This window comes from Monodelphis domestica, chromosome 4 (genome assembly GCF_027887165.1).
Source record: "Monodelphis domestica isolate mMonDom1 chromosome 4, mMonDom1.pri, whole genome shotgun sequence".
NCBI lineage: Eukaryota > Metazoa > Chordata > Mammalia > Didelphimorphia > Didelphidae > Monodelphis > Monodelphis domestica.
The window spans coordinates 393,967,925-394,039,825 of record NC_077230.1 but is presented as its reverse complement, the minus strand read 5'-3'; the positions used below and the strand labels follow the sequence as shown (position 1 = coordinate 394,039,825).

The window sequence follows — 71,901 nt, the reverse complement described above, 5'->3', positions numbered from 1 at the left end:
CACCTACTCTGTATCAGGCACTGTGCTAAGTGCTGAGGATATAAAAACAGACAAAAGACAGTCCCTGCCCTCAAGAAGCTTACTCTCTGATATGAGAGACAACATGCAAATAAACATATACAAAGTAAGCTCTTTACAGGATAAATAAGAAATAATTAGCAGGGGAAACACTAGAAACTAGGGAAAAACTATAAGAGAGGTTGGGGAGAACTTCGTGTAGAACAGGGGATTTTAGTTGGGACTTAAAGGAAGATGGGGAGGTTGGTAGTTGGAGTGAAAAAAAAAAGAAAGTATTACAAGCTTAGGAGACAGTCAGAGAAAATATCCAGAGCTAAGAGATGGAGGGTCTTGACCTGGAACAACTAGGACACCAATGTCACTAGATGGAAGAGTATGAGTTGGGGAAGAAAGTATAAGTAGACTGGAAAGGGAATGAGGTTAGGTTAGGAAGGGCTTTGAATGCCAAAGAGAGCATTTTGTTCTTGATCTTGAAGGTAATCAGAGATTATTGATTGGGAGAGGGGATGGGGTGTATGACATGATCCGACCTGAATTTTAGGGAAATGATTCTAATGGCTGAATGGAGTTGAGGTTCAGATTGGGTTAGAAACTGGACCTGAGACTCATCTGCTCCTGGGATCTGAGCCCCACTTCTAAATTTCTTCCTTGCCTGATACACAGGTCAGGGCACTTGACTGCCCCTTACCTCTGGTGATAGGTTCCTTCCATGGTCTGCCCTGGATCTGTATCCTGGAACTTGATAGTAGGAGATAAAACTTCCATTTGGCACCTGTTTCTGTACTTTGCACAAGAACTCAGTGCCCTGATATGGGTGTTGTATCCCTTCTTGCCCTGGGAGACAGCGTCTCCCTGAACTGAATTACTTGGAAGCACAAAGCCAAGTTTCTGACCAGGCTCTATTCCCAGTGTCCACAGATCCTATCCTGGTCTGGGTTAGGAAAAAAAAACAAAAACATTCATTGTAGTTTTTTCCTTGGTTTTCCCCAATCAAGATTGTTTCTGTCCTTTTTTTGGAACTGTTTGGAGGAGGCTCTGCTTCTTACTGACATTCTGCCATCTTGGAGGGAAGCCATCTTGGCTCTGCCTCCCAAGATAAAGTTTAGTGGATTGAGATAGAGGAAGAGATGGAAGGACGTGAAGTTACAATTAGAGAGAAGAATTTCACAGGTCATGAGTCCAACATAATTATGGGTGATAATAAGATAAAAAATGTAGCCATCTATTGTATGATGATCAGCTGTGAAAACTTGGCTACTGTCCACAATGCAATGATCTGGAACAATCCTGAAAGACATGATGGGAAATGCCATCCACCTCAAGAGAAAGAAGTGTTGGAGTTGGATGGATGTGGATGAAAGCAGTCTGTCTTTCACATCAGTGTATTTACAGTTTAATTTTGGGGTTTTGGTTCTGTATGAGTTTGCTCCTACAACAATGACCAATATAGAAGTGTATTTTGCATGATAATAAAAAATAAATTTTTAAATAAAATGCAACCATCCCTACAGGTGGTAGAGGAATGAGTGAACATATAGTTCATGTGTTCTGAGGAAGCTGATCACCCGGAAGGTCAGAGAATTTGAAGATATCAACATGTTCAAAAGGGTCCATGAATCAGAATATCAGAGGTTTGGTTTCCTCATTTGTAAAATGACCAACCTGAAAGAGATGGCCTCCAAATCCCTTGAGCTCTAGATCTAGAATTAATGAATAAAAATATTTATTAAGTAATTACTACATGCCCAGCCTTTGAAGATGAACAATGTTGACGTCTTGCCGCTGAGCGTGAATGCTGACACCAGGCCACAACCGCACCTCCCGTAACAACTGGCATCCCATGCCCCATGTGCCACAAACTTTGCTCCTCAGTCTTTGGACTTCAAAGCCACATGAGGGTACATCAATAGATGATAATGCACAAAGACAATAGTCATTCTCTGTCACTGAGAGACTACTACTAGACTAGACATGCCCAGCATTGTGCTAAGTGCTGAGCATACGACTAGAAAACTGAGATATTCCCTGCTTCTTGGAGCTCTTATTCTGTCTCTAAATTCAAGGTGCATCCTATTATCTCACTTCCTTCTTTCTTCTGCATTCACCTGATGTATACTGTCATATTCATCTCTGAAATAAAACTGAGATAATTGATATATAAAAAAAAAACATTGCATGTAATTTGAGAAATTGGAGAGAAAACCTAACCGTACATACTCCCAGGACTGAGAGTTAAGAGTGGTCTTATCTGTCAGGAAACAGTTGTGAGAGGCTTATAGCTTAGCTATTTTAATATTTATTATTATAATTCACTATAGAATTATACACTAAAATTATTTTAATTATTATTGTCTTGCAGATAAATATCCAAAAGGATTCCTACTTGCTATTATCCTAAAATAACCCATGTTCAGTGGTAGTCTCTCGGTGATCAGGAATGACTCTTGTCTTTGTATAGTTTCATCTACGGTGTACAAAGGTATGTATTCTGCCTCGATCCTCTGCTTTTCCCATTGTTTTAAATATATCTTCATGCCTTTTTTTTCAGGTCCCCACACTTAGTTATGGGGAGCAAGACTCCTGCAAGTACCCAAATATTCCGTGATTTGTCCCAGGTCACAGGAAGTGATGGGCAGAATTGAAATTAGACCCCAGGTTTTCTGACTTTCCAATAGAATGCATTTTCCACTGTCTCTGTGATGGTCAAATTGATTTTTAAAGGGCAAATAAATCATATATTTCTTATAGATGACTGTAGCTGAAATGGACTCACCACAAAAATTCCATTATGTTTTTGGCTGCTGGCAAAATGGAAAGAAACACAGTATTCCAATCCTAGGTCATTCATTGAGCAAATCTTGATTCTACCAGGTATCTACATAGGTGCTGAAGGAGATACAAAGAATAAACTTGTTTTTCCTCTCCCGGAAGTGATAAACTAACTGATACTCAAAAAGAGACAGTAAACATTGTATACCATGTTTTCTTATGAGTTTTTGTTTGCAATTATTAGAGCTATACTCCCTCCAATCAAGATTTGTCAAATCAATATCCAAATATTTCTCTTTCTCCTCCCCCTTCCTCCCCTCCCTGCCCCCCTCTCATATATATATAGTAATAATTTTTAAAAATAATATTTCTTCTACCCAGATATATATATATTTATTAAGTTTATTAGGAAGGGTAAGCAATAATTCCTAAGTAACCTGACTGCCAGTTTCTTCCTCATTCCCTTGTGACAAGGAAATCACTTTAAAAGACTGATATATATTAATTTAAGGTCGCCAAGAAATTCAGCTATGTAATTCCTAAATGAAAACTCAAGTCAGCAGTCAACCTTTTATGGAGTTTAATTACAAACAGGAGGAAGAAAGGTATTAGAGATAGAGAGAGAGAGGGAGAGAGAAAGGGGAGAGAAGGGAATAGGGCTTAAATACCCCTTCTGTTTAGGCTGGGCCAAAAGGCCCAAGCCCTTAGATAGCTGAGGTAAAGAAAAGAGATCAGTCCCTATCACTCACGTGACCAAAATGGAGAAACAGTCTCAGGGGCCTCCACCTCCAGCTTCCTTCAGAGCAAGCTTCTCCGAGCACAACCTCTCCGAGCAAAACCTCTCCAAGCAAAACCTCTCCAACCAACCCTCCAGTCCTCAGACCCTGCTATCTTTAAGGAAACCATCCAAGTTCCCTCCCCTCAGTTCTCACATCTACCAATCACTGTCCATGTCTTCCCTGTGCCAATGGTGGCTCTAGCTTAACCCAGGACCGCCCAGAGGTCTGTGGCTTTGCACATGTTTGTTGAAGGTCATATTCTCAAATAATTAAATCTTGATCCTTTGCTACAGCCCTTCCTAAATTCTGTTATCCTGAGTAGGGTGGAGATTGGAATAATTAAATTTTGATCTATGCTGCAGCCCTTTCCATTGTTCAGCAAAAGGTTTCTGTCCTAAAGTAATATTAAGAAAGGAGGAGGAGGAACCTCCCTTGCCAATGGGGTTCACATTCCAATGGTGAAATTTCCAACATTCACAAGTCTAAGAAATTTTAAGGTTTACAATCCCCCTGATGATCATTGGGAGACTAGTCTCCCCATTGATCATTTAACATAATCATTTTGTAATTCTAAATGCACTTCTAACTATAGATATACACAATATTCAATTTTCAAAGAGAAATTAGAATAGTGAGAGAGGAAATAGAAAAGAAAAGAAAGCAAAACCAATGTTTTGCTAGGCGCATTGACAGAAAGCCAAATTAGGGGCAGTCCCTTTTGGCATAAATGTGTACAATTACAATAAATGTTCACTCAAAAGTTCAGTCCAATCAAATCATATCCAAAGTTCATTCTTGATCTTCTTGATGAAGTGTAGGTTTTTGGCATCTTTCTGCAACAGTTCATTCTCTGGATATAAAAGTTTCAAGCTTCTTTCTTGAAGATCTTTTCTCGAACAAAATCAAAATCTTTGAATTTTTATAACAGTAAAATCTTAAACAAAATTCAAAATTCTTGGATTTTTATAAAAATACACTCTCAAACAAAAAAAAATCAAAAATAAAAAAAATTCTTAGATTTTAAATTAAAATACAATCCCCCCTGAAGTAAGTATTTAAAAAAATATCAAGTTTAGCTCAGAATGCAATGTTCAGTTATGGGGGTGTATGTGTCAATTATCAAAAGAATAGAAAAATAATCAAAAAACATAAGAAAAATTCAAAATAGGCCTTGTATAGGTCCAGTTTAAAGTAATTCTCTCCCACAAGTATGTAGGACAGAATGCAGTAATATTTCACTTAGCCATTTGTAGCCAAGACTATAGGAAGTTGCCATAATATAAGAAGAAAAGAATTAGAATTCTATTTTGATGGGGAAATGTCATTCCCTCGTCTGATTTTTTTTTTCATTCAGGGATATAGGGAGCCAGCATGATAGTCAAGCTTTGTACTTGTTTGAGTACTTCATAAAGAGTGTAGATACAAGGAAGTCCTACAACTTAAACATAAGTTAAGCGTCTCAACCTCGAGTCTCACTTTAATATTTCTTGTGTGCTCTATTGGCACTATTCAGGTTTAGTCTGTGCTCCTTGTTTTTATCCCTTTTCCTGGAATCAGACACAAACATTAATCACAGTCCTATAATATTTTATCAATAAATGGCAGTTTCCCATAGTTTAAAGCTTTTAGGCATATATTGATATTATAGCAAGAGTATATATATTAACTTGTATTACTGCAGGAAAAAATAATATTAATATTAATTATGTGTACCTTCAGTACAAAAAATGAGAAAAAATTCAAATATTCTGATCAAAAAATAAAATAAAAGAAATAAGGAAAATAAGGAAAAAATCAGTAATTCAATGTGTTCTTGAAAAAACAGCATCCATTTATCTATTGTTTATTATCTCCAATTCATATGATAAGATAGAGTCACAATTCATATGATAGGATAGAGTCAATCATTCTCAGCAGAAGATGCTTTCTTCACATGTGAGCAGTGAATCCAAGAATCCCTTTCTCCAATCTTTATAGATGTTGGAGTAGTTAATAATACTTGGAATGGTCCTTCCCATGAAGGTTGAGTTGCTCCAGTTCACTTGAAATTCTTGATATAAACTTTATCTCCTGGGTTCAGGTCATGCAGAGAAAAGTCTAATGGTCCAGCTTGTACTGCAGCTCCGGATTCATGAAGTTCACGTAGTTTGTGCTGTAACTCCTGTATATAGGAAGCAATAGTAATATCTCCCCCTAATAGCGATATATAAGCTGGGGAGAAAGGCTTAGCCTGTATAGGCGGATGTCCAAAAAGCATCTCAAATGGCGAAATATGTAAGTCTCCTCTAGGCCTGCTTCTAAGATAAAATAGGGCCAGAGGGAGAATTTCAGGCCATTTTAAATGGGTCTCAGTGCATAATTTGCCAATCATAGTCTTAAGTTCTTTATTCATCCTCTCCACTTGGCCTGAGCTCTGGGGGTGATATGGAACATGGAATTTTGGAGTTATCCCCAAGCAAGAATATATTTGGTTTAAGACAGAATCAGTAAAATGACTCCCTCTATCGGAGTCAATACGTGCTGGCAGGCCAAAACGAGGAATAATTTCTTTTAAAAGTATCTTTGCAACAAAATCTGCTGTGGCTCGGGTCTTAGGAAATGCTTCTGGCCATCTGGTTAGTTGATCTACAATTACTAGACAAAATTTATAACGTCCAGCCTTTGGCATCGTTATGAAATCTATCTGTAGATGTTCAAAAGGTGTGTAAGCCAGAGGATGTCCCCCAAAGGCTTTTCCACGATATGCATGTTGGTTATATGCCTGGCAGATAGGGCAGGCTGAACATACTTTAGAGGCTATAGTAGTTATCCCAGGGGCTATCCATACTCTCTTGACAGAGTCCACGATGCCCTGGGTGCCAAAATGACCATTTTTATGAATAGATTGGCAAATTTGGTTATAGAAACTTCTAGGGAGCAGGGGTTTTCCTTCAAATGACACCCATACTCCATTAATTTGTTTTGCTTTAAATTTTTGTTTCCATTTTTCCACTTCCTTTTCATTATAGGAAAGTGATAAATTTAAATGATCAGTGGTTGTTAATGTTAAAATTAATCCAGGTCCTTCTATGGCTGCTAGTTTTGCAGCTGCATCTGCTCGGTCATTCCCTCTAGAGACAGGGTCAGAGCCACCTGTATGGGCAGAGCAATGAACTACAGCTAGGGCTTTAGGCAGTTTGAGAGCAGAAAGAACTTCATTAATAATTTCTGCATTAACTATGGATTTTCCAGCTGAGGTTAAAAATCCTCTCTGGAGCCTTAGCATCCCGACTGAGTGACAAATGCCAAAAGCATACCTAGAATCCATATAAATTGTTGCCTTTTTATCCTTGGCAATTATACAAGCTTGTTTTAGAGCTATGAGTTCTGCTCCTTGAGCGCTAATGTTAGAAGTTAGTGAAGCTGACCATTCAGTGGCAAATTCTGAGACTACAGCAGCTCCAGTGTAACATATGCCATCCCTCATAAAAGAGGAACCATCGGTAAATAAAATCAGATCTGCATTGTCTAAGGGAGTGTCCAAGAGATTATCTCGAGGCTTTTCTGCCATGGACACTAATGTTTCACAGTTATGTAATGGTTCTCCTGAAGTAGGTAAATCTGGAAACAAGGTGGCAGGGTTAAGAGTTGAACAGCGTTTCAAGGTAATATTTTCACTATTTAATAAGGTTATTTCATACCTTGTAATTCTCTGATCCGAGAATGCCTGTGTTCTATGTATTATCAATAATGCTTTTATCTCATGTGGGCACATTATTGTTAATGGACATCCCAATACTAAATCAACGGTTTTTGTTACTAGTAAGGTTGTAGCAGCTACTCCTCTAAGGCATGGTGGTGCTCCTGCTGCTACTGGGTCTAGTTGGGTAGAATAATAAGCAATTGGGCGCTGAGAAGTTCCCAAAGTCTGAGTTAACACGCCAGAGGCTACTCCTCTTCGCTCATGCACATATAAAGTAAATGGCTTGTTGTAATCTGGGATGCCTAGAGCAGGGGCAGACATGATAGCCTTTTTTAGATCTGATAGAGCTGACAAGTGTTCAGGCTCTAATTTGAGGGGTTCAGGAACCGAATCCTTTGTTAATACTATAAGGGGTTTAGTGATTTCCCCATAGCAAGGAATCCATTGTCTACAAAACCCTGTTGTTCCTAAAATTGCTCTCAGCTGTTTCTTAGAGGTAGGAGCACTCAATTTTTGAATATTCTCAATTCGTTTTGGAGAAATATAACGAGCACCCGCAGTCAAGATGAATCCCAAATATTCTACTTTTTGGAGACACCACTGAACTTTATCCTTAGAGATTTTATGTCCTCTTTTGTGCAATTCCAAAAGAAGGTGTTTGCTATCTTCTTGACATGTTTTTGCATCTGTTGAAGCCAAGAGTAGATCATCTACATATTTGATTAATTTGCTATTTTTAAATGTTATATTGTCTGTGTCTTGGCTCAAAATTTGCTCAAATAAGCTCGGACTTTCAACATAACCCTGTGGCATCCGACACCAGGTATATTGTGAGCCCTACCAGGTGAAAGCAAAAATATGCCTGGAGTTCTCATGTATAGGTATGGAGAAGAAAGCTGAACACAAGTCTACTACTGTAAAGTATGTAGCTGTGCTAGGAATGGATGAAATAATAGTATGTATGTTAGAAACTATGGAGTGTCTCTTTATAACGTGATTATTCACTGCCCTTAGATCCTGTACGAATCTATAGATGTGCTTGCCATCGGGCCCTTTTTTTTGGTTTTTTAATTGGCAGGATGGGTGTGTTGTATTCAGATTTGCAAGGGATTATTATTCCCTGTTCTATTAATTAGTTAATAACTGGTGTAATACCCTCAATTGCCTCCTTTGAGAGGGGATACTGAGGGATAGAAGGAGGTGGGCTAGATTTAGTTTTTATCTGCACAGGAACAGCAGATTTAAGTAAGCCTACATCAGAAGAAGATGTGGCCCAAAGAGACTCCGGTATATCTTTAGGTATTTCAAAAGTGGAAGGCTCTTTTGCCTCCTGGTTTTCCGAGAGAAGTACAGGGAGTAAATTTAAAGATTCCTCTGGTACTTCTAATGATAATGAGCCATCTGGGGAGCAGGTTATTGTGGCTCTGAGTTTGCATAGAAGGTCCCTCCCCAGCAAATTTAAAGGGGAGTCGGGCATCAAAAGGAAGGAGTGTTGTACCTCTAGGGGTCCTACAGACACCATTCTAGGAGGAAGTCTTTTAACTCTTTGGGTTATTCCTGATACTCCCATTACATTCTCTGAGCCAACAGAATAACATTGTAAATCAGGTGTTCTCTTTAATACAGACCAGGAAGCTCCGGTGTCTAATAGACAATCATAATAGGTGTTACCCACCTTTAAGGTAACATGGGGTTCATTAGTATGGGGGGGGGCAGTGGATAGGGACAACGGGTAGTAGGACATCAGGGTCCGGGAAATCAAAGGTTGTATCCTCTGATTCCTGTGCCCCAGCGCCCCCCCCCCCCGGACACCATCATTGTGTTTGGGATATTCCTTGGGCACCCCCCTGAAGGGCACCTCTCTGAGGGTCATTAGTACCTCGAGTATTTTTTGGACAAGCGCCATTTCTCATATAGTGTTGTTATTCATTATCATTATAATTTTCTTCAATTGGAACATTGTCATTATTTTCCCAATTCCTATTTCTATAATTCTGGTTTCTAAAGTTCTTATTTCTATATTCATTATAGTTATTTCCATAGTCATTATTATAATTTCTAGAATTCTGGTTTCTATAACCATTATCATCATTTCTATAGTTATTATTTCTAAAGCTATTATTAAACTGTGTATTCCTTCCAAACATCTTAAGAAAGGTTCTACATTCCATCATTTTGTGGCCCTTCTTCTCACAGAAGTGGCAAGTAATGGATTGATAATTGGATTTCTGGAGAGGGGCAATTGTCGTTGGTTCATTATCATGCCCACTTTCTAATTTAGTCATCCTATCTATTAAATATCTTATTTTTTTTCTTCATTTCCTCCATGTCATCATTATTTTCTTCCTCCTTTTCTTTGTTTCCCTTTAAAACATATATAGCTGTTTTTCGCAATTCTTCAAGGTCCATATCTGACCATCTTGGGCATTGTGTTCTAAAATAATTCTTAATTGCTTTGCAAGAGTTACTTACAAAGATCCTTCTAACTTGTCTTAAACTACTCTCTTTAGTTAGGTCCCAATCTAAGTATCTGTCCCCAAACTCGATTATTCTATCCATAAATCTGGAAGGTGATTCTTCTTCCTTTTGCTTAATTTTTTCCAGTTCCATCCACTTATCTGTACTGTCTGCACATTCCTTCATTGCCGTGAGGATGGCCTCTCTACAACAGTATAGTTGTAGATAATCCTCAGGATTGTTATAGTCCCATTCGGGATCCTGAGATGGCCAATGTGCTGCATTACGCCCCCAGGTTTTGTTGACATGAGCAATTATTTTATTTTTTTCACGTTCACTTAAAAAAGCCTGTAGTAAGTTCTCAATGTCCTTGTAAGACGGATTATACTGAAAAAAATATGTCTCCCATCTTTTTTGTTACTAGAAAAGGATCTTGTTCATATGTGGGGATATTTCATGTAAATTCATTTATTTCTTGGGGAGTAAACGGTATCCTATGTCTTAAAGTCACCACATCCCCATTCCATCCTATTTCAGGTACTTCTCTTAGAGGAAACAGCCCTCTAGTTGAATTTTGTACCTGTGGGTCAGTTTGACAAGGACAGGTTTCTCTAAGAGGACAAGATCTCCTTTGCGTTGGAATTTGGTTTTCTGTAGGAGAGGGAACATGAGAAACTGGGATTGCAGGGGAAGGGTTTTGGGGATTAAATTTAGTCAAGATTTGCACTGCACAAGAGAAGCAGTCTGTTAACTGGGCTATAGGGAAGGTGTTTTCCATCTCTATTTCAGGGAAGGAAATTTCCTCATTCAAAGGTTCAGAAACAGGTCTGTTTCTGGTAGAGTGGGTGTTTGCCAATTGATCCTGTAAGAAACTTTTTAGATCTTCTAATTGGGCTTGCATTTTATCCTCAATTTTTCCTATTTTATCCTCAATATTTTCTATTTTATCCTCAATTTTTTCTATTTTATCCTCAATATTTTCTATTTTATCCTCAATATTTTCTATTTTATCCTCATTTTTTTCTATTTTATCCTCAATTTTTTTTATTTCAGCATCTCTAAATATAGTATTGAGGAGTACAAAAATGACAGTACCTATTAATATAAAAATTTGGAGGTATCCTGCATTCCTCAATGCCCCTAATTCTTCAGCTGCCATATAATTGTCAAAGAATGTAGTACTCATTTTTATATATATATTTTGTAATTTCACAAAACACATGGGGAGCAGGGCAAAGCAACAAACTTTCCACAGGGTTTTTTTTTTTCCCCTAATCCAGGAAGTTGTTCCTTAAGGGAAAGGATATTTAGAAACAGCTCTTCCAGCCAGGACTTTAGGGTCCTGTTGCTGAGATTTAAAACAGCTGTTTTCTGTCTATCAGAGTCACACAGCTGGGAAGTATCCAAGGTCCGATTTGAACCCAGGACCTTCTGTCTCTAGGCCTGGCTTTCAATCCACTGAGCTACCCAGCTGTCCCTTAAGATTAAAGGGAAGAAAAAGAAAAACTGCTGATTCCAATTTAACTTAAGGAGAAAAGAGAAGAGAGAAAAAATTTTTTATACTCACGTGTTCTAGCAGCTGTGTCTTTAAGCCAAGTTTGTTGCTAAAAGGGACTAAGTGGTGAGATGGTAGAGTAAAAAGGCAAGGAATTTCAGAAGTTTATTGAGAGAATTCTTTAGACTCCTGTGTGGTCAGCCACAAATGTGACAAGGAAATCACTTTAAAAGACTGATATATATTAATTTAAGGTCGCCAAGGAATCCAGCTATGTAATTCCTAAATGAAAACTCAAGTCAGCAGTCAACCTTTTATGGAGTTTAATTACAAACAGGAGGAAGAAAGGTATTAGAGAGAGAGAGAGAGAGAGAGAGAGAGAGAGAGAGAGAGAGAGAGAGAGAAGGGAATAGAGCTTAAATACCCCTTCTGTTTAGGCTGGGCCAAAAGGCCCAAGCCCTTAGATAGCTGAGGCAAAGAAAAGAGATCAGTCCGTATCACTCACGTGACCAAAATGGAGAAACAGTCTCAGGGGCCTCCACCTCCAGCTTCCTTCAGAGCAAGCTTCTCCGAGCACAACCTCTCCGAGCAAAACCTCTCCAACCAACCCTCTAGTCCTCAGACCCTGCTATCTTTAAGGAAACCATCCAAGTTCCCTCCCCTCAGTTCTCACATCTACCAATCACTGTCCATGTCTTCCCTGTGCCAATGGTGGCTCTAGCTTAACCCAGGACCGCCCAGAGGTCTGTGGCTTTGCACATGTTTGTTGAAGGTCATATTCTCAAATAATTAAATCTTGATCCTTTGCTACAGCCCTTCCTAAATCCTGTTATCCTGAGTAGGGTGGAGATTGGAATAATTAAATTTTGATCTATGCTGCAGCCGTTCCTAAATCCTGTTACCCTGAGTAGGGTGAGGATTGGAATAATTAAATTTTGATCTATGCTGCAGCCCTTTCCATTGTTTAGCAAAAGGTTTCTGTCCTAAAGTAATATTAAGAAGGGAGGAGGAGGAACCTCCCTTGCCAATGGGGTTCACATTCCAATAGAGTATCAGTAAGAAATTTTCCAAGTATGAAATTTCCCAATGGTGAAATTTCCAACATTTATAAGTCTAAGAAATTTTAAGGTTTACATACCCCAGTCTCTGGCTACTGTGAAGATTAGATTTGGCTCTTCCATGATTGTTACAATGTAGGTACTTAGCTCTTCCCTAATTGTGAAGATTTAAATTGTAACTCTTCAATTTTTAGATTTTAATCCCCATAAGTGTAAACACCCTACTTAAAAGTTAAGTATGGAGACCTGACTATTTTAAAATTCAATCACAAAAAGTGCAAACATGGTACTTAAAAGTATGAAGATCTGCCCATTTAGATCTAAACACCAAAGTGTAAATATGCCACTTCATCATGAAGTGTGAGGTTTGTGATCCACATGTGCAATAGTGGGTAAGGAATCAGAATCAACTAACTGCCCTCTGGGCAGTTCTAGAGCAGAGCATCAGCTTTGATTGGTAGATGTGGAATTAGGGGAAGTGATGCAAGAGAAAATGCCTTTAAAAGAAAAAGTGCTATATAGAGTTTGGGGATTCTTGGAACGGAGTTCAACTTGGACTTCTACTTCTGCAGGAAGTCAATTCTTCATTCTTTGAGTTGAGGCTGGTGAAGAAGGGCAGAAGATTCTGCTGACTGGATTGATCCTCAGTGAGTGAAAAGCTGTCTCTTAACTGCTGGATTTTTCTGAAAAGACTTCCCGGGTGCTCGAGGCTGGTGGCTGAAACTAATTCTCCCTGCCCTGAGGGACCGGAAGTAAATTACTTAGTGCTCAGGCTAGATATCTTACCTGATCCTCTCTCTGACTTCTTGCTTCACTCTTTCTACATTTTGTAAATAAATTGCAAATAAAATATTTTGAAATTAATTAAATTCCTGGTGACCAAATTCTTAAATAATCAAGTCCACCCCTTTAAAAATTAACCTCTTTTCATCCTTACACTATAGCCTCTTTCCTAAGCTTGCTTACAACCTGTCAGTGTATATTGCTTTCCTAGTTCCCCAAAAGGTATTGTTAAAATTTTTATTGTGGTTTTTCTCTGAATATTTATATAGGTGGTCACCAGGAATTTAATTCCTAAATCCCAAAATGAATTACTAAAGTAAATGGAATTTATGGTAGTTTATTTACAATAGAGGGAAGATTTAAGGAAGAGAGAAAAGGGGAGAGGGAGAGAGAGAGAGGGAGAGAGAAAGAGAGTGACAGTGACAGTGAGAGCAAGAGAGAGAGAGAGACAGAGAGAGAGAGACAGAGAGAGAGAGACAGAGAGAGAGAGACAGAGAGAGAGAGACAGAGAGAGAGAGAGAGAGAGAGAGAGAGAGAGAGCGCTCAAGCCCTGTGGCTTCCACTGATACCAGTTAGAAATTCTAAGCCCCAGCCAGGGGAAAAGAGTCTCAAGATGAAAGGTAGAATCACTAATCCAGCCTTTACTCACCAATGGTGACCATCTAAAAGGAAAGCAGTATGAGGTCTCCTGCACAAGTTCCTCCAGGGTGGAGTTCCTCTTCCAATCTCTCCTCAAGTGTCTGTCCTCCAGTCTTTACTCCGAGTCAGAGTTCTTCTATTTCTATCTCGAATATGTCTTCTTCTGGCCTCTGGTCCTCTTTTTAAAGATCTTTTTCTCTTGTGTCACCTCCCCTAAATTTCATGTTTACCAATCACAGCAGACACTCTGCTCTAGGACTGCCCAGGAGGCAATTAGTTGATTCTAATTTGTTACCCACTATCGAACAAGTGGGTCAGACCTCTCACCTCATGATTAAGTGGGAGATTTGCACCTTTGGTGATCAGATCTGACATGGGCAGATCTTCCCACTCAACTTCAAGCTTACATTTCTGGGGATTAAATCAACAAATAGACAGAGGATTACGATTCAATCTTCACAATCAAGAAAGAGCTAAATACCTTCATTGTTACAATCAGGGAAGAGCTAAATTCAATCTTCACAGTATATAACATCCTTATCTTTTATTGTTCAGAGAATCTTCTAACATGTAGATCCTCCCAGAGATACTGTCCCCAGAGCCCCAGGGATTTGACTCTGTGTAGTGGCCAATTTTTATGGACCTATCTCTTTCCTGATTAAAGACTTGGTTTTTCTGACTACTTTAGTAGTTCTGTGTTTTTCCAAGTTGACACTGTTTTCCCCCTCCCCCAACCCAAATATATTATCTTGTCACCAATAAGTACAGTTAATGAAATCGATGCATGTTGGCTGTATCGGAAAATGCAGATTAAACATTAAAAAGATCTCCTCAAGGAGAGAGGACTCTTTCCTCCTGAGGTTCTCTATGATAAACACACAAGGCTAATCATGAATTACTTATGGCACTATATTTCCTGTGAGTCTGAAAGGCTTTAAGCCTAGGATATCATGTTCAAGAAGGACCTATGGTCAAACCATAAGAGGTCCTTAGTGTATTATTTCTTTCCTTATTTCTACTTTAGTTTATAAATACTTGTCCTACCTACCAAACAGGGCAATTACGACAAACTGATGAGATAATGTAGGGTGATATAATTACCAGTTATTAAGGTAAACTATTTAAACCCACTTTGTAAGGTTTATAAAGTAGGTTCCATAAAGTGCATCACAAATATGTTGTTATTTATTATTAGTAGGACTTGCTTCAGCTTGAAGTATACAAAATATCAACCTTCAATTGAAGATTTAGCCTATGAAATTCAGCAACAAAAAAGTCACTTATAGGCAGGTTAGTTAAAGAATTCCCCCTCCCCCTCACTTATCCTAGTTAAATAATATCAAGACCAACAAAAGAAACTGATTGACAGATGAACAAAGAAGTCACTAAGCAGGTAAGTTAAATAATTAGTTTTGGGTTTATTAAATATAGTTATATAGTACAATTATACATTTTTGTTATTTAAATTATAAATATCATAACCCCCATTGCCTAGCCCTTCCCACTCTTTTGCCTTGGAACCAATACACAGTATTGATTCTAAGGTGGAAGGTAAGGGTTAAAAAAAAAAAGTGAATGTTTCAAAATTACAAACAACAAGCCCCATAAAAAAAGAAGCCAAACCTATCCCACTCTTTTGGAGAGATATAAGGGAGAAATGGCATATAGATTTTCACTTTTTTTGATTCATTGATTTTGCTAACTTTTTTTCTCCTTTAAAAATATGATTTTATATGCAATAGCTCTGTAGGAGGATGAGGGAGAAAAATGTTGCGGGAAATATTGTTGTAAAAATAAACAAAAGATATCAAATATTCAAAAAATTTAAATGAAAAATAATATTAATTTTAAAAACAAACATTTATTATCTATTGTGCATGTTGCACTATGCTCAGTATTAGGGAAGATGTAAAGTTTAAAAAAGAAATGGTCTAGAGTTGGAAACAAAGGTTTTAATCCAGAAATAAATGGCAGGAATATTATACAAAGAAGTTGGGACTAGGTTATCTGGGTGGGACTGATGCCAAGCCATTAGGCATGACTACCTGGAAGAAGTCTCTGATATAATGGAAGAGACTTCTAAAACAACAGGGTTCTCAAGATTGGTACTTAAGATCTGATCATTGGGTACTTTCAGGATCTAAGACCATCAGCCTGGGACTCCTGCCCCAGGCAATTCCCAGACAAATTCACTTAAGGTTGTAAGGTTTTTGTCCTGCTTAAAGGAAGGGGTGAGGTAATCTTGTCTTGAAAGGAGGAATGGATGAAGGGGGACCAATTTTTAGTAACTTCTTGAAGATATTAATAGCTCTTAATAATTTGAGAATAACACACTTCACACACTACATTGGATCTATACTGGGCCAAACAAATCACTTGGAACTTTACTCCTCACCAGTGTCAAATCAATGAATCCAGCTTCTGGACTTTTTGGTTCACTTGACATTCTGATCTTTGGAGGTTCATGAGATTGTCACTGTCTCCAATATTCCTTCACTTCAAAATGAGAACGAACAAATGCAATGAGGCAAAAAACAGAGGCCTGTGTTTGCGTCATATTTCAGGCTCAAGTGAGGTCTGACATATGGTTACCCAACTTTACTGCCCCCTATCATCCAACTGTCACCTTTGGCTCCAAGAAGCTGTAGAATGCACAGCACACTCCAGTAAACCTTTCTTGGCAGATGAGCTAAACTAGAGTGAGGGTAATCAACAAGTCCTAAACATGTTTGTGAGTTAGGGGGTACCTACCCCAAGCATGTGAAGACTTCCTCTGATGATAAGTGGATAACAACAATTTGTTTTAGCAGTCATGAAGGTGGCTGAAGTAGGTGCTGTGGAGTGCTTAGAGCTTGGTCATACATGGAAGACACCAAAGTCATATATTGTATCCTGGGCCTTTGCCAGTTGTCTTGACACTGCAAAGACACAGGCAAAAAAAAATTGCCTTTTGTCTTGCCACTAGACTTGGATGTACCTTGAAGGGAGAATGAGGCTGATGACAATGCAACTCTGCTTCACTTAATTTCAATTCACTCACAAGTAAAGACATCAATCACTCCATGATGTAACCTGTGTGACAAACAACAGCATGTTCCTCTCAAATACTAACCATGCAGGAAAGATAAGGAACAAAAGACTTACACTAGTTTGTTAGTACCTTCTGAATACCTTGATTGGTGCCACTTACAGAATGTTTGAACATTCAATGAATTGAAGAGCAAGAGAGTAAGGGTCCTTCCATTCAGTCTTCTTATCTTTCTGGAAGTAGTTTCCCCAGAATTGCCATGTACTGTCTACCTATGGAGTTCCATGGCTGGGCCCTTGTTAAAATAACTATAATACATGATAACAGTTAAGGGCTTCAGAAAGGTATCTAACAAAATGCTTTGTCTGATCTGAGGGAGAACAAGTTACTACAGATTTGGAAGAAGAATGTCAAATTAGGAAGGCTTCATGGAGGAAGAAGTATTTGAGAAGGATTTTGGAGGAATTCTTCAAGTTAGGTTAACTATCATGTTGTGCCAAGTACAGAAGAATAAATTATAGCCTGAAGGTTTCTATTGACACTAACTTCTACCTGTGTTTCTTTGTTCTGAAGTTTCTTTATCTGGGCAGAAGTGATTTTTCTAAAACTCACAATGTTCATTTTCTTTCTCCTACTCCAAAATAGAAAATACTAGATTAGTTACAGGTGGATGCACTTAGAACAGAAGGGTCAGACCTTCGAGAGACTAGAGAGGTCAGACCTTGTCCCTGTTTGGCCACCACTTTTTAAAAAACCCTTATTTTCTACTTTAGTATCAGTTCTAAATTCTAACACAGAAGAGCAGTGTGGACTAAGCAGTTGGGATTAAGTACAGTCATACACCTTGGAAGTTTCTGAGGCCAGATTTGAACCTAGGTCTTCCTGACTTCAGGCCTAGCACTCTATCCACTGTGCCACCTAGTGCTCTTGACTTCCACTTTTGTTATAAAAATCTTTCAAATATTTGTATGTCTCCCTCTAAATCTTCTGAAGTTCCTCCCACTAATCCAAGAACAGCTGTCCCCTTCACTCATCATCCTAAAACCCCTCCTGTGGGCATTCTCCAACTGGTTTTTGTCCTTCCTAATCTATGATCTGTGTTCCAGAAGTTGGTTTTAGCAAGGCATAGGCCATCAGGATCATCACCATCCTAATCCTAGATTACTATCTTCCCAGTCACCCAGGTTTGAAACCTAGGTGTTATCTTCAATTGTTTTTCTGTCTCAGTCTGACTGTGACCCCATGGACCATAGCATGCTAATGCTGTCCATGTGGTTTTCTTGGCAAAGATCCTGTAGTGATTTACCATTTTCTTCTCCTTGGATTAAGGCAAATAGAGGTTAAGAGCCTTCCCGAAAGTCACACAGCTCTTAAATGTCTGAGGCCATATTTGAATTCAAGTCTTCCTAACTCCAGACCTAGTGCTCTATCCACTCAACCACCTCCCTGCCATCGTTATCTTCAGTTCCTCACTCTCACTGCTGGCCCCCTTCCAATCTGTTACAAAGTCCTGATGATTTTACCTTCACAAATCACTAGTATATGGCTCCTTCTATCCTCTGACACTACCATCACCTTGGTGCAGGTCCTGATCACCTTATGCTATGGCAGGAGTTCCCAAGACTAATCTATCCTACACTTAGCTGTCAAAATGATCTATCAAAACATAGCCATGTCACACAGTGAACTGCAATGGATCCCTATTGGAGTACATATAAACTCTGGCTTGGTGTTCAATAACCTAATTTGACTTTCTCCTACCACAACCATAACCTTAAAGACGCAACTGGTGATGCAGTGGATAGACTAGACTGATGAGCCTGTAGTCTGAAAGATCTAAATTCAAAATCTGCCTCAGATACTTGCTAGCAAATTACTTAACCTATCTGCCTCAGTTTCTCCAACCACAAGATAAGGATCAAATCCCTCTTTGGAATTGTGAGACTCCAGTGAGAGAATATTCATAAAGCACATGGCAGGCAGTAAGTGCTCAATAAATATTTATTCTTTTTTTTTCTTCCCCCTCCTGCCTTTAGTTTAAAATAAAACCCCAGGCTAGCCTAGGTTTCGTTCCCAAAAGGCAGGGGCTGTGTATTTCCGTTCTTTTGTATCCCCCGCGCTTAATACGTGGCTAAGTAAGGATAATGGAGACCGCACCTCCGTTCCTTCAATCCAAGCGCATGTTTTAGTCTCTCCCTGACCCCCTCCACCCACGTGGCCGGAATCTTTTGGGTGGAGGAGGACCTGCGGGAAGGAAGCCGGGTAGACCAATTCTCGCAAAATTTCGCTGGATCTCGCCGCCCTTCCCCCCTAGTCCCACCCATCACCTTCCTTGCAGCACTAAGAGTCCTTGGGTGAACGGAGAGGCTCTAACGAGGCTAGGTTCGGAAGGACCACACGCTTAGGTGCTGGTCTCGGACGCCTCATTTTTTGGTGAGGAAAGGACGAAGGCCGTCGCTCTGAAGAGCAGTACGAAGGCCCAGGGAACTGGAGCGTGGGAGGGGGAGGAAGGAAGTGTCTCCATGGCAACCAGAACCCGGATGAAAGAGCAGAGATTTCGAGCGACGTAATTGGGTCACGTGACAGCGTCTATTGTCCTGTAGAAATAGGGCTGAGGCCGTTCTTGTGGAGAGGACGCAGGCCCAGTGAGGAATCCGGTTCCTAGTGTAACCCTCAAAGCCTTCCGAGTGGGCGTGACGCCCCTCACGTAAGCCTGTGGAGGCGGGGGAGGGGGGATGGGAATAAGAGACGACTACTGCGCACGCAGTGAGTGGGTATTGCGTTTTCCCTGATTTTTCTTAAATGTGGACTTGTAAGGCATCTAAAATTAGGAATTCCACAGCTTACGGATGAAGAAACTGAGGCCTGAGGTTGGAGAGTGACTTAATCAGTCACACAGCTTTGAGATGGTTTAAGACAGGATTCGAATTCAGGACTTATTGACTCGACCTCCAGTACTCTTCTCCCCTCCCAGGGCCACCTGACCTTTTCTTTCTTTCTTTTTTTTTTAAACAAAAAGAGAAATATATTAAATTTAGGAGGTAATGTTGAGAATGGCCAGGAGGATAGCAAGGTGGAACAGCAAGATGGGGAACAGTTCCTTGGGAGGACAGCATGGATGGAAAAGCTGTCCCTCCTTTTGTTTCTCCAGATGAATTTTGTTGTTGTTTTTGCTAATTCTCTAAAGTAGTTCTTTCATAGTTTGATTGGTGTAGCACCAAATCAGGAAATTAATAATAGGGAAATATTTTTTTCTGGTTACACATAGAAACAATTCTTGACGGTTGTTTTTTGATATTTTAAATTTCAGATTCCCCCCCCCCAATAATTTGATATATGTTATACCCATAGACCTATACTTTAATATATAGTTCCATATTGCTCACATCATGACAGAAGTCATAAATCACAGAATAGAAATCTCATGAAGGAAATGTAGTGGAAGATGGCATGCTTTGATGTGCCTTAGACTCCAGTAACTTTGGCTGTTGGTAGCATTTTCATCCTGAGTCTCCATCTTAGAGACTTGTTTTTCTGATTCTTTTAGGTTGAATCATTTTTATTTATATTGGCTTAATTGATAAATCCAGTGGTCTTTTTTCAATCTTCATCCCTCATAAACTTTCAGCAACCTCTGACACTATGATCATCCTCTTTTTGATATTATACTTTCTTTTTTCTGTTTTCAAGAACGGATCTCATGGTTCTCTCCCTACCAATCAGAACACTCTTTTGATGAATCTTCATAAAACTTACCCTCTCTAACTGTGGGTGTCCCCCAGGGCTCTCTCTTCCCTGGGCCACCTTCTAATTCTCCCTCTATGCTATTTCATTTGGTGCACTCATCAGCTCTCATGGATTCAATGATCATTAGTGTGTGAATGATTCTCAGGTTACTTATCTTGTCCCACCCTCTAGACTGGAATCTCCAGTTGCCTATTGGGCTTCTTGAACTATTGACATCTTAAATTCAACACTTTTTTTTAACCCTTGCCTTTAGTCTTGGAATCAATACTATATATTGGTTCTAAGGCAGAAGAGTGGCAAACAGCTAGGCAGTGACTTGCCCAGGGTCCCACAACTAGGAAGTGTCTGAGGCCAGATTTGAACCTAGGATCTACTAGGCCTGGCTCTCAATCCACTGTATCACCCAGCTGTTCCCTCCTAAATTCAACACTAAACTCATTATCTTTCTCTCCAAATCCTCCCAGAAGCTGGACTTATTACTGTCTACACCTACTTTTATCCTAGTAACAACAACAAAAAAGGACAAGGACTAGGCAATTCAGTTAATTGACTTGCCCAGGGTGAAGTGTCTAAAATTAGATTTGAATCCAGGTCCTCCTAACTCAAGGCTCTATCCACTGATCACCTGTTTACCTTTAATATTTACATACTTAAAAACATTTTTTTTTAACCTTGTCTTGGTAGTTCTAAAACAGAAGAGCAATAAGGGCTAGGCAACTGAGATTAAGTACTTTGCCCAGGATCATTGAAGTAGTAGGAAGTATCTGAGGCCATATTTGAACCCAGGTCCTCCAAACTCCAGGTCTAGCGCTACTTAGCTGCTCCTTCCCTATTACTGATGAAAATACTCTCTTCCTTTCAGTCATCAGGACTCCTAAACTAGGTACCATCTTCAACTCCTCACCCTCTCTCAGTCCTCAGATCCAATCTGTTGCCAGTCAATTTGGTGCACTCATCAGCTCTCATGTCAATTTTATCTTGGTAACATATCTTATGTATGCCTCTTTGCTCAGATATTGCAGTCACCGGGCCTGAGGCATAGATCTGACCATTCACTAAACTCCAGTGGCTTCTTCTTACCTCCAAGATCAATTATAAAATTATCTGCTTGGCCTTCAAAGCCCATTTTACTATGATTTGGTCTTTCCAGCCTTCCTTAATCTTCCTCACCCCACATAATCAGAGACCCACATGACACTGGCCTGGCCCCCTTACTATTCTTCACACAAAGCACTTATTTCCCATCTTCCTGCATTACCCCTGATTCTCCTGTATGACTGGCACTCTCTCCCTCCTCATCTCTGCCTCCTGAATTCTCTGACTTTTTTCAAGCCCCAACTCAAATTTTACCTTATATAAGAAGCCTTCACAATACCCCTTAATGTTCCTTTCCTTTTCCTAACTATCATTTTTATACATAATTGTTCACTTGTTTTCTTCCCCACTAGAATGTGAGCTTCTTGAGATCATTGACTGCCTTTTGCCTTTTTATTCCCAGAACTTACCACAGTGCCCAGCACATAGTAGGTTCTTCATACTCATTAACTGACTAAAGCAGAACAAAGGTTAGCTTCTGGAATGAGTGCTGATAAGTAATGCTTTAAAATTGTCAGTGATAAATACATATATTCTCTTTTGAGTTTCATAACAGACCCGTGAGGCAGGTTTCTCAAGTATTATTATCCTCTGTTTATAAATGAGGTTTCTGAGGTCTAGAATAGTTCGATAACTTGCCCAGGTCATACAGCATACTCTATCCAAGTCAGGATTGAAACTTAGGTCTTCTGGACTCCAAGTGTCACACTGTCCACTGAGATTTGATCTGCTTGTTCCCTGAGCCAGAACTAGGAACAGTGGGTGAAAATTTCAGAGGGTCAAACTGCTTCCATCTAAGGAAGAGCTTTCTGAACAATTAGAGCTATCCCAAAGTGGAAGATGGGTTTCCTCCTCATTAGACTTTATGGGCAAAGGCCAGATTATCACTTGTCAGCATTCTTATCAAAGAGATTATTGTATTCATACCAGATGAGCAAGATAACCACATAGGTCTCTATGTCCAATGAGGAGGGTCTCCCCCAGATTGTTAGATGAGGCAGCATCATTATTAACATTTGAGTAGCTGTTAAAATGTATAAATATGACTCATTTACAAATAATAGGTTCAGCCCCCACATGCACGGATTATGTCTGCAAAACTGTTTTGCCCTTGTAAAAGACATGTGGGTGCCTCAATAGTAACAGAACCTCTCCTTCATGACATTCTCTAGATATTGTCTCAAGGGCTTATCTCAGGTCTTAGGAGTATTTTTGTATGTATATCATTATGATAATAATTGCTTAACACTTTCTTTAAGATTTTACAAAGTGATTTTACAAATATTGTCTTACTTTATCCTCACAATATCCTTAGGTCTTAGGTGCTGTTATTATCTTCATTTAACAGTTGGGGAAACTAAGGCAGACAGCAGTGAAGTGACTTGCTCAGGGTCACATAGCTAGTGTCATGGGTCAGGATTTGAAATCAGATCTAACAGCAAGTCAATCATGTTGTAACTTAGCTGTTTCTATACACATATCTATATATTTCTACATAGAAATATAAACATATGCATGCAGGGTGTTCCAACTATCTTAGTTAACTTTAAACTATTAAAATTTATAATTGCATTAAGATATTCACTAAGAACGTGCAGGGGGCAGCTACATAGTACAGTGAATACATCCCAGCTAGGAGGACTTGGATTCAAAGGTGGCTTCAGATACTTTGTAAGGGGTGTGACCCTGGAAAAGTCATTTAACCCCAGTTGCCTAGCCCTTGCTGCTCTTCTGTCTTAAAATTGATACAAAAACAGAAAGGTAAAGGTTTTTAAAAAAAGAACATGCAGTAAGACGGGGCAGCTAGGTGGTGAAGTAGACACGGCTCTAGCCCTAGAGTGACAGAAGCCTCATTTTCCTGAGTTCAAATTCAGCCTCTGATACTTACTGGCTGTGTGACTCTGGGCAAGTCACTAAAGCCTGTTGGTCTCAGTTTCCTTATCTGTCAAATGAGCCAGATACCACTCCAGTATTTTTGCCAAGAAAACCCCAAATGGGGCCATGAAGAGTTGGACACAACTGAGCCACAATAAACATGTTTAGGATATCATATATATGTAACACATACACACACAAATTCTGCTTATTAACTCTCTTGTTTGTGGCAGCACATGTCTAGGAATGATATCAGTATTCCTCTCTTCCTTTGAGCCTGTTATCCCTTGTTTTTCTGAGCCAAGGATGGATGTATCTGTCTCCCCCTAAGGACAAAAATCTGGACCTGCTGCCATCATTAATTGCACCAGACAAGGATTTGATGGTTGCCTGTTTTCTTTTTTTTTTTCCTTTTATGCCAAGAAAGGGGAACACAGACATAATAACAATAATGGTAAGCAATTGAGGAACAAATCTTTTTTTTTTAAGGAACTAGCTAACTGTGACTAGGGAAGAGAATTGGCTTCTTCCCCTAGACATTGCTTCCTCCTGAGATGAATAAGGCTGTAGAAGAAACCATTCATTAGGTTAATAGAGATAGGTAAGACTTGGGCCTCAGAAAAGGAAACTTTCCTCCAGTTGCTCTTGGGGGAAAGGATCAACCTTTTTCTGCTGGCTCCCTTTGTCTACCTCAGGATCTTGGAGGAAAGGGGAAGGTGAGCTACTTCCCTCTGCCCAGTACCATCCCTCCCAAATGGCATGGGGCAGCAGGATGGATGACCTCACTCCTCTTTTCAACCCCTCTTTCCAACACCTCCAAAAGCAATCCCACAAAGCCAAGCTCAAACATGTCACTAAATTGAATTAGCACCTGCTTATCTCCTATCTCCATAGCAGCACTTGCAATATAGGCACTCCATTCATATTTCAAAATCTTTCTTAGATATAGCTTTTCTGACAAAGAACACTGGATTTGGAGTGTGACTATCTGGGCTCCAATCCCAGACCTGCCATGTAGCAGGAGGGCCTTAGCACTAGCATAGACCTTGCACAAGTGCTTCATCATTTGCAAAACAGGAGTAATCGTCCGATTCCTGCTGACTTTGAGGCATAAATGTGATAACTTGGGGAAAAACATTTTGTTGACTATAAGGCATATGCCAACTGTTATTATTTAATAACTCCATCCAAGTTTCAGCATAATGAGACACAGCCTTCCACAACTCTTTACTGTACTGTACTTGCTGTCCAAACCTCCTCCAAGATACTAGGGAATTGAGATCAGCTCCATTCTCTTTTTTTTTTTTAATTGAGACATCTTAAACTTTTTTTCAGGTGCTATTTTTTAATTGTACCACACAATTTTTTAATACACAAATTCAAAGTGAAAATATTTAATGTAAATGAATCATAATGTAGTATGAAAGAATTAAATTAAGCAGTAAATTAAGCATTCTGAAGCAGAAAAGTTGTATTGGCTTGATTCTCCAAAGATGGGGGTCCTCATCCACAGTTAGGTTGAGGAAAGGTTAACTTTTGGTGACATTTGTTGATGGGTTGCAGAAAATTTTCACTTTCAGTCTGTCTTGGAAAAGAGAAGACTAAAGGGAGTTCTAATATTGTCTTCATCATAGAATCATATAAGAATAGCACCATTTATTCCTATGCTTTTAGTCTTTTTAATAGGAATGGTTGTAGTTTATCAAAAGCTTTTTCTACATCTTTTGAGATAATCATGATTTTTGTTGTTTCTTGTTATTGATGTAGCCATTTATGCTGATAGTTTTCCCAATATTGAACCAGCCCTGCATTCCTGGTATAAATTTCACTTCATCATCATGTTTGATTTTTTTCCCCTTTTTTTATTTAGACTATCTTTTCAGGGTTACATGATTCATGATTTCTCCCCCACTCCCACTCTTTCCGGAGCTGACAAGCAGTTCCACTGGGTTATACATGTATCATTGTTCAAAACCTATTTTCATGTTATTCATATTTGCAGTAAAGTGATCTTTTAACATTAAAACCCTAATCATAGCCATATCGAACTATATGATTGATCCTATGTTTTTCTTCTGTGTTTCTGCTCCCACAGTTCTTCCTCTGGATGTGGATAGTGTTCTTTCTCATAAATTCCTCTGGATTGTCCTAGATCATTGCATTGCTGCTAGTAGAGAAATCCATTACATTCAATTGTGCCAAAGTGTATCCGTCTCTATGTACAATGTTCTCTTGGTTCTGCTCCTTTCACTCTGCATCAATTCCTGGAGGTCCTTCCAGTTCACATTTCATTATTCCTTTTAGCACAATAGTATTCCATCACCAACATATACCACAATTTGTTCAGCCATTCCCCAATTGAAGGGCAGCCCCTCATTTTCCAATTTTTTACCACCACAAAGAGCTCAGCTATGAACATTTTTGTACGTGTCTTTTCCCTTATTATCTCTTTGGGGATCATGTTTGATTTTTGTGATATATTGCTGTAACTCCAGGAATAGGGATGGGTATGCACCAATCCAGTGTTCATCTCAGGAACAAATGAGAAAGAACCCCTCTGCCTAGTACAATGATATTATCCTTCCAAAGCTGCTCACTTCCTGCTGGAATTCCATAGTGTTTCCTGTGACCTTCCCCTGCTGGGATGAGGTTAGCCTACATAATTGCCTGGATCACTTCCAGCTGCCTTCACTTTATAAGAGCGTGCAACATTTTCTGTAATACATTCTTGGTATTTTCTTACTTCAGGGAAATGAAGGTGGTTGGCCACTATTTTGTGCCCCATTTTTTCTCTGGGAAGATTTTTGCCCTGGTGGGATGAGAAGAGAAATAGGGACTGCTAGGTCTGCTTAGGGATCTGGCAATCAATGATTCAGTCAATATTAAGCATTTACCTTTGTGTCCCCCTCTCACTTGTGGCTCCAAGAAGTCATAGCATTGGTAGCAGCCACACCCTGGTGAAACCATCTTGGCAGGCAGGCTGGACCAGGTGGAGGATAGACAACAGACTTTAAGCTGGATGGTGTTTTGGGGAGGGGCATGGGAAGACTTCCCCCACAGAACAGGAAGATGAGAATAATTCTTTCAGACATCCACAAAGACAGCTGAATCAGTGTTGTGGAGCACTCTAGGGTGCTTAGAGCTTGGTCAGACTTGGAAAAAGCCAAAATCATCCACTGCACCCCTGGCCACAGCTAGTTGTCCTGACTCTTTTGTCTTACCATTGGAGAGAGAGGGAGTCCTGTGACCTCTGCTGCATTTAAATCCAATTCACAAACAAGCCAGCATTACCCCATGATATCCTTACTCTTCAAAAAAAAGAACTAAATGAGGCAGCAGCTAGGTGGCTCAATGGTGGAAAGCTAGGCCTAGAGATGGGAGTTCCTGGGTTCAAATATAACTTCAAACACTTCCTAGCTGTGTGACCCCATTACCTGGCCCTTACCACTCTTCTGCCCTGGAATCAGTACTTTGTATTTAGTCTAAGACAGAAGGTAAGGGTTTAAAATTAAAAAAAAAAAAAAGGACTAACAAGTGTTATGCCAGGCACTAAGTTAGCTGCTGGGGAAATATACATCAAAAGGAGCTACGTTCTAATGGTGGAGATAGATACATATATCAATATAGATTGTAAAGCAAAAGTAACAATATGAAATGGTTTGGGAAGGAAAACATTAGCAGTCCGGGAATCAGGAATGGCTTTATGCAGAAGACAAAGGTTCCATGAGAGGGAAATAAGAATAAAGGACTCTCCAGGCATGGAAGATAGCCAGAGAGAAGACAACGAGAGAGGCAGTGGAGTTTTGTGAATGAGTAACGAGAGGAAGCCAGCTTTATGGGGTCTTAAAATATGGGAGGGGGAGTGACTGGCCCATGAGGCTGGAAGGAGGTGGAGGCCAGATTGTGAAGTGCTTCAGAAGCCAAACAGAAGAGTTTTCAGTTTATCCTCCAGGCAAAAGGAAGCCAGCAGAGAGGTTGAGTAAGGGAGTCATCTGATCAGATCTGTACTTGTCAGCAGTGTGTAGGATGGACTGGGCTGGTGAGAAACTGGAGGCAGGGAGTCAGGAGCCTGTCACAATAATCTAAATTGAGAGGCAACCAGGGCCTCACCTAAGGGGGGAGCAATGGGAGTAGAAAAAGGGCTGGGTTCTGAGACATGGTGAAATGGCAAGATTTGGCAACTGACTGGATATGTGAGATGTGAGAGAGACTAAGGAGGCCACAACAATGTTAAGATGATAAACCTGAGAGATTAGGAAGATGGTGATGCTTTTAAAAGAATTCAAGATCAGGAGGTTCTGGGTTCAAATGTGGCCTCAAACACTTCCCAGCTGTGTGACCCTGGGCAAATTTCTTAACTCCCCATTGCCTACCCGTTACCCGCTTCTGCCTTGGAACCAAAACACAATGTTTATTCCAAGAAGAAAGGTAAAAGTTTGTTTGTTTTTTCTTTAAAGAAAAAGAAAAGAAATGGAGATGCTTGGAAGTTGGGAGGATTTAAGGGAAAAGATAATGAATTGTTGAGGCAGCTTGGTAGCGCAGTGGCTAGAGAGCCAAGTCTGGAGACAAGAGGTCCTGGGTTTAAATCTGGCCTCACACTCAGCTGTGTGACATTGGGTTAAGTGACTTGACTGTAATTGTCTAGCCCTTCCCGTTCTGCCTTGGAACCCTTACTTACGAATTCTAAGATAGAAGGTAAGGGTTTAATAAAAAAAATAATAGTGAGTTGTTTTAGACATGTCAAGTTTAACTGCTCTGAGATATTGTTTGAATTTTCCAATAGACTTATGGATGAAGACTTCAAAGCCATTTATAGGCATATGAAAAACTATATCATTACTGATTAGAGAAATGTTAATCAAAACGACTCTATCATTTCACAGCTATCAGATTGTCTAAAATGATAATATGGCAAAATGATAAATGTTGGAGGGGATGGGGCAAAATGGAGTCATCAATACACTGCTGGTAGAACTATGAACAGATCCAACTATATTTTGGAGAGCAATCTGGAATTAGGCCCAAAGAGTTGTAAAATTGTATACTCTTAGACCTAGCAATACCGCTGTTGGGTCTGTTTCCTGGAAGATCAGAGAAAAAGGAAAAAACCCTTTATATTCTAAAATGTTTATAGCAGCTCTCCTTGTGGTAGCTTGAGGGGATGTCCATCCGTTGAGGAATGGCTGGACAAATTGGGGCATATGATTGTGATGGGACACTACTATGCTGTAAGAAATGATGAGCAGGTTAATAAAAAAAAAAGAGCTACATGAAGTTGTGAAATGTGTAGAACCAAGAGCACATTATATACAGCTACAGAACTATTCAAAGAATAGCTTGCGAGAAAAAACTCCAGAGAAATGACTGATAAATAGAAACACAAAAGACATCGTTTTTATATATATATATTTGGTCAAGTGATGTCTTCTCTGGTTCAAGAAGGGGAGTGAGGAAGCTACCTGAAATTCTGATTTAGCCAACCAATTAATTAAAAATTAAATAAGATTTCCAATAGGTAACTGGTGACCCAAAAATGAAGCTCAGAGGAGAGACTGGGACTGAATGTATAGACCAGGGAGTCATCTTCTGGAGAAGGTACAAGCCATGGCAGTTAAGGAGGTTAATGAAGGAGAGTATAGAGGGGAATACAGGTTCAGGACAAAACCTTGGGGTCATGATATGAATGAATAATAATGGAGGCTGAGGAGTGTAACAGTTAAAATTAGGGGGGGGGAAATTGAGGCAGGAAGAATTTAGTTTCTCTCTAGCAGTATTATATTTTTAGAGGTTTATTTAAGATAAGGAATTTAGGAAAATACAAGTAAGAAAGGCACGTGCTAGGTGGGCTGAGAGGCCATTTAACCTTACCTACATCATGAAAAAGACCGTCTGCTTGGAAGCTGAAACAGCAAAAAGAGCCAGTAGCCTTTACAACCAGGTTAAATACCCCATCTCGCTCTTGGCCCAGGTGAGGTTACAAGGCATTTTGGGAAGTGAGCAAGGATTTCTGGGAAATGCAGTGTCCTGGGTTCAAGTCTCCATTTTTACAGGAGGAGTGGTCACAGTAGAGGCTAACTGGCACCAGGTGTACCACAGAGCTCCCCTTTCTGGTTCTAGAGGGCTCTCTGTGGGCACACATGCCATCACCCACCAGAGTTGTTACTAGAAAGCCAGAGGGACTTAGGCTGAGCTGCTCCCTCACTGTTCTAGAGTCTTTGATCCCTCTTAGTACCCCTTCTTTTGTAATTCAGGGATTCAGGCCAGATTTGAATGGGGGTGGGGTGTTGGGAAGCCCATTACCTTTGACCTTCCACTTACTTTCCTATCTTTTCCCCTCTTTTCCTTCTGCTTTTCCTCTTTGTTCCCCTTTACTTAGTTCTGTCTCTTCCTTCTCTCTCCCTCCACTCTCATTTCCTTTCACTTTTCCTTTCCTTAACCTTCCCTGCTCCTTCTCTTCGTTCCCTTCACACACTTTAGGAGTTGTAAAGGACTCAGAAGCCTAGCTGTCCATTGGACATCTTAAATTCAGCAGCTACAAAATGTTGTTCATTAACTTTCCCCCAAAGCCCTTCTCTTTTCCTAACTTCCTTATTACAATTTTTTTTAAACCCTTACTTTCCTTCTTGGACACTCCATGACTTGCCTAGTATCACACAGCTAGGAAGTATCTGAGGTCACATTTGAACTCAGGACTTTCTGTCTCTAGGCCTGGTGTTCTATCCATTGCGACATCTACCTTCCCCCTTCCTTCCTACTATTGAGGGTGCCACCATCCTCCTCGCTGCTTGAAATTTAGGAGTCAATCCAGGATTCTTGAGCCTCTCTCACTCCCCAAATCCAAACTGTTGCCAAGATCTGCCCATTTCTCCTCTGCAACTTCTCTTGTCCATTTCACCCCTGCAATAGCTCTTGAACTCTCTCCTCTGACACTGTCCTACCCTAAGTGCTAAGCACTTTACAATTATCTTTTTTTTTCCTCACCTTATCCTTGGGCAGCATGGACCGGGTGGACCTTGAAGCCTGCTTCTCTCTTAATGATGGAGACTCTCACCACCTCACACCCGGATTATTCTAATAGCTACTAGGGAAATGGGGGTGTGAGTCTGCTGGTCCTCCATCCAGACATTAAAGGGATTTTCCTCAATGGAAATTTCTTCCTGGCTGACCATGTTCTTCTCTACTTAGCAAACTTAAGTGGCTCCCTATCACCTCTAGGAGAAAATATAAAAACTCGTTTGCTGTTCGAAGCCCTTTATAACCCATCCCTGACCCCTTCCAGTTTTCTTTACACCTCCCCTACATTCTCTGTGATCCAGGATTACTATAAGCCTCCTTGCCATTCCACGACTTGGCTTTCTTCAATCACAGCTAAGATCGGGTCCCTCAGGAACCTTTCACAGGCTCTTCGGCTTTACCCTTTGTCGATTATTTCCAATTTAGCTTGTTTGCACATAGTAGTTTGCGTGTACTTCCCTCTCCCATTAGACTGGGAGCGTCTTAAGGGCAGGGGCTGGGTTTTTTTGTTTATTTTTTCACCTGTCTTTGTGTCCTGGAGCCTGGCACATAGCATGCACTGCACTTAATAGTTATCGAATGCCTGCTTTTGCCGCCGCCCCCCCCCCCCTTCTCCGTTCTCCCTTTTTCCTTGTTTTACTTCCTCTATCTGTTCCCTCCTTCCTGCCTCCTTTTTCTTCCTTTTCCCCCTCCACCCCACCTTCCTTCTTCATTATCCTCTCCCTCCCACTCCCTTTTTCCTCCCTCCTCCAGCCCTGGCCCCTCCTCTTCCCGCGGCTCCCGCCTGCCCAGGTGGCGCCGCGGACTCACTGGGCGGGGCGAGCGCCCTTTACGACGCTGTCGTGGCTGCAGCGGCGGCGGCGGCGGTAGCGGTAGCGGCAGCGGCAGCGGCAGGGGCAGGGGCAGGGGCAGCGGCAGGGGCAGGGCTTGCGGGTCGGTGCGGTACGTTGCGGCCGGTGCACTTGGTGGCCGCGGTAGGGACCCAGACTAGCAGAGGAGCAGGCGCAAGGCGGCAGCGGCGCTGCTACTATTGCTGGTGCTTGGCTGCGGCTTGGCTCGGCTCGCTCTGTGCGGGGCGAGTAGCCGGCTGCGGGAGGGCTGCGGGCGGCGGCGCCCCGCGGGCCATGCTGCTCACGGTGTACTGTGTGCGGAGGGACCTCTCCGAGGTCACCTTCTCCCTGCAGGTCGACGCCGATTTCGAGCTGCACAACTTCCGCGCGCTCTGCGAGCTCGAGTCCGGCATCCCCGCCGCGGAGAGCCAGGTGAGCTGGGGAGGAGGTAGGAAGGAAGAGGGAGAGGTCCCCTCCCCCATGGCGAAAGGATCCTGCCACCCCCTTTTTCAGAAGGGAAGACAGGCTCCCCTCGGAGAGACCCAGAACGCTTTGGGAAACTGAGGCCCACAGAAGGGCCTCCACTTCTCCCCTACCACGGGCTGAGCCCCCGGTGTGTCCTGTTCCTTCCCCATTCCAAAGCGTGCTGAGTTTGGTCTTCATCCCACCCCTTCTCACCCCATCCGTGATTCACCAGTTTGCTGGGTTCCCTCCTCCTGCTTCCCACATTAGGAATGTCGGTTCGGACCACAGTAGTAGATCACAGGCTATAAGAGCTCTATTTACTGAGGATGAAACTGAGACTCAGAGAGGGGGTAGATATAACTTGACTAAGGTCACAGGAATTAAGTAGCAGGTAGATTCAATTCAAATTCGGTTCTTCCGAGTCCCAATTGGCGGTTTTATTCTAGGATGTTGAAGCCTTCCCTTGCTTTATCGGAAAGTGAGAAAGTTCCTTCCCCAACAGATGGGCTTTGCTTTTAAAAACGGAATAGTGCAAAGTTCACTGGATTTAAAAACAAAAGGATCTGGGTTCAAACTTCTGCCTTGTTACTTACTACTTGTGCAACCTTGAGCAAGTCATTTATCCTCCCTGGGTCCCAGTTTTGTCTTCTGTAGTGGATCTAAATCTTAGTAGGATTGTAGGAGTGTAGTGGATGGAGTAAGCCATTTCCATTTATGTTCTCAGCCCAGACACTTTCCTCATTTGTGACCATGGGTAAGTCACTGAAATCCCGTGAGCCTTGGTTTCGGTCAGTCAACTTGCACCAGCTGTGTGCTAGGCAGCACAAAGGAAATGATAGCTATATACCTAGAGCTCAGGATTATCGGCAGATATTTTCATAAAGCTATAGATCTGCATTGGGCTTCCTGTGTGTCTTTGTTGTCTGAGTATTATCTTTGTGCAGTTCTCCTTTTAAGATTTTTAGAGGCCTCAATGGTGTTTCCCCCTCTGGCTCTTCTAGTCACACCTGTGTAGCTTTGGGCAAACCATTTAGATTGTGCATCTTAGTTTTTTCTTTTGTCAAATAAAAGGGCTGCCCCCTACAAGATGTCACAGGCCCCTCTGAGCTCTGAGCTCCAATTCTGTGATCTGAGAAGGCTGACGCTCCAAGAGCCCTTCAGTTTGTACAGATGTAAAGCTTCAGCATACCATTTATGAGTGTTTGTTTTTTATAGCCTCCTTTATCCTTCCTAGAAGGTAGCTACTAGTAACATTTAAAATCCCTAAATCGACTTAGCACTGGGATTGCCACTAGCCCATTATCTCACAACATTTAGCAACAGTAGCTCTAGAGAAGGAAACCTTAACTTGGGAATCTGCAAACTTAAAAAACAACATTTAGATAACCAAAATGTTAATGTAGTTGATTCTCTTTATAATCCTCTATATTCTATTTTACATATTTAAAAACATTCTGAGAAGAAATCCATAGGTTTCACCAGGATAGTCCATGGTATAAAAAGATTAATCTATAGCCTTCTTCCATTAATACCCCAAAAGACCTGTGCTGCCCTTGTTTAATTATTTTAATAGATTCACAGTATTATTTCAAGTTAATTAATTACTGTTGAATTTACGCATAAGTTCATTGGTGCACTTGGGAAATTGTCCTTTAAATTCTTGCCTAATGAAGCCAAACTTTCTGGTCTTTCCTGGGTTATTACATTAAACAACTGTGTCAATATTTTGTTTGGAGTCCTTCTTCTTATGTAGACTTTAGCACTTTGGCTTAAAGCGGTCTAAAAAGGCAGTGTATTTTGAAGTACACCCTTTCCGGTAGATAACCTGATTTAATTTGAGCAGCCAGAATTCCAGATAAAGTGTATTATTTCTTCCCCAGAGACTCTTTAAAATACAGTGGCCCCCAAAGCAACTCATTTTCTAAGGAGCTAATCCAGGAAATTCAAGAACTGCCCATACCAGTCCATTTAGATTGTAAAGGTAGGCTACAAGGAGCAATATTAGACTCATTTTGAACTTACTTTATCCAGGGGCTGATTGTCCAAGTGAGGCTGATTTATCCTCCTCTGGTTTTACTTTACTTGAGGTAAAATTACCTTCATCTGAAGGTTGGCAAAAGCTTTAAACAGTTTAAAGGTTATTCAGTTTTGCTTGTTGGGAGAGATGAGAATGACACAAGTGTCTGAAACAGTTTCAGATTCTGTTTCCCCAGATAATTGAAATGGCTATACCTGAGAGAAGGGAAGACACTACTGAATTATCAAACTGGAAGCTTCAAGACCATATTTGGGGGGGGGGGATTTCCATCCAATGACTTCCCAGGATTAGGCAACCTTCCGCTTGCGCCTAGATTCCACCTTCTCTTTGTCCATTATTCCCACCTCTGCTGCTCTCTTGGTTTTTGGTGTGAGCTAAGGTAGCTTATGAAAATGTGTAGTAAACCTCAGGTTATTAGAGACTTGGAGTCTGGACTTCCCAGCTAACTATAAACACCTCCTGTTTTTCAAGTTTGTTCTGCTGCAGGCCTTGTAACCTGATGATACAGTATCTATTTTAAGATGTTGGGTGGTCCTCTTTCATTTGCATTGCCCATCAATCAGGAACATACTAGACACTGAGTCATTTCCTTTCAAATCCGATTAGTAAACAACAGTCTACTCAGGAGTATAGTTTCATTTGTTTCCTCTTGGATACAATCTTCTCCTGTCTTCTACCTCCTATTTTCTCTTGTTTTCCTCACACCTCCCCCCTTCCCCCCTCTCCCCCGCTTTTGCATTTATTGCATGTCTAGCCTTCAGTGTCTTCTTATTCATTTATTTTTTATTTTGTAAATTTTGAACCCTTTTGTCAATAACAAATCTAAGATAGATTGGGGAGAACTAGGCAAATCTGGGTTAAGTGACTTGCCACACAGCTAGAACATGTTTGAGGCCAAATTTAACCCCCCCCCCCAACTGCAGTCCTAGTGCTCCATCCACTGTGCCATCTAGTTATCTCTCCTATTCGCTTATTATAGACATCTCATTCCTAGACCCCTTGTCCTCTGTGTAAATATTTCACATTTTGTCATTTAACTCAGTTCTGATTATAGCAGTTCTATGGCAGAAGAGCACAAGATAAGTTTAAAGGAGAAGCTGCCTTCCACTTCTGCATGTGATCGGCATGGACTGGGCAGATTTTCTTGATCAATCAAGTAGGGGCCAGGAAGTCAGTCATTAGTTCTGGTGGATTCTTTGACACTAATTTGCTTGGTGAATCCAAGCAATTTTCAGAACTTAGAGTTTTTACATCCCCCATATGTTAAGACAGGCTTTAGTAACCTACCTCTATAGGTAGCATGAAGTTAACATGAGTTAGACTTTAGGGTCCTTAGGTGCCAGATAATGATAATTGCTACCTATAATGCTAGGCTGCAGCCCTATACACCGCAAGGCCTTTAGGTTATGAAAACAGTATTTCAAACTAAGAGGAATTAAAAAAAACTGCAGATGCCTCTTGAAGATTGTTTTGGTGTAGAGGTGCTTGTTAATTTTTAAAACTTCCTTTTATGTGAATTTATTTGGCCATTCTTTTAGTAATTGATACAGTGTGAAAAATTACTCAGGGCTTTACAGCTACTTTGTGGCCCAGAGAAGGCTTATTGGTAGTAATACAAAGCTGGTATACAATATTGGGACTGATGTTAATTTGACAGTTCCACCCAGGGATGGAAAAATAGTTGCTATCTCTTTGAATAAAAGACTACAGAGTTTGATTAGCTGGTCTGATTTCAAATGTTAATTACAGATTAGAACTTGTTCTCTTGGGGCCCTGCCTCCTCTGGAGTGATTATTAGGCTGTTGTGCCAGTCCTGTGGATGAGTAGTTCAGTCAGAGAAGCCGCCTATTGTGTGCTCTTACCAGTGACAAAACTTGAATTTGAGCAGCATAGATTATTTTGGAATAATATGGACCATAGATAAAGGTGCAAAATACCACTAGGATAGCTAGTGTTGCTTTGTGGGACACCAACTTGTGGAACCATTGGGCTAAATATGAATCAGAAAATCCCGAAATGGATTTATTATTCTGACTCCTGAGCTGCTAAAGTCTTAATCTTCTGAATCTAAAGTGCTTCTTTAAGATTATGTTGATACCTGTTCAGTCTGCTATCTTTAAGGGACAGGTTTATTCAGTGTGGTTTGGAAGCTCAAACCCCAGACCCCACTGCTTAGCTTTCATGAATCCAGTAAATGGTGCCTGCATTTCAGGTAGCTGCCTCTTTGAGTTTATCAACCTTAGTAATAATTTTAGGACTGTTGATAAACTTAGTGTAAGCCATTTGAGTCATGTTGAGACTGAATGGCATCTCTAACATTGGGAGCAATAAGCTGGTGCTCTGTAGTTAGAGGTTTGCGTTTGTTTATTCTAGTCAAGACCACTGTTGCCCTGGGTAATCGGTTACTAATATGATTATCAGGTTGTTCTTTTAAGAAGTTTCTTGGCTGTGGGGTAGTTTGCTCCCTGATGAGCGGAGGTGAGAAGCTATGGGGCCTGCTGTCCTCTGTCAGTGTTTCCATTTTGCAAATTCAAGGTGAGCTGGCAGCAAGTGAGGGAAAACTGAACCTGTAGAGTTTCTGTTCTTGTTTTAGTGATCCCTCACATTGGGGGTGACTTTACTTGAAACTGAGTATTTCTTAATAACACATTTACCATAATGTGGATTCGTCTTAACACTTTCCCCCCAAAGTTAGAATGGCCTTTTCCCCCGAGCCTGAATTCTAAGAATTTGTGAAAGAAGTTCAAATTCAAAAAAATGAATTTGTCACTGAGTAAAACTTGGGTGTCTGTTTTAAGTCAGAGGACCAGAAGTTTTGTATGAGGTAGGAAAGGCTGTTAACTGTATTCTTTCTTCACTTGATAGACTTTTTTGTTTGTTTTTAAACCCTTACCCTCCTGTCTTAGTATCATTTCCTAGACAGAAGAGAGGCAAGGGCTAGATAGCCAAGGTTAAGTGACTTGCCTAGGGCCTTGCAGCTAGGAAGTATCTTAAGGCCAGATTTGAACCTAGGTCCTCCTGACTCCAGGCCTGGTGCTTTATTGTGCTACCTAGCTGTCCCAATTTAACAGACTTTCCCAAGGAAGTGGCTAGAATTGGTTCCTTGATTCAGGAAGGTAAAGACTGATATGACTCACTGCAGACACGCTTTCCTCTGACACCTATAAAACAAGGATCCCCCTGACTGGACTGTTAGCTACTTGAAGGCAGGAGCCGTGTTCTGTGGGGGCGTTTTTTTTTTTCAAACCCTTCCCTTCTGTCTTAGAGGCAGAAGAGCAGTATGGTTAGGCAGTTGGGATTAAGTGACTTGCTCAGGGTGGTCCTGCTAGGAGGTGTCTGAGGCCACATTTGTATTCCTTCCCGGTGGTTGTGTGTTGCCTCCCATACAGTAGGCACTTGCTGATAAATGTGTTTGGGTGATGATGAAGCCCCAAATTTCTTCCCTTCTGAGAATGTCAGCCATGCTGACACTTTAGGGCTCGAAAATTGGAACAAATGCCTTCTGGGAACCAAGTTGAATTCACAAATCTTCTTCCAAAAGGAAAAGCCCCTAGCTCATTGTTTGACATGGAAGGTAATAGGAAGTATTTTGGTTTTGAGTTAAATATCTGTCTTTCAGTAACACCTATATTGAGCAGCAGACCCTGTGTGAGCAGGGCCTCTTTCTAAGGTTTTGGTTTGACACCACCTTAGAGTCTTTCACTTCTGTAATGAGTCGTCTCCGCTCTCCTACACGAGGGCTTGGAATTCCCCTTTTCTGTGGATCTGGACTTGCTGGTCTAACCTCCTCCCTGGGACACAGAGACTTTTTTTTAAAATTTTATAATATTTTATTTGATCATTTCCAAGCATTATTCATTAAAGACAAAGATCATTTTCTTTTCCTCCCCCCACCCCCGTAGCCGACGCGTGATTCCACTGGGTATCACATGTGTTCTTGATTCGAACCCATTGCCATGTTGTTAATATTTGCATTAGAGTGTTTGTTTAGAGTGTCTCCTCTGTGGGACAGAGAGACTTTTTGCTTTGCTGGCACTTCCCTGAGGTCAGAGCTTCATTCTCAGGGGCTACATTGAAGGTGGTGGAGACCGGCAGGCTCCTTGGCAGCGAAATTATGCCTGCTCTTTGGAGGCAAAGGGGTTGTGCTGGAGGCAGGTCATGACTTGAGTTCAAATTCAGCTTCAGACAAGTAACCTCTGCCTGTTTATTATTTGTTATGATCTTCAGAGGATCACAGTAGCAGCTACCTCCTACGTTTGTTAGGAGGATCAAATGAGAGAGTATTAGTGAAGTGCCTGGCATGTAGTAGGTACCTTATAAAAATGCTAGCTATTATTATTTTCAGCATATTGTTTCATCTTTTCTGTGCTCATAGACATTTGCTTTTTATTTTTATTTTTTTAAACCCTTACCTTCTGTCTTAGGATCAATACTAAGTATTGGTTCCAGGTCAGAAGAACAATCAGGGCTAGGCAGTGGGGGTGAAGTGACTTGTCCAGGGTCACACAGCCAGGACATTTGTATTTAAGGTCAAGGATCATTTTTTTAAAAACGCGAGAAGCTTATTAGCACACGTCTTTAATGACTTCCTTAAGCCATAGTGACTCTGTTATGAAGGTCCTCCAGCTCATCATCTGATATAAAAGTGCTGCTGCTAGAACTTGGGTGGCTTGGCAGAGGGGACTTTCCCCACCTGGGACAGCAGGCCACTCACTGACTGATATTCAGATGATAGAATGTTGATATAGCTCCCATTCCCTGAGAAGTGCCTGCCATGTTGTAGCTGTGCTCAGAAGAGAAGCCCAGCCTCATAACCAATTGGGAGAGAGTTCGAGGGAGCGGCTTGCCAGGGGCTCTGTGGGGCTCTCTGCACTAACGTTGAACCTTCTCCTTCTGTAGATCGTTTATGCCGAGCGGCCCCTCACGGACAACCACAGATCACTGGCGTCCTATGGCTTGAAAGATGGCGATGTTGTCATCCTGAGGCAGAAGGAGAATGCAGAATCTCGGCCTTCGGTTCAGTTCCCAAGTAGGTTGGGTTCCTTGGAGGGCACAGCCAGCCCTTCCCCTGCTCACTCTTTCTTGTTTCCCCATTTTGGCCCCCCACAGGTGACCAGAGGGCTGTGACCCCTCCATTTCAGGGGGGTTTTGGGGTGACTTGAGTGTCCAGAACTGGTCCTCTGGCTCCGTTGGTCTATATGCTATCACAGGACCACTTTTGTGGAAGGTTTATTACATAGATATGAAGAAAAAGTGAACTAAGCATAGAAGAGATTTGTGATTTCATGATTTCGTTCATGTATAAGGCGGCCTGTGATACGGACAAAAGAGATCCTGGTAGAAAGCTCCAAGAAAGGTGAGGGATGAGAGAACCTTGGGGAAGAGGAGAGACAGCTTTTCTTCATTTCTATGTAATAAATCCCATCCACAAGTGTCTTAGCCTCTCCCAACCCTCCCCACCTCACTGAAGGTTTAGCCCAGGAGATCAACATGTGTGTATAAATTAAGTTTCATGTTTTCACCTTTTAGTTCAGTTTTTGGGAGTAACATTCACAGTTTATTCTTCCAGCATTAATTCTGTAGCTGTGTATAATGATCTCTTGGATCTATTCTTTTCACTGTTCATTATCTTGTGTGATTCTTTCCAAGTTTTCTAAAAATTGGCTTGCTTATTGCTTCTTATGGTGCAGTAGTATTCCATACCAATCATATACCACAGTTTGTTTAGCCTTTTCTTGATGGATAGGCATCCCTTCAGTTTCCAGTTCTTTGCCACCACAAAGAGAACTGCTAAAAATATTTTGGACTATATGGGTTCTTTTCCTTTTTTTTTCCTGATCTCCTTAGTAAGAAGGGTATACACTGTTTTATAAATCTCTGGCTGTAATTCCAAATTGCTTTCCAAAATGATTGGATCAGCTCACAACTCCACCAACAGTGTATTAATGTCCCCATTTTTTCACATCCCTCTCCAACCTTTGTCATTTTGCCCTTCTGTCATTTTAGCCAGTCTGATGGGTATAAGGTGACATCTCAGAGTTGTTTTAGTTTACATTTCTCTAATTGGTTGTGATTCAGAGCATTTTTCATATACCATTATATATGGTATAGATATGGCTTTGATTTCTTCATCTGAAAAGTGACTATTCATACCTTTTGCTCATTTATCAATTGGAGGATGTCTCTTATATTTGTAAATTTCACAGAGTCCTCTATATATTTTAAATATGAGATCTATGTCTAAGAGACCATCTATAAAAATTTTCCCCCAATTTTCTGCTTTCCTTCTAATTTTATCAGTATTTGTTTTATTTGTACAAAATCTTCAAAGGTTAATGTGCCTAGATTATCCGTTTTACATTTCATAATGTTCTTTTTCTTTCGTTGACTCATAAATTCCTCTCCTATTCATAAATCTGACAGGTAGTATGTTTCCTGTTCTTCTAATTTACTTACATTATCTCCTTTTATATCTAAATCATATACCCATCTTATCTTAGTGGATATTGGTCTATACCTAGTTTCTTCCAAACTAGTCCAATTGTCTCAGAAGTTTTTAATAGTGATTTCTCATCCCAAAAACTGAATCAGTGCTTTTGTCAAATACAAGATTGTTCTACTCTTTTACTGCTCTTTGTTGTATGTCGGTTCTGTTTCACTGGTTTTTCTTTTTATTAAACAGTACCAGATAGTTGTTTTTTTTTTAAACCGTCACCTTCCTTCTTGGAATCAATACTGTGTATTGGTTCCAAGGCAGAAGAACTGTAAGAGCTAGGCAATGGGAAGTGTCTGAGGCCAGATTTGAACCTAGGACCTCCTGTCTGTAGGCCTGGCTCTCAATCCACTGAGCTACCCAGTTCCCCCTTCCCCCCTCCCCCCCCAGATAGTTTTGATAATGACTACTTTATATTACAATTTAAAATCTGGTAATGCCAGATCTCCTTCCTTTGTGCTCCCCCCCCCAATTAATTATTTTGATATTCTTATATCTTTTTGTTCTTCCAAATAAATTTTGTTATTTTTTCTAACTCAGTAAAATAATTTTTTTGGTAATTTAATTGGAATGGCATTGAATAAGTAGATTAGGTATGATTGTCATTTAATCTGCCCATCCATGAACAGTTAATATTTCTTCAAATTATTTTTCAGTTATTTAGACTTGACTTTGTGTAAGAAGTATTTTATAATTATGTTCATGTAATTCTGGGTTTGTTTTGCCAGGTGTTCCATTCTATCCCGTGGTTACTTTAAGTGGAGTATCTCTTTTTATCTCTTCTTGTAGGACTTTGTTAGTAATATATATAAATACTGATGATTTATGTGGGTTTATTTTATATCCTACTACTTTGTTAAAATTATAGTTTCAGCTAACTTTTTGGTTGAATTTCTACAGTTTTTCACATATACATAATGTCACCTATAAACAGAGGTAGTTTTATTACCTTCTTATTCTTAGTTCATTCTGATTCCTTCACTTTGTTTTTCTTCTGTTATTGCAATTGCTAGCATTTCTAATACTATGTTAAATAATATTGGTGATAATTGAGCATCCTTTTTTCCCTCCAGATCTTATTGGGAAGGCTTCTAACTTCTCATTACAGATAGTACTTGCTGCTGGTTTTAGGTGGCTGCTTCATTATCATTTTAAGAAAATCCATTTATACATACTATTCTTTCTAGTGTTTTTAATACGAATGAGTGTTGTACTTTGTCAAAGGCTTTTTTTGCATCTATTGATATAATCATAAGGTTTTTATTACCCTTGTTATTAACATAGTCAATTGATGCTGATTGTTTTCCTTTTATTTAAACCATCCCTACATTCCTGGTATAAATCCTATTTGATGGGGGGGCAGCTAGGTGGCTCAATCAGGGGTTCAAATTTGGCCTCAGACACTTCCTAGATATGTGGCCTTGGACAAGGCACTTCACCCCCATTGCCTAGCCCTTACTGCTCTTCTGCCTTGGAACTAATACACAATATTGATTCTAAGACAGTTTAAAAAAAATCCTGTTTGATGACCATTATCTTTGTGTCCTTAGATATTTGTTAAGGACTTAGTGTGGGCCAGGCAGGCCTTTTCCTTCAAGGAACTCATATTCTAATGAGGGAGACAACTGTGTACATAGAAGATATTTACAGAGTAAATGAAAAGTCATCTGAGAGGGATGGCATTAATGATTGGAGGTAGGAAGACCTGTTGAGGGCAGAGAGGCCTCCTTGGACAGTGGGATCTGAACTAAGTCTCAGAGGAGGCCAGGGAGCATCCCATTCTCTCCCTACCCCCCCTCCCCCCAGTAGGGGGAGGTGAGTGTCCTTGTGGGGATATGGGGACAACAAGGAGGCCATCCTCACTATTATCTCAAAGAGCAAAGAGATCATGAGTTGGGCAGGAGTAAAGTATAAGAACACTGGAGAGGTAGAAGGAGGCTGTGCTGCAGCAGACTTGAAAGGCCAAGCAGGGTTTTATATTTGATTCTTTCTTTATATTGGGCATTATCTCATTTGATCTCACAGTCAGAAAACCCTAGGCTTGCCTCTGGGTAGAAGTCATGACTCACATGACCAATAAGTAGAGAAGCTTCAGCTAAAACCCATGCTCTTGCCCCAGACCCTTTCCATTATCCCACTTGAGATGATCATGAGTCAGTTTCTCATCATTTGGCACTGACTGCCCAGCATCAAGATGGGTCTCATCTGTCTCAGAAACTCTTATCTCCCATCCCCCAGTTAAATTGGGGTTTACAGACTTCCATAGATTTCAGGGGACCTTTAAACTTGAATGAGGAAAAAAGGTCTTTTCACTGATCTCTAACTGAAATTTAGCATTCTTCCTTCAGCTATTTTATTTTAAATTTTATTTTTATTTATTTAGAATATTTTTCCATGGTTACACAATTCATTATTTTTCCCACCCCTCTTCCCTGCCCCCTCCCAGAGCTGATAAGCAATTCTACTCCTTCAGTTCTTTTAAAACATTAGTCTGAGGATGGGGTCCATAGTTTCCCATAGTCTAGTTGATAGACTAATTTAAGCTTTCTTAGCCTCTCAGTCACCTGGCCTTCCCAACAGATTGTAATAATGGGTAGCTGCTTGTCTGGGGGCAGGAGTGAGCACTTACTTAATTCTTTGGGTTTTTTCTTACCTGAGCACAGTTTGAGGTCCCTCCTGAAAGAGCAGGGGTGTCAAAGAAGCCGATAGTTTGGAGAAGTCTGAACGTACTTGAAGCATCCAGACCTGATAGTTTTATAAAATGTTCACTTGAGGCTATTGTTCTTTCACTTCCGGCCAACATTCTCTTAATCACATGCCATGTTACAGAGAGGCCCACATGGTGCCTTATGGCATAGTGACCCTTTTTTGCAACTTGCCTTGATACAAAAGAGTCATTGCAGAGACCAGGAGGGATCTGGCATGCTGGAAGGAAACCACCGACTGACTTTGTTGGATGTTCTATAAGCAAATAAAGATGGAGTGCAGCTTAATTTTAATTAGCCCTTTTTTCTTTTCTTTCTTTTTTTTTTTTGTGGTAGCATCTAATCGCTACTGGGTTGTCGAGGACTTTGAAACAGTTTTGCAGGTTGATAAGTATTTTGAGTGGGATGGTCTTGTGGAGCCCAGCCTTTATATAGTGTCAGCCAGTGTACAGAAACCTCTAGTGTTTCCCAAGATTGTGACTTTATAGAAGTTTGACATACAACCGGATTAGCAAGATAAACCTGGGTTGTTTTTTCTTTTCCTGAGAATTGCCCTGCTTTGAATGTGCCTCAGAAATAGGGTGTGACCATAGTGAAAAGAAAACTCATCCTGAGCTAGCAGGCCCCCAGATGTTTTCCCAATTAGAGCAGATAGGCGAGATAGGAAACCTATCTCACACAGAGTACATGCCTCTTTACCCTCCTTTTGCTCAATAAACTCTCATTGGGCCCAGGAGGAAACCTGGCTAAAGGGTGTGTTTCCATGAACTCTCAGCAGGATAGGAGGTTAGCCCTCTTTCTCTGCCAGATCTGAAAGACTTGAAAGATTCTGGGAGCCCTGTGTTCAAGACTGTTCTTGGGAGGAACTTGAACAAGTCACAACATCTCTGAGCTTTGAATTCCTAAGCTGTAAAATTCATTCTATACCTACAGCATGCGAGAACGTACATATAAATGAGAAAAACCTATAAGTCAAAGGACTTATAATCGGGGAGGGGGGGGAAGAGAAGGAAGGTATGATGTATCCACAACTAAATATAATATAGCCTAAAATGTGATGGGTCAAAGGAGAGCTAGGCAAAGTGCTCCATATGTGGGCCCTGAAGGAAGAGAGGGATTTCAATCGGTACTGATGCTTGAAGAGGGTAGTTTACCCTGGGAATAGTTAGAGTATAGAGAGAATAGTAGTCTAGTTTTCCTGTATGTAACTTAGGGAATGTGAAGAATAGGGGCAGCTAAGCCTGGCAGCTGGTTTCAGGTTCAGATCCAACCTTAACCATTAAAGGCTTTTAAGTAAAAGTGGGACTCTGTCAAGGGGTTAGAATAAAAACGAGAAATGATCAGAGTCATGTAAGAAGAGACAAGTTGGACTTTCACCACAGTACTTGAAAACTGGACTTAAGCAGTGAGGGATAGCTAGAGCATAGAGTGCCATCCCAAATAATTCTTGTGATTATATATTTCAAACATATGTACAACCTATATTCTTTCCTGCCTTCTTGGGGAGGGGAGAGAGACAGAGAGACAGACCATGGATTGCAGAGTCAGAAAATGATTACTAAAAGTTGTATGAATGTGTAATCTGGAAAAAATAAAATAATGATTCCTTTTTTATAAAAAGATAAGATACCTTAATGCCTGATGGAATTGGGTTACCTTCAAAAGATAAAAAGAAATCAGGAAAGGGAAAAGTTTAGAAGGGGAAGATTAGCTTCATTTTAGACATGTTGAAGTAACCCATCCAAGTGGGACTCTCTTGTAGGCAGCTAGAAAGATAAGGCATATCATTTTTGATGTAACTGGTGTGAGATTTGTTTTGCTTGACTATACAGACTTGTTTTTCTTTTCAATTTGAGGGTTGGGAGATGAAAAGAGGAGGGTTGGGAAAGGGTTGCCAAGGAAGAAAAAAGAAAGCCTCCCTGAGGTGCTTTTTCACCCTTCTTAAACCCTTACTTTTTTTCTTAGAATGATACTAAGTATTGGTTCCAGGGCACAAAAGTGGTAAAGACTATTCAGAAAGGGTTAAATGATTTGCCCAATGTCACCCAAGGAAGTATTTGAAGACCAGATTTAATCCAGAACCTCCCATCTCCAGGCCTGGCCTTCTATCTACTAAGCCACCTAGCTGCTCCCACTGAAACCTTTTAAAAGTTTTTATTTATTATTATTATTACATAATAGATAATATATGTGAAAAAATATATATGTACATATATATGAGAACTTTTGGAAAACCAGGAGGAATCATAGACAGGCAGGATAACTTTGAAAGTTACATATTGAATTTATTATCTACTTTAAAAGAAAAGCAAAATATACATGCTAGAGATTTGCAGTTTCATGTACAATTCTCTTCTGGAAGTACTCGTTTTATTTGTTAAATTCAGAGTAAAAAATATATAAAAGTAGGAAAAAAGGAGGAGAGCTCTGGAGGAGAGTTCAGGGTAGATATACAAATTTAGGAGTCATCTGCATAGAGGTGAAAGGAGAAAAGTGCCTAAGATAGAACCTTGAGGGATGCCACTCTTTAAGATTTGAGAGGTTGAGAAGTCAGAGAAATAATATTTGGAGAACTAAGAAGAAAACTATGAGAGTTCAGTTTCTTGATATCTTAAGGAAGTGGACTGTAGTGTGATATGGCATAGAGGTTGAGGATGAAGACAGAAAATAGGCTATTGGATTTGCCAAGAAAGACTAGTGACTTGGAGAAAGCTGTTTAGAGAATCCTGCTTATAGTCTGTACCTCAGGATTTTGGTGAAAAAGCAGTGAGATCATAAGCTTCTTCTGGAAATTTTGGCTCTTACAACTTGAGAGCAATATATTTAGTCTGCCGTTTAAAAAAAAAAAGGTTAGGATTGGAAAAAATGAATCTGGATTCAGCTGCGCCAAACCCCTCTAACCATGATCTGAGGTAAATTACACCTTTGTTTTTTAAAAAAGTTCAACCATAAATCTATTTTTTAAGCTTTAATTTGAATAAAGACAGCTTCATTTAGGATCTGTCAACCTCATGGGAGTTATATCCAGCTCTGTCGCATTTTTTTCAAGTTCTTTATATATAGTTTCTTCATCATTGTCTCCTTTTTCTTCCCGTAAAATGAGGCTAATTGTTATCCTCCGACCTCCCAGGCATTGGGAAAGTCAGTGAGTTAGTATTTAGAAAGCTCAAATGAAGGTGTACATCCAAAGTATTGTTAGAAACCTCACCAAGCCAGTAAGGCAGTCTAGCCCAGACTTGCAGAATTGAACATCTAACTGCCTTGAGTGTTCCAAGTGTCAGGGCTTTTTAAGGCAAAGGTTGGACTAAACCAGGATTTTGCCCAGGGCCACATCTTAACTATATGAGGAAAAAAATTTCTGTGTATCTATCTCCTTGTGCGACAATGTGAAGACAGGCCTTCCCCCCATGGAGAGTTTTGAAACAGTTTCAAGATTACAATTTACTTCTTTGTTCTCTTAAATAACATCATTGACCCCTAGGCACCACAAAAATACTTGAGAAAGGTGGAGCATCAGGGGAAAACTTTCATTCAGGATCTCTAAGGCCTCTCTGGCTGTTGCAAGATCTTCCTTGGGATTTGTCTTGATTTTTTTTCTCTTCATGATGTCATTTGATATAAACTTTGAAACTTTTTCTTATGATAGGCCTGCCCCGGATAGACTTTAGTAGCATAGCTGTGCCTGGCACATCAGGCTCCAGACCACACCAGCAGCCGGCCCAGCCACCTCGGACATCCCCAGCAGACACGGCTTCATCCCCACAGGGTTTGGACAATCCAGCGTTACTCCGAGACATGCTGCTTGCCAATCCCCATGAGCTCTCTCTGCTTAAGGAGCGAAACCCACCCCTGGCAGAAGCCCTGCTCAGTGGAGACCTAGGTAAGCCCCTGTGGCTGGCACTTTGTCAGGCTGACCTCTAGAAAAACTCGTTTGTTGGGTGTCAGACCTTCCGAGTGTGAATGAGTGAATGAATGAGTTGGGGGGGGATGGGAGCACCCAGTCAGCTCCCAGAGTCACAGGCTCGCTGAGACCTTCTGAGCAGTGCGGAGGCAATCCAGTGTCAGTACTGGGGGGCAGCGATAATGATTTTCAGGCCTGGTCAGTGGTGAAGCCTTTATGGAAGCCTATAGGTTGGGGTTGGGGGGGTGGTTAAGGTGGCTATCTTGAGTGCCTCAGGGTCCATCCGCTCAGGCAGACCTGTAGAACAGGGAGTGCTCTTTCTTGTTTTAATCCCCCAAGTTTGAGTTTGGGTGGTAATGGACCCAGTTACCAGCACCTAAGAAATGGAATGAAACGGGGTAGGATCCTTTTCAACATCCATTTTTGATTAAGCATGACCATTCTAAAAGAAACTCTTACCAAGATCACTTCTTAAAACGGAACTTTCTTTATAGTTTTTATTTCTTTCCTCTCACATATGTGACCTAGTCCTTTGTACAGCATATGCATTTGATAAGAGTTCTCAGGCGGGAAGAGGTTGCTTTTATTTCTCATAAGTAGATGGATCATAAAGGCTGCATGTTTAAAAGGAATGTCAGAGTAAAGATTCTGGATTTAGAAACCTGGTACCCACCGACTCCTCTTCCCTCCTTTCCTCCCCCCACCCCCTTCTGTCTTAGGATCAATGCTTGGTATTGGTTCCAAGGCCAAGAGAACAGTAAGACTTAAGCAATGGGGGTTAAGTGACTTGTGCAGGCTCACCCAGCCAGGAAGTGTCTGAGATCAGATTTGAACTCAGAACCTTCCATCTCTAGGCCTGCCTCTCTAGCGAATGAGCCACCTAGCTACCCACGTGTAATTTCTAATTAGCTTTCTGCCTCCTGATATTCAACATATGAGCAATATCAAGTATAAGCTGGCTGACAGTTATTTGCATTTAATTTCTCTGGTTTAGGGTAGAGCTTGTTAAATTTACAAGAGATAGGTTGGAAGGGATCCCTTTCCTGTAGGACAAGACAGAGCACCCTGAGACAGGTCTCGACCATGGTATAGTTTCCCATCAGTTTCGCCTCTGCTTGTTCATTGTACAGACTAGAACCAGGAGTGATTAAACTCTAATGAGAATAAATGATCTTGTGGAATGCTTGGCTTAAGGAAATAGTTTTAGCTGAAAGTTGTGATGCTAAATGCTTAATTCAGGACAATGACTAAAGATAATGAACTTTACAAATCCTATTCAGAGGTACTCTTTACATCTGTCCTGTGGTGCCTTTTGAGAACTTGTTAGGCACCAATAGTGGAAAGGCATAAGATGCCATCAGTTTGAGGTTTGGTTGTTTATCTGTCTCATTTTTGCAGAGAAATTTACTAAGGTCCTCATAGAACAGCAGCAGGACCGAGCCCGGAGAGAGCAAGAGAGGATCCGTCTTTTTGCAGCCGACCCCTTTGATCTGGAAGCTCAGGCCAAGATAGAAGAAGATATAAGGTAATGAACCACCTCAACCCACAGAAAGGAGACTTTGCATAACAGGATTCTCACAGGACAAAAATCTTCTCTGAGAGGCTCTTTAGAATCAAGCCTGCTGGAGAGATGGTTTCCTGCCCTGACAGCCCCAGGGTCTGATGCAACACCACACAATAGTTGGTTCTTTCCTTAATGATCTGATGATAACAACCTGAGGACTATTTTCTTTCCTTGATAATTCCATAAGCATCTCTGTGGCCAGCAGAGAGTAGCACTAAAATGGTGTTCATGTACCAGAGCACATAGAGACAAAAAGCCTGGAGAAACTGTAGAACTGTGATGGATACACAAATTAGAGAGCTCACAGGCCCAAGGGCAAATCCTGGGGTAGGGTGGGGCAGTGGACTTAAATCTAGAATGAGGCAGGTGTGTTGGGACATGACCAGTTTGGAGATTTGTTTTATTGGGTAATGGATGCTTGTTATTAGATAGTTTGGTGTTTTTCTTTTGTTGTTGTTGTTGTTGTTTGACTGTTCTTGTTTTTGGTAAAGAAAGGTGATGTACAAGGGAATTCTGAGATAGAGGAGAAAGTCCCTGTAGCTGGTGGCAGGCTCCAGGCCAATTTAATAGGCCCATTTCAGTCTTAATATTCTTCGGCATGTTGCTTTATGCCTTGTAATTTGGATAAGAGTTTAAGCTTATTTTTAGTAGAACAGCAGCTCTGCAGAAATTTTATTTTGGAGTCCTAAATCCATTTGTCTTCCATGCTTCCTGTACTGCCCTCAGGGGATAGACTATATGACAGGTTTCCTGCCTAGATTTCTCCAGAGTCACATTCTATTTAGGCATCTTAGAGGCAGTACCAAGATTTTATCATGTCAGCCCTATTCATTCAACCTCAAGATCTCAATGAAAGAGTAGGTTCATTCTTGCAGATTCTTGTGTTGTCACCAGTGATGAAAATCAGTCTCCTCATGTAACTATCATTTGTCAGTCTGGCTCTGTGACCCAAAGCTGAGTTTGTTCCTAGTTTCTTTTGTGAGTTTTGTTCAAACAGAAGCAAAGAGCAGTTTGGGCAGTAAATTCAATGAGCAGTTCAGATGGCAAGAAACTATTTTCTAGATTTTTCTATGACAGTTGAAAAAAGCATTTGTCACCATTAAGCTAAAAATATAAGCAATGTACTTTTCCTTTTGGTTCTAGACTTTGATTTCTTGTCCCTGTAAGCATCCTCAAAACCTCAGATAGTGACTTTTAGAAACATCTCTGATAAAAGAACAGCTGAAATAGGAAAGCAGTAACGAATGATCTACCCTGACAGATGGCACCATTGAAGGCCTGGGCTGCCCAGGGCCTGGGCTCAGTTTTTTTTTTTCATCAACTACAAAACAGCGCTGACAAGTTCCTTGGAAATGTTGCCGAGGTGTTGAGCTACTGGAAAAAGAAAAGTGAGAGTAGCCACAGATACCTGTAAGGCTCATATTGCTTCCCAGAGAAAAATGAAGACATCTCTTCCTTTAAAAGGGGAAACTTTGTCTGCTTTGAATAGCTTCCTGTGCAGTGAGCACATAATAAGTGAGTGACCATTACTGGTTTCCAGGGAGTTATGGCAGAGCTTTTATCTCTATTCGGTCAATACAAAGTTCCCATTGTGCAGCACACTTTGCTTTTCTTTCTCAATTTCCTCCATAGATTTTCTTTCTGAGGAAGCTGTCTTGTGCTGGCACTATACCCCATCAGGTTTTCGGGGTGTGCCACTGAGGCATCATAAGATCTTGTGGGAAACTTGAAAGATCTCACATTTCAAATCAGGAGTCTGGGACCCTCAATTCTTAGCCTTCCCCAGAAGATGAGTATTTCAGTCATTTCAGTTATGTGTCATTAGAATTTTGTACCCCAGGACTCCATTTCCCAGAATTCCACTTCTCATTCTCATGTTATATCCTTACATTTTGGAGATAAAGTTTCTGTAACCCCACCCTCACACTTTCTTCCACCAATGTGGTTGTGAAAACTTCTCTTTACTCAGGCTTTTACTTTTGTCTTTATTTCCTCCTGTACTTCAAGTGATTATTAATAAATCTTATAAAATGTAATACTTGGAGTTATTGATATTAATTTTAATCTTACAGTTAGGCTATTTTCACAAAAGACAGACGCATTTTCAGCTCCAGTATTCTTGTTCTAAGTTGTGGAGAATATAGGTTGACCTATGGTCATGGTACATCCAGATCCATAAAGCCCTATGCTATATTGGAATGTACTTCTGCAAAACACCACAGGCTAGAAAAGCGCTTAGTTTCATTGGCCACAAGTCCTTGAAGCATGCAGATGTGAAGATTGCAGAAGTAATGTTGCAGTTGCTCCCCCCACTTCAAGACTTGTCTACAAACTCAGATGCCAACTTGGTCTGTTCTATTCTTAGTAACTGGTTGATTGTCTTGAAGCCTCTTCTGGCCTCTTCTTTTAATATAGAGGCTAAGTACAATGGAGAAGCTCTGACTTGGGGAGCTGAAGACAACCCAAGGTCCAGTCCCCCCAAGGGTCCTCACCAGCATAGGCTCTTAAGCAGACCACTACATCTTCCTAGGTTGAGCTCAGGTATTGTATTGTCAGGTGAAGTGCCGGAGACTATATGTGGCTCTTTGGTTGGAATTATAGTCTCTGGAAAAGCTATTAACTAACCCTAAATTTTAATCCTAAATATATTTCAAGCCACTTGACTGCTAAATTGAATCTATCTCCTATTGTAGTCTGCAACATCAGTACTTACAAGAGAAATAAAGCATTATTTTTTCTTCTCACATAAATGCCATTTTATCTTCAGTTTATGAAGTGGTTTCTGTGAACAGCATGCATCTGTCTCTTAGGCAACCTGCCACTGGATAAAAGTCCTCTCTTCTAAAGCCAAGACTTGATTGCTTATGGACCTGTGTTTGGGGATAGGAGAAATGGGCAGATCTAGTTTAAGTGTTTTCATTTAAAATACTGAAAATTTCTCTTGATTAAAATAATGCCTTTGGTACTTGATTTTGGTTTGTTGTAGGCAACAGAACATTGAGGAGAACATGACGATAGCTATGGAAGAAGCTCCGGAGAGCTTTGGTCAAGTTGTGATGCTCTATATTAACTGCAAAGTGAATGGACACCCCGTGAAAGCATTTGTGGATTCAGGTGATCTGTCTTTCCTCACCTAATCAATGAGGAAATCCTCCTAAGATGCTGGGACATCTTATCCTTTGGGGACTATCATTTCTAAAATTTTACAAGTGAATTTACTTCATGTGTATTCAAACTGGGCTCAAGGAGTCATTAGAAAAGAAAGTCCCTCAGACATAGGAGAAGCCTAGCTTCTCTCTGTCTCTCTTTCCCTTCTCTCTGTCTCTCTTTCTCTCTGTCTCTGTCTCTGTCTCTGTCTATTCTCCCCTCCCATCTCCCTCTCCCCAACTTAGTAAAGAGAGAGATTATTGTGGACTGAGAATAAGGAGGAAGGAGATCCGTTTTGGATTCAATCATGAGAGGGATAGAATTCAGATAAGAAAATAGAGTCCATTCCATTGAAGGGCAGGGGAATGAGCAAGGGGAAACATGGTCCGGGGACATCTGGCACGTTTGTATGTGGGAGTAGTGTGTGATCAAATTGGCAGGGTAGGGATAGATGGCTTTTGGTGGTCCTTGAAAACTAGGAGGTCCTTGAAAACTCAAGTGCCTGTTGTTATCCATTACATTTAACAAAATAGCTAAAATTTTTTATTTTTTGTTAAGTAGTTTTGAATTTTAGATGACAGACGCTGGTCACATAAAAAGTATTGAACTTCCAGAAAAGAATGTACAAAAAGACAGTTTTTAGTCTACAAGGAAACTTTTCATGCTTATAAACAAGTATCTCCATCAGGCCAACTTCCTCCTTTTCTCTAAAATAAAGCGATAACTATTCTAGAAGGCAATTTGGAATTATGTGCAAAGGGCTTTAAAAGAATGCAAACCCTTTGATCCAGCCATAGCACTCAGGGCAAACAGGTGAACACAGTCTAGTTTCTGTGGGTATAAAATAGGAATGACAGTACTCAGTAAAATGTTTTTAAGTCATTCCTTGCAAGCAACTTAGAGAGTACAAGGGTGCTTAATTTAGCAAGATTATATTATCTTCAGGAACTTAGGGTTATCACTTGAACAAGCTTATCTTCTTCACCTGGGTCTTGGGCTGCTGGGATCCATGTGCATCTTTGGTCCTGCTATCGATTTTTACTTTCTGATGTAGTTTCAGAATATCCATGAGAATCAAATGGGGCCTTTTTTGCAAGAAAATGTTTATTAATTCAATGAAATAGTTATTAACATTTCTGGTATGGGAGGCATTGGCAATACAAAAACCAAATAGTCACCAGCTTACATTTTGTTTGGAGGAAACAACATGACTAGCTTGGCCTGTAAGGTTCAACAATATTGTTGTTGTTACCAGATAGTTTCTAGTTCCAATCTGGAACAGAGCCATCTAGGATAGAAGCCCTCAGCAAAATGTGTGGCCTGCTTAGCAGGAGCAACTTTGAACTTTTTTTGTTCCTTCTTGTTAGTTAACTGTAATAAGTGCCTATTTATCCTATAAATGAATATATAAAGAGGTGTCTGGGTGGTATGTGTTGACAGACTTGTGTGAGTGTGTCAGGACCTCTCTCTACACTTCAGTATGGCTGGGACAAGAGGGTAATTCTTAGTAAAGATGGATTGCCAGAAGAATGGCCCAGGGATGGTAGCTTGACAGGGGTCTTCACTTATGGGTAATGTTAAAGTTACCCCGGGATTGGTAAACTCAGATCCCCCTGAGGCAAAAAACCTTCCCCCCTGGATTAAAATGGCACAACAAGGGATCTCATCAAATCAGAGTATGGCTTGATCATCAGTCTCTTGGTTCCTGCTCCCTCTATATCCCCCCAAATAAAAGTCTCCCTTTATCTGACTGCAATCAAGTTTAATGTTGATTAAGGTAGCAGAAGGTGGGGAGCAGGTAAAGGTATCTGAGAAGTCCCTGAATCTCTAACCCCAAAGTCCTTCTTCCTGGCTAACCAAATGGCCAAAACCAGAAATTCACCTTCCCTTCCCCTTTTTTGTCCTAATCTAAACTATAGTATTAAAGGTATAACTTTTCTTGTTCCTTCTTGTTAGTTAACATGGGGAGAAAAGCTGGGGAGTGGGGGGTGGGTAGGAGATGTGTGTCTATCTGTCTGTCTATCATGCTTTGTGCACCATTCTAGTTAAACATGCATGGATCCTTCTCCTTTGTGGGCACTATGGCCTGTGAAGTGAATTGATGAGTAGAAATTGTTAAATGATTTGAAAACCATTTTTGGACTGATATATCTTTTCCAGGAGCCCAGATGACCATTATGAGCCAAGCTTGTGCAGAAAGGTGTAACATAATGAGACTTGTGGATCGACGATGGGCTGGGATTGCCAAAGGTGTTGGCACACAGAAGATTATTGGCAGAGTGCATCTAGGTAAGTAGAGACTCGAAAGCATGGTTTGGGTTCTGTTTTTTTCCTCTATTATGGTAGTAAAATGCATTGTCTAATCCAGCTAATATAATCTATTATGATTACCATATACTTGGGGAAGGAGGTGTGATCCTCCTAACTTTCCTAATAGAAGAATGATTAATCTTGTTGCTAGTTTTTTGGCCTGGCAGTGTTAGAGCATCACTGGAAAGAGAAGAAATCTGCCTTCCTGTTTATGAAAACTTCATCTGTTAGCCTGTTGATGAACTCATTAGGTCTCTCACAATCTGCTTATGCTCTCAGGAGGGAATACGCTTCTTTTGCTTAAGGTCTCTCAGCACAGACATAGTCACAGGCTTTGGGACCACTTGTTGAAAATGTCACATAATAGGAGTGGTTTTGTTCAGGAGCCAATTGGGCTGAGATGGCCTCTGATAAGGACCCTTCTGTCCAATACCGAGATCCTGTGTGTTCTTAATAATTTCTAAAAAAATTAGCTGGGGGAGGAGAGGGAAATCCTTTAGTACTTTGGAGGCTGTGTAAAAGGACTAAGGATAGGAATTATACAGAAGCTCCAGAAATGATACGTTGCTTTTGTGGATTGTTCTAGGGGCATGAGCTTTCTTCCCAGTAATAAATTAAAAGCTGATAGAGAAGAATACCAAAATAATTATATGCCCCTTTGATCTTTCTTGTTTGTGAGCAAGTTGAACCCATTTTACAACTTTATTTTTAAATATCTTTATGTGTTTACATGATTTGTTTTCTTTCCTTCCCCCCCCCAGCTGACAAGCGATTCCACTTGATTGTACAAATATTGTCACTTGATACCTATTTCCATATTTTTCATTTTTGCTATTGAGTGATTTTTTTAAAGGCCTAAACCCTAAATCACATCACCATATTTACATGTGATAAGTGATGTCATATGTTTTGCTTTTGCATCTCTACTCCCATAGTGCTTTCTCTCAGTGTGGATAGCATTCTTTTCCATAAGTCCTTCAGGAGTGTCCTGGCTTGTTGCATTGCTACTAGTAGCAAGATCTATTACATTGGATAGTTCCACAATGTTTCACTTTCTGTGTACAATCTTCTCCTGGTTTTGCTCCTTTCATTCTGCATCAATTCCTGGAGGTTCTTCCAGTTCACATGGAATTCCTCCACTTTATCATTCCTTTGAGCACAATAGTATTCAAATCATCACCATCAGATACCACAGTTTGTTCAGCCATTCCCCAATTGAAGGGCATCCCCTCGTTTTCCATTTTTTTGCTACCACAAACAGCGTGGCTATGAATATTCTTGTACAAGTCTTTTCCCTTATTATCTCTTTGGGGTACAAACCCAGCAGTATTATGGCTGGATCAAAGGGTTTACATTCTTTTAAAGCCCTTTGCACATAATTCCAAATTGCCTTCCAGAATAGTTATCGCTTTATTTTAGAGAAAAGGAGGAAGTTGGCCTGATGGAGATACTTGTTTATAAGCATGAAAAGTTTCCTTGTAGACAAAAAACTGTCTTTTTGTATATTCTTTTCTAGAAGTTCAATACTTTTTATGTGACCAGCGTCTGTCATCTAAAATTCAAAATTACTTAACAAAAAATAAAAAATTTTAGCTATTTTGTTAAATGTAATGGATAACAACAGGCACTTGAGGCCAGTATAAAGTTACCTCTGGTCTCAGCCAACTGACTAAGTAAACACACCAAGTGGAAAGATTGACAGGAGATGAATTACCTTTGGAAACATTGCTATCTCATAGGAGGGAGGAGATTATGGGTCACATTCCATTTTTGTATAATCCAGAAATTCCAGAAAGAGACCTATAACATGCAAGTACTTAACTCATTACATTTGACAAGATAAACACTGGCAGCAGAGCTGGTTTATGTTTGACAGGGGATGAGTTGTTGGCAGCAAGCCAGACTAGCCTTTTTCTCTTGGGCTGATGAAAACAGGTCTGGAGCTCCAGAGATCCTTCTTTTCACTTTGAGTAAAATTGTTACCCTCCTGAATAACTTTTTTTAAGCCATAAAGTGAGAAGAAAATATTTAATGTTGGGAAAACTCCTTTTCACAGTTTTCCCCATATTTTCTATAAATAGCACCATTCTACCTTAGACTAAGCCTTCCTGTCACTTGTTTTACCCCCAAGGAATCTTTTGGGCTGGAGCCCAGACCAGTTTTTAAACCAAGAAACAAAAAATTGTAATTGATTCCAAGAGATTTATATATAAATCATGTTAATAACAATCGTTACCTCTAAACTTTTGTCATTTGGAACTCATTGATTTCAGAATCTGTTGAAGGAAACTGTGCTGGGCCTTATGTCTAACAGTCCAGTTTCCAAAGGGTATCCTGCACCTTCATGAAGCTCAGCAGTGTCTGCTTTTCTCTCTGTAATTCAGCTCAAGTTCAGATTGAAGGGGATTTCCTGCCATGTTCCTTTTCTATACTCGAGGAACAGCCCATGGATATGCTGCTGGGACTGGACATGCTCAAGCGACATCAGGTACCACCTGTTGTTCCTTTTTTTTGAGGCCTGATAGTACATGGGGGAGGTGGGAGGTACAGCAACATCTGCCCATATACGTAATGTTTATTTGAGTCTGGGCCCTGATTGGGTATTTGAACTGGAGAAACTGAGAGCTGGGCTCAGATCAGCAAGATTTCTCTACTTGTGGCCATTCCTGGCTTGCCAAGATTAAAAGCATCACTGGGAAGGAGAAGAGAGGCATCTTTCTGAGAGTGGGCATCTCAGCTGTCAGCTTCTCAGTGACCCCTCTAGACCTCCCAGCCTATCGGAGGTGATGGGCTGCTTAGAACATAATGGGATATTCAGCCAAAGTGGTCTCCCTTTTCCATTCAAGTTGTAGATTTTTACTAAAATAATTCTGGAATTTGTTTGTTTATAGGGAGCTTATGCAAGGTGGTTGTTCTAGGAGTATAAGAACGCTGATTCCTAGCTTTTAATAGGTAAAAAAGTAAGTCAATCTTTCCTTTAGATTAAGGAATTGTCTATGTGTAGTTATGTAAAACATATGTTGGGACAAAGGATGCTTCGGTGCTGTGGGTCATCATTGTAAAACATAGGAGAGTCATATAGACTTGTTAATGAAACCCAACAAGTGTTTATTGAAAATTTCTTGTGTGCATGTGAGGTTATCAGTGTGGAGGCCATTGGTCCCTCCTTTCCAGGAACTTAAATGAGTCTGGAAAGCAGGGCTCCCAGCAAGCAGTCAGTGACATGTCCACTTGAGAGTGCTGCCTTTGCATCTTGGACACAATTGACTTATGTCTATGTGGGGATACCTTCAATCAAGGCATAAAATTTCACTCAAGTGAATAAATGCCTGGTATAGACCTGTGATTTCACTGGTCATGGGCACTCCTCGGGTGAGTCTTCTCTACTATTTCAGAGCAGCACTTATTCTTCACCTTCTTGACTGAGAGCTTTCTGGGGGCACTGCCCAGAGCTAAATAGACCTGGTATGTATTTGAGGTCGCATTTGAACTCAAATTCCTAGAGCTGAGTCTCTTATCTACTTGGCCATGTTACCTCTCACTTTTCCATCAAAATAAATAGATACAGACCCATGGTTTATGAATATAATGTTTTCTCCCTTTCTATGGCCACTTGCCATCAGCTCAGATTCCAGGCAGAGCAGATACAAGGCAGGAAATGCTATTTAATTTTTAGGCAGTAATATTCTTCATTTTTTTTTATCTTCATGTCATTTACTATTAATTCACAGTACCCAAAAACTCTGAATTAATAAGCAGAATCTTTAAGGGTGATTTTTTTTCCCTTTTAGCCAAAATAATTTACTTGGCTTTCTTTTGTTCTTGCCAGTGTTTTTCTTGGCAAATGGTAATTTCCATTCAAGTTCATCTCTTCATTTGAAGAGCTGGACTTTTCTGGTGGCATTTAATCTGTTGCATTTAATCAAAATCAGTTCCTACCCATGCATTGAGGAGCAGACTTCTTTTCATTTGGGGTTTGATTTCATCTTTCTCAGTGTTCCATCGACCTCAAGAAAAATGTACTAGTGATTGGCACCACAGGCACACAAACGACCTTCCTTCCTGAGGGAGAGCTCCCAGAATGCGCACGGTTAGCCTACGGTTCAGGGAGAGATGACATTCGACCAGAGGAGATCGCAGACCAAGAACTAGCAGAAGCTCTTCAGAAGTCCGTTGAGGATGCAGGTATAGCGCTGGCTGTATTTCCCAAAGGGAAAGGGCAGGCCATAGAATCTCAGCCTCTTTCTGGTTCTGCTTGTCAGATTCAGCAGTATGCACCCAAATCCTAGCAAGGTGCTCTCACAGCCCACTCCTGTTTCTTAATATAGTGAAGGAAAACCAGAGTGGTTCAGTCATTCCAAGAAAGAAATGTGTTGCTATGGGTGATATCTACTGAAGAGTTCTTTTCTCGTGAATCTCTTTGCTAAATGTCTTATGTTTTTCCTAAAAGAAGCTCTTGTAATTCAGGAAAAGGCCCCCTTTTATAACACTAATATATCCTGCAAACACTTGCCTCATTTCTTGGTGAGGAGATGCAAACTGGCATTCATTCCTTCTCTCCCTTCTCCCTTGCCCCCTTTTTGACAGAAAGTTGGACTGAGTGGAAAGAGTAGCTCTCTCTAATTGTGAAGGAATAACCTTTCCTTTCTCCTTGTTTTCTCTGAAAATGCTTCCAGAATCAAAAGAATTGTCAGTAAGAGAGATGATTCAAATCAACGATATATGCATCAAAAATCATTCTGCCTCCTGTCTTTTTCCAAGTCCTATTGATTAGGATTTGAGTATGGCCAGACATTTTCAGGATAGAATTCAAAGTTCTCAACTGGAATTCTGCATCACCATCACCGATGTTCCACAAAATGCTATTAATTGTGACATTAGCAGCATATCGATATGGCCATGGTCAATAGGGGTATATACTTGTTTCTTAAAGGACAATTTTTTAAATGAAGTAATTTTAGACATTGCTCCAGTTTGTACCTGGGTACTAGCCAGAAATGTGACTTTGTGCCATTTTGGAGTGGAAGCATTAATCATTTTTGCTTTACTTACCTCTTGCTGCTTTGGGCCAGAGTTGTATGTAGAGACCATTCCTAGCATTGGCATTTTGCAGAGGGGGAGGCCTTCTTAGGAGCTGGATATGGAAAATTCTTCAGAATAGGCCCTGCAAAAGGGGAAATAGTAGCCAAATTGGAGCTCTTAGCCACATGGTAGGAATTTTTTAACATAAATGAGTTTGTCCAGACTCCCTTCTTTCTCCCCTCAAGTGGTTGAATTGTGTCTTTTTATGAAGACCTTCCCCTCAAGGTCAGGGAGATTTCGCTGTGGGAATGATAGCTGATAGCCCACAGTTACATTTCTCTTAAATGGTAAAGGACACAGCTGAGGAGAAGTTGGGGTAAGTCCCTTAAAGCATCTCCTTTGGGATGGACAAATGGAATAGTAATTTTAAAAAGGAAGGAAAATAGCATTTGTTCTTTCATCTGTTGGCAGAATGCAGCTGGTTAACTTCAGCTGGAGCCTCAGCCTTAAGCCCAAAGGAATGCTTTGCCCTCAATCAGCACCCATAAGTCACCCAGTGCCTTGGTCTCTCCTCTCTCAGGTCCACTGACTTCCTATTGCCAGCGAGGGAAAACTGAACTCAAGGGCTTTAGCACTAAAAGCTAAGGTTTTTTGAGGACCAGTCTCAAAAGTGCTCTGGCTGGAAGCCTTAATCTCATCCCTGGGTCTGAGTCTGAACATTAATGGTAGGGCCAGAAATGGGGAATCAGGCTGGGGCAGGGCTCAGTTCAAGTTTGGTCAGCTTCATTTGGCAACTTCTACCCCCACCTCCACCCCCAAGGAGGGGGAAGGAGGAGAGAGAGGTGGGGAAAGACAGAAAGAAAGGGATGGAAATGGAGAAGGAAAGGACAAGAGAGGGAGAGGAGAAAGAGAGACGGTGTCTGAAAAGCCCCACTGCATGATGGGAGAAAGAGCCCTAAGAATTTTCTGGACCATCCAGCAGAACTCTTGGGTGACCCGTCCTCAGCCTGCTCTGTCCCTGCCCTCCCTGGATCGCCGTGCCAACTGTAACCTTGCATGCTGTGTGGTTTGAGTTGTTAACCCACGTTTGCTTGTCTGTTTCCTAATTCAAACAGAGCGTCAGAAGCCTTGATGCATGTAATGTGTGTGTACTGCAGCTGGAATGGGCCTCAGACCAGGTATTTATAGTCGTCACTTTAAGCCTTCAATACAGTCTTCATGTGATTGGTCTGAGTTATATCAAGGGTCTTACTTGTGTGTCCTGCGAGTGTGAGACTCAGGCTTCTTAATTCACTGTGTCACCCTGTTAATATAATCTGCACGTAGCGTCTGTGCGCGGGGATCCGTGCTATATATCTACATGCATACATATATACAAACATATATGTATGTGTACCAGTTCATAGTTTCAGAGTGGTCCTCTGTGGGAACTGCCCAGAGAAATGACCAGGTGAATTAAAAATTTAACAACTTGCAGTGATTAATAATACAACATATTAAGCCCATATAAAAAAATTAATGATACCATTCTCCTGTGAATTCGTTATTTTTCTTCTGAACAACTCCAAACTTTGGTTTGATCCTTCCTCACAGAATAACAGGACCCTGGAGCAGGAGTTCTTTTTCCCTTGGACCTCAAGCCAAGGACCTGAGTCTGGGTCCCAGAGGCCCTCAGGGCAGTCACCCTTCTCCCAGTACTGCTTGGAATACCAGCTTGGCCACAGAGGACTCATGTTCTTCCATGGTCCTGAAATGGGAGCTGTTGACAGGACTAGATGCACTGGTGGAGCAGGAAGAAGAGAAGCCTTCCTTCACATGCCCATTCAGTGCTTCCCAGGGCTCTTTGCTGGCTGGTTTTCATTTGATGCAGGGCACTATTTTCCCCTGGCATGGTCTTAAGTTGGATTGTTGATCCCCCCACTATCCCCACCGACCTCTGGAGTCCTCTCGTCCTCTGAGGCAGAAGAAGTCGCTTTGCTGACCCTGTGCTGCTCTCAGTGAGGCCTGAGGGCCAGGGTCACCTTTGGCTTCCAGCTGGGCTTTATAGCTAGGAGACCACTATTGCCTGCACCCCCAGCCCTTCCCGTTATTTCAATAGCAAGATCTTGAGGCACCAAAATCACACTCTTCATATTTTATTCCCCCTTTGTTCATGAACCTAGGGGTCAGCTGAGTGATTCAGTGGATTGAGAACCAGGCCCAGAGGTAGGAGGTCCTGGGTTCAATTGTGGCCTCAGGCACGTCATGTAACCCCCATCACCCAAGTTTTACTACTCTTTTTGCCTTGGATCAGTTCTAAGATAAAAGATAAAGACTAAAACTGAATGAATGAATGAATGAATGAATGAATGAACTTTGAACCTTAATAAGGACATTATGGTTTGAGCCACTTCATATGAAGGACTGAACCTCACCTTAACTGAGTCTCACAGGTTGGTATGTGAGCTCTTGTGTGACAGGACTTGGGACTACATAATCTGAAAATGTCTCACTCTAGTGCAAGGTGGACAATTTACAACCGAATCCATGGTAAAATGGCTATAGCTTGAAACTGAAAGGGAAAGAAATCCAGTTGAGAAGAGAAAAGTTAATTAGAGACAGTCTGTACGTGAGGCCAAATTTAAGCTTACTCCTACCCTTTCAGTGGCCAGGAAATGAAAAATCCAAGTTCTCATTGCCTGTTCTCATACATGTTTGTGTGCAAGTGTGTTTGGGGCATTATTTTTCTTTTTCCAAACCATTTAACAAATGGCCTACCTTTTTGTATAATTGGTTTTTTACCCGTTCTACAATTTCATAGTTTTTGGAAGCCCCCTCTACTAATAGCAATTGGCAAACTCATCTTCACTTTGTAGTCTTAGGGAGTTTAAGAGGTCAGTGATTTGCCCACGATCACATAGCCTGTAAGTATGTCAGCGGTTGGCCCTAACTCCGCTTTGTCATCAGTTCCCATTTATTTAAATCTCTCTATAGATATAGATGACTCCTATCTAGAAATCCATCCCTAGTCTTTCCCTTAAGCCCGGAGGTCTTATGGGTATCACAGACTCAGTATGTGTAAAACAGAGCCCTTTTATCTCTGCCCCAGAAACTTGCTCTCCTTGACTTTCCTGATTCATGTTGAGGGTGCAGCTCTGTCTCCTAGGTTCATAACTTCTGATAAGTCATCCTCATCCTCATGGAGATGCTCAGTCTTGTCATTTCTACCTCCAAACAATGCTCTCCTCTCCCATAGTGTCCCCTGACCTTATTTCAGGCCTTCTTCACCCCTCAGCCTGGACTGTTTAAACAGCCTCTCAGCTCTTCCCTGCTATCCATCCTCATCACTGCCAAAATGACTTTCCTAAGGCCCAGTTCTGAACAGGCAACTTCCATATTTAGTCAAGACTAGTGGTTCCTGTAAAATGAATAAAATGGGAGCTTCTCCTTTGGACCTTTCCAAGTCTATCCTAACATCCCTTCAAATCCCCTCCAGTGCCGTTATACACTCTTGCCCCTTGATACCCTTTGTGGCCCAGCCTACCTGGCCCTCCATCTCCTGTCACTTTGTCATGCATGACATGGGCCACCCCCATGCCCAGAACACAGATCTCAACCTCCTTAGAATTCCTAGTCTCCTTCAAAGGTCCACTTAAGCATTTTGACTTCATCCCCACCTCCTTGTCCCCAGCAAAAACTACCTTTTTCTTTTTTTGTTCCTATTTACATCTACACATATCCTGTGGGAAACTAGACACTCTGAGGGAGCGGGCTCAGTTTTCCCTTTGTCCTTGTCTCCCCAGTGCCTAGCACAGAGCAGGTCCCCGAGACTCCCAGGCCAGATCTCTAACCACTATGTCTTGATGCCTCCCTGATGTGTTAAATTAATGTATAAAATAATTGCCTGATATATCTTTAAACTTTCATTATTTTGTAGGAATAGGTTTAGCCTCATCTTTATTTACATTTCTTCTAAGGCTGACTCTTCATTGCTGATGTGGTACATGATGGAGACCAAAGTTAGTTAAATAGCTCATGTTAGCTTACATTGCAGTGACACTCTTATAGTTTATAAAGCTTTTTACATAGATTATTTTATTGGATTCTCACAGTAGCCCCAGCAGGTAGATGATGTTATTCCCATTTTGAGGATGAGACCGAGAGATTACATGAGTTGGCCTTGAGTCACCCTGCTGGTAGTGGTGGAATTTATAAATTTGGCTTGTCTTGACCTGACCCACTGCACCAAACGTTGCCTCTGAAGGTCCCTGAACAAGTCTTATCATCCTTTCTCCACACAGTTTGTCATCCCAATCTCACCTTGACTTCTAAGCACCAAATGGCCACCAGGCTGGGCAGACATGTCGCTTTGGCCCTGGGCGTGGATCATTATTAATATTTGTTAATGATAATTTGAATATATAATATTAGATTGAACTAATTTATTTTAGGAAGCACTCATTTCCACCTAATCTTTTCACTTTGAGATTAGTAGAATTTCTTTTTCACATTTGCTAATAAGCTCCATCTTACTTTTTTCCCATGTAGAGAAAAGTGATAAAGAAACTACCTCACTGGGAACATCGTCATTACCAGCTTGCGGTGGATCTGACAGTGAAGCCCATTCTTCAGGATTAAGTTCTAAGATCAGTCACCCTGTCAGTCTTGATTGCTCTGTCTCTGCTCCTGCTTCCATCTGCTCCTACAAACCCAGCCCACGAGAGATCACGGATCCAAGCGCTGTGAGAGCTGAATCCCAGGGAGCCTCGGACAAGAACGAACGTTCTCCTCCTTTCCCGGACCTCCCTGCTGAGGCCTCGTCCCACAGCACCATGGAAGACCAACCTGCAGGCTGTCTGAGGTCAGCTACCACTCTCTGGGATTCATCAAAAGAAACAATCATGATGGATAATCTGAAGAAATCTCCTGCTCAGGAAAGCATCAAAGCGCATCCTGATAGAGAACAAAAGGATCTGCCTGTCCTAGCCACTCAGGTGCCCCCTCCACAAACATTTCTAGGGAAGAAGGGTCCGCGTTCACCTTGCCAGGATCCAAGTCCGGAAACTGGCCCCCAACAACACACCCAGCCAGCCAATGAACAGCCCGAGGTTGAACAGTGGACTGAAGCGGACAGCCCCCGACTCCCCTGGATCACCGAAATGCGGCCAAGCCTGCCCCCCACCCCACTGAAATCTGTTGGTTTACAAGCCGAGGACCAAGGAGACGAGCAGCAGAAACCAGGCCCTCCACCTCCAGAAGATACTGTGCCCTCTTCAGCATCGTTTGGCAGCTCCTGCACCGAAACAATCATGGAGGTCGATGTGATCCAACAGTCCCAACAGAGAGCCCTCTGTAGCCTGGCAGGCAGTCAGAATGCCGGGGCATCTGACCTCACTGCAGATAACCCGTGGGTGAAAGTTGAGGCCTCACTGCATCATCCCTCTAATGTAGCTTTGGGTAATCCTGTGGCAACTATTGATTTGCAGCCCCCAGAAAATAATGTTGAAATGTCAGAAACCAATAGTGAATCATTATATTTATTAAGGGAGACTCACCCTTCATTAAGCCTGTCTGCTGATGAGCAGGCTTCCACCAACCCTGCAGGACCCACAGAGGAATCGTGTTTATCTGTGACGGCTGCTCTGAAGGAGCTTCACCAACTTTTGGTCATTAGTTGTCAAGAATCTCCAGGAAATCTCGTTTCAGAAGAAGTGGTCTGTCCCCAGGAAATGGCAGCTGAAGCCCGACCTGACAGGAGGCAGATAGCTGAGAAGTCATCTCTAAGTCAGCATCTTTCAACATCTTCCAGACTAGAGCAGAACTCTCAAGGCTCTTCCTGTGAGGTGAAATCTGTCCTAGTGAAGGCCAAGAGATCAGCCAGAGGGGAGAGCGGGATCAGTGGAAATTTGGATGAAAGCCTGGCAGCTGCTCCTGGGGCTGGCCACAAGTCACAGGAAATGGGGAGGGAAAGCTCTTCTTTCCCAGGGACCTCTGTGGAGACACCAGGTCACCTAAACTCAGGAGGGCCAGATGTCTCACCTGAATATGTGGCCACTGAGGGCGGTCCCATCCTTCCCACTTCTCAGCAGACGGAGGCCTCGCCGTCCGCTTTCATCCCACTAGGCCTCTCTCAGGACCCTCACGACCTGGTGACAGGAATGCCTGAAATCAGGGGAAATGTCATCTGTCCTGAAGCCACTAGGCCCCTCCACGGACTCGAACAGCTTGACAGGCCCCTGGCATCAATCCCCTCACTTCTCCCCAGCCACCTTTTCCCTGCTGCGGATGTGGACCGCATCCTCCGTGCGGGTTTTACTCTGCGAGAAGCTCTTGGAGCTTTGCAGCGAGTTGGTGGAAATGCAGACCTTGCTCTTCTCATTTTGCTAGCAAAGAACATCATTGTTCCTACATAACATGGAAAATGGTGGACTTGACTAGTCCCCATTCCTTTCAAAGATAAATACCAACATCTAGATGTTATATGTGTACAACATGTAGAAACCTGCAAGCAGAATGTGGAGCCAGATTTTTTTTTTAAAAAAGACTTTAATTTTCGGCCAAAGTAATTTATGATCTCTTGTCTAATGAATTTGTCTATTAACACTTGTTTAAAATTTGGGCCTTTTTAATGTAGTGGCAGTATGTGCACGTGAGCTTTTTATTCTCATTAATGATGCATTCTAAAATCAAGCCAATGGGTTTACATCAAGTGTACCCTTTTAGAATGAAGTTGACCATGTTGAAAAGCAGAAGCTATAGAAAAACCCACCACCTGTCCAGCTGAGAGCAGACTGGCATACTACCATGGTTGTGTGCCCATTCCATATTGGGATGAAGGTGGAGTGGAGAGTGTAGCCAGGCAGAATGTCAAGGTTGTCGAGGTCAGTGACAGCTAGAAGGAAAACTTCTTTTGGGAATTTTATCCAGCACTTTAAGCATGGTTGTCTGCTGATGCTCCAGGAAAATTGAGGAAGAATCCTAGTACAGCTACTGCTAGTAGAATCTGTTATTACAGCTCTGGGCATAGGTCCTGGCATTTTTATAGGCATGAGAAAATAGGTTTAAAACTTACTAATTCTACATCATGAACTGCTGAACAAATTGCCAAAAATCCTTCATTGCATTATAATTTCATCTGGGGGGATTTAGTGCTACCAAAATGAAAAAGAGAAGTTATGGGGAAAAAACCAAGAACCCTAAAATTCCAGCCACAGTGATCATGCTGATTTCTTAATTGAGAATCGGCCAGGTCCCTCGGGGCAGAGTTTGCTAGAAGCTCTGATGGAGGCTTAGTCCTGAGCTTCTTAGGTGAGCTCGTAGGCCTCTGGGCTCATTCTCCACTAGGAGCCGTTACTGCATGATTATCAAGCTCCATGTGAACGGCGTGAGGCATAACGTTGGCACTGAATTTATCTTGGTCTTTGGAGAGAATGATAACTTGGAGCTGTGTTCTTTTGTAGAACACACGTGCGAAGTGTCCATTTCTGATTGTTCAAGTGGCTTTGGTACATTTGAATTCTCCATCTCTTTCCTCCAGGAGCCGGGGACTGCCCATGGAAGCATGGAGTTAGAGCAGGGTTTGTTTAGAGCATGGTGAATACCCCTCTTGTGGCCTTTGTGTTGAAGACCAGCCCCAGGGATCTCATTCTCCCATGGGCCCCACTGTGCACTCCCGTAGGGAACTACCATCTTAGTCCTTCTCCTGGAAGAGAGAATTGACTGTTTGTGAACATGACAAGTTGGGATCTTTGATTGTAATTGAAAATGGAGGGGGCCTTCTGGCCAGGTTGCAAACTGTGTGAAGGGGCTTGGTTTTATGTGTATATTTCTAAAGATCTGCTGCTTCCATCCAAACCTGAGTCCGTTGTGTATAGTAGGTGGAGAATCCGTTTCTCCGGAGCATTTGTCATTTTAACTGGGGGGTTAACAACATTCTTGTTTCTTTCTTGTACCCCTTCTCCACTCCTCTTTTTAAGAGGCTTTAGTAGGGGTGTTCTGAATCACATATTAAGTAAGCAGGTGGCAAAGAGAATTGTTTTGGCATTGTTAGCCAGAGGGTCACTGAATCATTATAGACTCCTCTACCTATCCCCTCACCAAAGAGTTAAGATTCAATATGGAACTGTTTACAGGCTTTTCATGAACCCCCTTCTAAAGTTGTGGTTGGACCTAGGTCATTCGTGTTGTAATTGGTGTAAAATTGAGCGGCAGTACTTTGGATCCTCTCTGGTTAAAGAATAAAAATGGTTGTGGACTATTTTCTGAGCAGAGACTTTTGGGAAGGGGAAGTGGTTAATGGCAGCAGACCCTTTTTTCCAAACGACCTTTTGTTTAAAGAGAGTTCTTCTCTATTTTGAGGATAGCAGAAATTAACTTTGGCACAAAACCATTCCTTGGGGCCGAGGGACATTCCAAATCTCAGACACACGTGATAATAGAAGGAGTCATCAGTGGCACAGATAATTTTAGAGGTTGGAGGAGGGGACATTCACAAGACTTTTGTGCCTGATTTTTAATAAAAATCATATATGCCTGCAGTTATATAGCTGTTCATCTAAAAAAATACCTTGAATGAATGAAATCTAGCCCAACAAGGGCATCTGCCAAAATCCTTCATTTTTAGATTATTCCTCACTATTTTTTTTGTGTGTGTGCTTTACCTTTTCCCCTTCTTGCTCTTCCTTTTGTGTGTCTGAATTGTACATGTTGTGTTCTAATTGGAGCTAGAAACCTATTGGAATTGCCAAATGCACATTGGGATGTTTGTGCTTACCAGTGTGAACTTGGCATTTCCATTTTTCTTCCTGTGCAGTCCACTAAAGTACAGGTATCTGAAAGGATGAGAATTACAGTGACTTCCACACAGGACATTTTGTCAGTGATGATGAGGTCAGCGCTCCGAGGGCTGGCAGAGTTGATGGCAGCTGGTCATCCTCAACAACTTGAAGGAAGCTGTATCTGCCTGTCTCTCCCTGTGTACCCCTCCTACAGCTCACTTTCTGCTACTTTCTGTAGTCTCTTAACCAGGCAGGCCACCCAAAGGGACATCCTCAGCCCATTTGCTGTTGTACCATTATGGGTCACCAGGGGTCAGCCACTTCCAGGTCTCCCTGGACTTTGTATTTGGGCTGATTCTTTGTTAGAAAAGGGATGGCGGTAAGAGAATGATGAGAGATTAAATTCTTCCATCTTGTCTACAAACCTTCAACTTCTTGAGGCTGTAGGATTCCATCTGACCTCAACTCATCGAACCCTCCATTTTTTCCTTAAACCTTGGCTTACTTGGTGTTGCATTCATAGATCCAGCGCTTTGTGCTCCAGGAAGTTTGTAGGGCAGTTTATGTCTTTGTCCCATGATCAAGGAGTCTAGTAACCACAATGGAGCCTTCCCCAGCCCCGTCATCCACTAGAGAGCCATAATGTCCTTGGGTCTGTGCTTTTTATGTCCATCTATATCCACATGAACTTGGGCATACATGTATGAACATGCACATAGATCTATTTAAAATACTTGGGATTGTCTTTATGATTCCGTATATTCTATATAAAGTAACATATAAATACTCAGGATGAGGCATGAAAGTTCCACATCTTCATACGAGATTGGAAACATACTAATAACAAATGACTTTAACCGCAGAGATGAACAGTCTCCTTTCTGCCGACCAGTGATGTGCCAGCTTTTGTCCCACCACCAGAGAGAGGCAGCCTCAGGGAGGAAGGCCCACGTGTCTAGGGGGAGCCACAGTTGATGCTGGGACCGGCAGATGGGCTGGTTTCATTTGCTACTCGTCTGCCTCCCAGAGAGGGTATGAGCTGAAGGAGTTGTCACTGAGTGGTTTGTGCTCTTCTACGGGTGGTTCTGTGTTTGCTTTGGAGTAATCACTGTCGGAGCCTTTTGCTTTCCTGTGATCCTGCCTGATTGGCCTCTGGCGTCTGTGTTCCCCAATAAGCCCAAGTCCCAGAACTTAGTGGTGATAGACAGTCTTCGAGTGAGCAGGGACTGCAGCAAGGGAGCCAGTGAAGTGTGCTTGCTACTTCTTAGAAAACCAATTTTAACGAGGGAGGAAAGAACAGCTTTTCCTCTTGAGGGCCTTAAAATACCCCTTACTCAGCACACACATAATCGGTGCCTCCTGAAGGAGCTGATTGATGGTCCCAGCTTGAGTGGTCAGCCAGGGAGGTAGAAATAGAGCGTGGGCTGGTAGCTCAGCGAGCGGACCGGAGGAGGAAGTGATTCAGGGCGAGTCTTGTTGGGCCTTTTTGGCCATGTTTCTGCACATAGCTTACTTATTAGACAGAATACTGTAGCAGGGGGGCAAAGTTGGAGGTGGTGGGTTTTTTTATGGGAGGGAATCATTTCTGAAGTACAAATTCATGTTCGTTTCTATTTGCGCTGAATGGCCCCAGCTTGGGCCCTTAGTTCCCACGTTCCCTGGGATGTTGCCTTCTGGAAGCTCTTTTAGTGTAGATAATCAGCATAGAGGGATATGGAAGGGGCAGATGGGGAGACAGTCCCACATGAGGCCAGTCTTTGCTCCCGACAGAGCTGGACCAAACCCTGAAACCTTGCGGCAGGTCTGCTTTGGCCTACTGGCCTATTTGTATGACTTTGAACTTGTCGTCAAGCTTGGGAAGAATCTGATGCTGTTGACTTCGCTGGAAGACGTTGGAAAATCGGCCTTAAAAAAGAATTGAATATCAGAATCCTCAGACTAGTCAGCAGCCCTTGGTCCAGTGGATGCTGGGGCTCTCATTGGTGCTTAGTTACGTGCAGTTGAGAAATTAAATTGGGAAGTCTCGAGTTTACAGTGGTGACGGGCGCTTTCCATCCATTGGTTCAGGCCAGCAGCTCAAAAAGGGATGCTTTGACCAACCATTAGCTGTATGTATTACTGTACTAGGAGGCTGGTAGCACTGGGGCCTTGAAGGCGACTGTCTTAGAACAGCCTGGGTGCGTGGCACGAGGGTCCTGGCCTTCTCTTGGGTCAGGGAGCTTGTTTGTTTTTTGTTTTTTTGTTTTAATGTGATCATTAAATATCAATATTACTGTTTTCCTTGATAATCGTCGATTTTATTTTAGGCTTTTAAGACCTTTAAGAAGAGGGTCTCTATCCTTCACCAGACTTCCAAAGTGGGGCCCAGGTCACGCAAGGCGAAGAGCCTCAGTGTAGATAAAATGGCTTCCTTTTATCCATCCAAGTGAAATTTGCCTGGGAATATGGGAGGGTCTGTTTGGCAAGCTAACAGGCTGCGTCCCCTGGTATGGGATCCGGGAACTGAAAAGGGAAACCGGATGCTTTGGCGGGGGGGCTGTCATAGGGATTGGTGTGTATATCAGGCTTTTAAAAAAAGTGAAGCACTGACCTCCAAGTAATTGGGATGAAGCATTGAGGTGCGCCTCTCCTTCAGCTCTGCCCCACTAGATCTCGGGGGAGGAAATCATTGCAGGAGTAGAACAGCATTTTGAGTGGGTAGAGGCGGGCCTTGGCGTCAAGAGGACCTGGTGGGTTCAGGTGGGCCCTTGTCCCATACAGACATGTCCGGCGCGTCACCGTAGCCCCTCGGTGCCCCAGGGCAGGGTCACAAAGGAGCTGCAGGCCTGTATCAAGGAAATGATGATTTGGGGCTTCCCCCAGACCTGGAGTTGCAGGCATGGACGTCGCTTCCCCTCTCCCTCTCCACAAACAATCTCTTTAAATACACACTCACGAAAGCTTTGCGGCATGGACGTTGACTTGGATCGTGGAGGGGGGGGCAGGTGTGGGGGGTGGAGGTCGTCCATCTACACTAGCAGAGGAAGGACTGTTTACAAGCTTCGCTTCCAGCTGTCAGTGAGCATCTCTCCAGGCTACGTCTCTGTCCTCGCTCGCAGGTTGCTGTTTTTCCACTCCGGTTCTTTGTTTTCGTCCTTGAATTACACTCGAGCCTCAAGGCCCAGGGCATCCCCATAGCGTGGTTTTTCAGGGACTTCAGTGGCATTCAAGAGGGAGCGGGGGTGCCCTTGCCCTTCTCACGGCCTCATTGTGTGAACGTTTGTGTGCATGTCTCTAGTATTTTACACTCCCTCTGGGGAGGGCAGGCTGGGCGAGAAGCAGGCGACCTGGAAGAGGCCGGCCGTGCGGGTTCCTTTGGACTGTCCCGGCTCTCCTGGGATCTTCCACGGACGGAGGCGCGGAGGGCAGCGGTGATGATGGATGGACGTTCCCTTCCGAGGCATGGAACCGGCCTCAAGCTCAGCCTCTCGCCCCGTAACGCCTCGCATTGGAGACGACGTTTCCAGAGAACTTGCGGAGCGAAGCTTAAGAGCCCTCGAGCTGGTGACCTGCGCTGGGCTGGCGGGTCAGGCTGTGAGTTTGTTTTGTAAAATACTGAAATAGGTGTCGGCTTGGGGTCAAGAGAATCGAGTCTTCTTTTTACAAAGGAAAGGGAAGAGCTTGTGGAAGAAAATCAAAGCGGATGTGTACAAAATCTGATATTTAAAGACAATAAAAGCTTTGATCACGTTCTTGTTCCATCCGTTTATTTTCCATTGAGGAGTGAGCCCTCCCTTCTCTGGCGTCCCCTTAAGGAGCTGTTCCTGCTGGGGTGGAGACCCGCGACTAGCGTGGGGGGTGTACACAAGCCTGGCACACTTGGGCTCACAATAAATGCGTATTGATTGATGAAAATGGTGCATGTCTTGGGTCACGCTCCATATGGAAGAAGGGGTAGAGAACAAAAGTAATCGTGCTCACGCGGGCAGGATTTGACCCCTACAGAGGCCTCGGTTCATAACGGGTTCCTTCCACACATCTCTTAAAAATGCCACTTTTGGGGGGGCAGCTGGGTAGCTCAGTGGATGGAGAGCCGGGCCTAGAGATGGGAGGTCCTGGGTTCAAATCTGGCCTCAGACACTTCCCAGCTGTGTGACCCTGAGCAAGTCCCTTGACCCCCATTGCCTAGCCCTGACCACTCTTCTGCCTTGGAGCCAATACACAGTATTGACTCCAAGATGGAAGGTAAGGG

The 71,901-nt window shown here is 41.7% G+C and overlaps 1 protein-coding gene across 3 annotated transcripts; it reads left to right on the top strand.

The window, feature by feature from the left end:
- The first annotated feature begins 19,293 nt into the window (after positions 1–19,293).
- On the top strand, positions 19,294–71,401 carry DDI2 (DNA damage inducible 1 homolog 2). 3 transcript variants are annotated; one of them, XM_056795738.1, is made up of 9 exons: positions 19,294–19,415; positions 38,672–38,801; positions 46,617–46,850; positions 48,270–48,396; positions 51,422–51,549; positions 53,743–53,871; positions 56,277–56,380; positions 57,888–58,077; positions 63,442–71,401. In XM_056795738.1, exons 3-9 carry the CDS (start codon positions 46,766–46,768, stop codon positions 65,304–65,306), a joined length of 2,628 nt encoding a protein of 875 aa, XP_056651716.1. In that variant the 5' UTR covers positions 19,294–19,415; positions 38,672–38,801; positions 46,617–46,765; the 3' UTR covers positions 65,307–71,401. The 3 variants fall into 3 exon arrangements, with proteins under 3 accessions (XP_056651716.1, XP_001366214.3, XP_007491732.2); XM_001366177.5 differs by lacking the exon at positions 19,294–19,415 and adding an exon at positions 31,278–31,701; XM_007491670.3 differs by lacking the exons at positions 19,294–19,415; positions 63,442–71,401 and adding exons at positions 31,281–31,701; positions 60,030–60,092.
- Positions 71,402–71,901: the final 500 nt, after the last annotated feature.

Coding starts and splice junctions, on each gene's coding strand:
- DDI2 (XM_001366177.5), top strand. CDS start 31,564: ATGCTGCTCACGGTGTACTGTGTGCGGAGGGACCTCTCCGAGGTCACC. Junction 38,802..46,616: donor GCCTTCGGTTCAGTTCCCAA/GTAGGTTGGGTT, acceptor TTCTTATGATAG/GCCTGCCCCGGATAGACTTT. Junction 48,397..51,421: donor AAGATAGAAGAAGATATAAG/GTAATGAACCAC, acceptor GGTTTGTTGTAG/GCAACAGAACATTGAGGAGA.